Source organism: Lolium perenne, chromosome 6 (assembly GCF_019359855.2).
Source record: "Lolium perenne isolate Kyuss_39 chromosome 6, Kyuss_2.0, whole genome shotgun sequence".
Classification (NCBI taxonomy): Eukaryota; Viridiplantae; Streptophyta; class Magnoliopsida; order Poales; family Poaceae; genus Lolium; species Lolium perenne.
In genome coordinates this window covers 119,095,018-119,167,106 of record NC_067249.2, presented here as the reverse complement: position 1 = coordinate 119,167,106, position 72,089 = coordinate 119,095,018, and the positions used below count along the sequence as shown (strand labels likewise).

The 72,089-nt window shown below is 44.1% G+C and overlaps 2 protein-coding genes across 3 annotated transcripts; one reads left to right on the top strand and one right to left on the bottom strand.

Moving 5' to 3' along the window:
- The first annotated feature begins 11,241 nt into the window (after nucleotides 1–11,241).
- On the top strand, nucleotides 11,242–12,928 carry LOC127319540 (peroxidase 2-like). Its single transcript, XM_051349510.2, has 2 exons — nucleotides 11,242–11,749; nucleotides 11,841–12,928. Exons 1-2 carry the CDS (start codon nucleotides 11,498–11,500, stop codon nucleotides 12,555–12,557), a joined length of 969 nt encoding a protein of 322 aa, XP_051205470.1. The 5' UTR covers nucleotides 11,242–11,497; the 3' UTR covers nucleotides 12,558–12,928.
- Nucleotides 12,929–48,010: 35,082 nt separating this feature from the next.
- On the bottom strand, nucleotides 48,011–51,632 carry LOC127319544 (uncharacterized). Of its 2 annotated transcripts, none has more exons than XR_011747199.1 (4): nucleotides 51,535–51,626; nucleotides 51,084–51,438; nucleotides 49,406–49,512; nucleotides 48,011–48,082 (listed from the first exon to the last, which is right to left on the bottom strand). XR_011747199.1 is itself a non-coding variant. In XM_051349512.2 (4 exons), the coding sequence occupies exons 1-3, from the start codon at nucleotides 51,535–51,537 to the stop codon at nucleotides 49,475–49,477; spliced, it is 402 nt and encodes a 133-aa protein (XP_051205472.1). In that variant the 5' UTR covers nucleotides 51,538–51,632; the 3' UTR covers nucleotides 48,011–48,082; nucleotides 49,406–49,474. The 2 variants fall into 2 exon arrangements, 1 of the variants encoding a protein (XP_051205472.1); XM_051349512.2 differs by having other exon boundaries at nucleotides 51,529–51,632.
- Between the last annotated feature and the right edge of the window lie 20,457 nt (nucleotides 51,633–72,089).

Genomic DNA, 72,089 nt, shown 5'->3' with positions numbered 1-72,089 from the left:
AGTTTCAAATTGGAAAGCAAAATTCAAAGAAGAATTCAAATTGGAAATGGAAAACGGAAAATGAATAAAAAATAGAAAAGAAAAAGAGATACAAAGGACTTACCCGGCGGGCCACAGCAGCCCAACAGCCAAGCCAATCGCAGCCCAACCCACGAACCAAACGACCGAGCCCGCCATATAGTTTCGGTTTTAAAGACGGAAGCCAACCTGCTTCATCTTCCTCCCGATGCTCGACACCGCGATGGAGATCCTCCGCCCACATCGCTTGCCACCGTTTTTGACACGTCCCGGACGCCAAAGATCAACCCAGAGATGCATACAAGATTCATTGTGTCCATATTATCCTAAAGCATCAAGATCCATGCTCAGAGTCTCTCCGACATCGCCGTTGCATCCCTGTCGTCATCGGTGGTGAAATGATGAACCCAACCTCACAGTGGGCTATAAAAGTGGCCAGAGAAGCGTCGTGCCATCCTTGTTCTTCACCACCCTCCCATTTCCCCTCTAACCCTATCTATCTCTCGAAACCTTATGCAACCCACTGCCGTCGTTGAACATGAGACCGTCGAATGGAGCCATGCTGGAGCCCGTAAACTAGCCGAGGAGAAGCGCTCGAACATGGTGAACATCAGGGTAGAGCCACGCATCAAGGAGACGTCAGAATCAAGACAATTTTGAAGTTCTTCCTCGCAGACATTCATCGGTATTGGCGAATTTCCGGTCATCTCCATCGACAATTGGCATCGCCGACCACACCGTTAGCTTCAGGGTATGATTGCGCATCCCTAAACCTCTCAATCGCCTTGTTTCATCAATGGTAGCACTAGTTAGCCATTTGGCCGGGGTGCGCTGGCGCAGAGGTGCTCGCTGGAGCCATCTCCGATGACCTTTTGGAAACGGCGCTACCACCATCTTGCTTAGGGCGTTGAGGAGATTCGAAAACAACTAGTGGATCATCCTGAGTGGCGGGAAATCATCGTCGCCGTTGTGCTCTGGCTCACCGGCGTTAAGCCACGGCAATGCCAACATGGTGGTGGGAACCAATGGCATGTTGACCCAGTCAATTGCCAATGAGGCAGCTAACATGTCCGTACCCCACCTGTCTGTGACTAGGTTAGGTTTAACATAGGTACAACTAGTAATTTCTATTTAATTCAAAATCTAGAGAATTGTTGAAACTTTGCAAAATCACAAATTCATTTCAACTCACAAAATGAAAATTAGATATCCAAATGCTATAAAAACAAACTCTATCCAATAAAAATATAATATTATTTTTTATTAAACTGAAATTTTAATTATTTAATCGTTATTATTTAATCCTTTTATTTTATTCAAAATTCCAAGAAAATTCAATAATTAAAAAAATTATAGGATAAGTAATAATCATTTAGGAAGGAAATAAAACACTAAAATTAATTTTCCTTAATTATATTAACATTAACATTATCATTATTGGATATTTAAAACTCTAAATTGTATTAATCTCAATTTCTCTAAATGATAAAAATAAGAAAAAGGTTCAAACCATTATTAACTTGTACTTAAAAAAAATTTCTTAAATTTGAATTTTTTCAAAGAATTATTATTTCAAAATGGTGTATCAAATAAAAAACCTAATAGTATCATGTCTAAAACTCTAATTCCATTAGGAGTAAAACCCTAACTCTATAATTTTATGTGAAACTCTATAACCCTAGGAATTATGCACTGTGAGCATGTTAGTCTTACTCCTAGATCTATTCTAAGAAAAGAGATGCATGCTCATCTTCTATTAAGATAATACCATCCCAAATGCAAATGAAGTTATTATTCTATGTCTTAACTTTGATTAAGTTCTTATTTGACCAACTAGTACCACCTATTGGTGAACCCTAATTGGTTAATTTAATGTCATCACCATTAATCATCATTCATTAGTATGAAACCACTATGACCAACTAAGGTAGCAACCATATATAATGATGTATCTTATGTGCTCATAGTCAAGTAAACCATTCAAGTACTATATGCTTAGCAACTCATTTCATTTATAGATCTACGTCATACTTACTTAGTGAAACCATTGAAAAGAAATAGTAAACCCTAGAAATAAATACACCTTATTTGTAATACTTCTTCAAAAGTTATTCTTTTGAAGTAAATAACAAGAAATCATCAACAATGCCTTATAAAACCTTACTCCGACAACTTTCTCATGTGCTAAGATTATGTCAACTACTATTTCATTGTGTGCTAGGTGATGGGTTCGTTGCAAAGAAAACAAAAATATTCTACCGTGAACAAGAACAAAACCAAGATCCAGGAAAAGCCAAGATCTAATCTATGAAGATCGAAGCAACGAGATGTATGTGAGACTAACCCTCGAAGATTTCCAAAGCCTACGAGATTAGATCTTGTTGTTGATGTAGTCGATCATCCTGTGCTGCAATCCGGCAACACTTCCGTACTCGGTCGTGCGTACGGTGTCGATGAAGCCTGATATGGATATCCAGGCCTGGTACACTAGGACATCCATTGATATGATAATTAGGTCTAAGGCTGTACCGGTATTTTATCATAGTCTTGTTATTAGGAAATAATAATGTAGCCAGGTCATGTGGTGGGCCAATTAGGGTTAAATTAGTGTTGTGTTTGGTATTGAGCCTGTCCAAGCCAAACCAGGTTAGGCCCATTAGTGGGGTGCCCCAGCCCAATAAGGGTTGGCCGGCCATCCACCCTCTCATATAAGGTGGAGGCACGGCTAGGGTTAGATAGTTCAAGTTTAGTCTCAAGATTAGAGTTTTCCCCATTGCGTGTGTTCACGTGTATCATCCCTCCGGGGGTACGGCGCTGTCGTTTATCTATATTATCCGCTGTGAAGGTTCTTGTGTTCATCAAGGATTGTCTAGCTCAGGTTTGAGGCGTATCGATTCATCGGTCCGTTGCTAGCTGGATTCATTCCCTCTTCTCCAGGCTGCGTTCATCGCGTTGTTGGGAGGATTTACTACCCCAGGTTCTCGCTGTGAAAGATCGGGCATGAACCAAGGAGGATCCAGTGGGTCGCTCCCTTATCATGTGGTATCAGCTTTCTGGGTTGCTCACGACGAGGTTTTGTTGATCGATCTCTCTGGATCGGTATGCATCGGAGAAGATTGGCTCTAGATCGGAGGAGTTTGGCTCTCAGTCAAAGGAGGTTGGTTGGAGGAAGTTTGGCGTTGTTTGGTGTAGTTTGCAGGTCATCCATGGCTGTTTCAGCGGTCAAAATCGCGGCTGGAATCGGGAAGAAGACGAAGATTCGCCTCGCGCCCCGGTGCTAGGGCCGGCCGACCGGACCCAGGACCGGCCAGGCCAGTCAACCGGGCTCTAGACCAGGTCCAGCCGGCCCGGACCGGACCAGGGGCTGACGCCAACCGGCGCCACTACTGTGCCGCCCAACCGCGCGGCCGGTCGCCAGGCCGGTCAGACCGGGCTCCAGGCTGGTCGTGCCGGCGCCTTGGCCGGTCCAACCGAGCCCTGGGCCGGACCATCCGGTCCCGAGGCCAGTTCAACAGGGCCCTAGGCCGGACCGATTGCTGTTGCTGCTGTTTCTCCGGCGAAGTTGGCTGCTGCTGATGATGTTCCGTCTACACTTACATTACAAGTGCGTGCTCTGGGTTGGAAGGCGGACATCTACTATGACTACCTCGGTATGAGGACGGGTAAACCATTTGATGCATCTACAATCAAGTGGAGGTTGTCTAGTTCCGCGACACCTATGGAATTTCAGATTTGGGAGTCACATATGGACGGTGGTTTTGAGAGATGCGAGGCCGTGGATAGTACGTTCGGCGGCCAAATTGAGTTTGATATTGCATACAGGCGTGTTGATGATGTTGTGGCTAGTTGGTACCGTGATTTTCTAATTGTCCAGGGTATCATTGGACTATGGTCTCGTTGGGCAGATTTGATCACTTTAAGTTTCCACGCTTGAATAAACCGGTGGTGTGTTCGAACACTACCGTGACGGAGGTTGTTTCAGTACATGCAGTCACTGATGAGAGGAAACCTGGCTCTGATACCAAGAGCACTACTGTGACTGTTGAGGAGGATGTACCATTGAGCGAGCTGAATATGCAACTCAAGAAGGTACAAGATGATGCTTGCAAGGCAGTTGACAAGGTTCATCGGTGGAGTTTGTTTACTCAATGTGTTATCAAGGGCAAGGCTTGCAAGTTGATGATTGATGGTGGTAGCTGTACTAATGGCATTAGCAAGGCAATGGTGGCAGCATTGGGGTTGTCTACATGGCGTCTTCCTGAACCTAAGCGTCTTGAGTGGTTGAATAGTTGTGGTATGCTGAAGATTACTCACAAGGTGCGTGTTCCATTTACAGTTGATGATTATGTTGATGAGACAGAGTGCGATGTGTTGCCATTGGAGGTGTGTGGATTGCTACTTGGGCGTCCTTGGCAGTATGATCGCAATGTGACACATGCTGGGCGAGCAAATACATATTCTTTTGTGCATGGTGGCAAACAGCGGACTTTGAAGCCTATGGGTGATGATCATATCAAGTCCGATGTGGAGTTAGCGATGCGTAAAGAGAAGTTGCACAAGAAAGTGCAGCGAGAGGTGCATGTTATTTCGAGCATTGATGTTGGTGCTGTTTCAGCCATGCCTGTAGATGACAAGCCAGTTCTTGTTGGTGACAAGCCGGATGAAGCTACACTTGTTGTTGATGTGGATGTTGCTGCATGTGCTACAGTTCCAGTTTGTGTTGATGCTAGTATGCAGACTAATGATGTTTGTGCTGATGATGTTCCAGTACATATGGCGCAGATGCGCGTGGGAGGAGTGGGAGGCGAGAAGGTTAGAGAAGCCAGTGTTGATGGTGTTTCAGCCCGGTCACAGGCCTGGTCCAACCGGACCAGGCGCCGGGTGAGCCCGGTTCAGACCGGCTTATGCGCTGATGCCAACCGGAGCATGCTCTATGAGACGTCCGACGTCCCGGTCGGGATCCGGTCCCAGACCCGGTTACAACCGAACCGACCGGTCGTATATCCGGTCAACCGGCGTATACACCGGCTATGGCGCAACGCGTCAGTGGAGACAGTGGGCAGCGGCACTACCGTGCTAGAAGTACTGCAGTCCAGTTTTCCGCGACACCGCGGATGCATCGAAGCAAAGATGGATGTGTGAGACATTTATGTGGCCCAGGCATTACACATCTTATGCAGGGTCATGTTCAGTGACACAGGATTCCATCAAGACCACAGAAGAAGAAGGTGTTGGCGCCAAAGTCCAAACTCATATGGAGAAGAAAGGAGGCGCCAAGTGCTGTATCAAGTCAAGCATGCTGTGAGGGAGGATGTGGTGTGGAAGGCAAGCAAGACTTGAGGACGGCGAGGACGTGTCATGTTCATATCACGTCACCTTTTCCAGAAGACCCTCACGCGTTGGGGACAACGCTTCTTGAAGAAGGGGAGAGATGATATGGATATCCAGGTCTGGTACACTAGGACAGCCATTGATATGATAATTAGGTCTAAGGTTGTACCAGTATTTTATCATAGTCTTGTTATTAGGAAATAATAATGTAGCCAGGTTATGTGGTGGGCCAATCAGGGTTAAATTAGTGTTGCGTTTGGTATTGGGCCTATCCAAGCCAAACCAGGTTAGGCCCATTAGTGGGGCGCCCCAGCCCAATAAGGGTTGGCCGGCCATCCACCCTCTCATATAAGGTGGAGGCTCGGCTAGGGTTAGATAGTTCAAGTTTAGTCTCAAGATTAGGGTTTTCCCCATTGCGTGTGTTCACGTGTATCATCCCTCCGGGGGTACGGCACTGCCGTTTATCTATATTATCCGCTGGAAAGGTTCTTGTGTTCATCAAGGATTGTCTAGCTCAGGTTTGAGGCGTATCGATTCATCGGTCTGTTGCTTGCTGGATTCGTTCCCTCTTCTCCAGGCTGCGTTCATCGCGTTGTTGGGAAGATTTACTACCCCAGGTTCTCGCTGTGAAAGATCAGGCATGAACCAAGGAGGATCCAGTGGGTCGCTCCCTTATCAAGTAGGGGCCATAGGGCGGAGAGTCCTCGGGACGGTGGTACGCGATTTACCCAGCTTCGGAACACCTACTCGAAGACAGGACCTGCTGCTGCTTGTCTGTAATTATCTGGGCGCTTTCATGTTGTTTCAATGAGTTGTGGTTGTCTCACTTCTACCTCGAGATTTCTCCTCAGGGCTCCTAGGATCCGGCTTATATAGGCGCCCGGATCTAGGGTTTCTATGGAGAGTCCTACCCGGAATACAAGTTGCCTAACTACGGAATATTACATTGCCGTGTACGTCAAGGATCCACCTATTCCTAACTTGTCGTCATGGATCCGGCTTCCTTCATGGGCCTTCACGGATCTGACTCCTGGCATAGACCTCTTCGGATCCAGGTACCTTCATGGGCCTTCATGGATCCGGGTACCTCTGTAGGTCGGTTCGGATCCGGGTACCTCTGTAGGTCGGTTTGGATCCAGCTACCTTCGTAGGGCGGTTCGGATCCGGGTGCCTCTGTAGGTCGGTTCGGATCCGGCTACCTTCGTAGGGCGGTTCGGATCCGGCTACCTCATAGGTCAGTTGGGATCCGGCTCCTTGTTCCTGGGTTGGACATCTTCCATCTTGATCAACAACAACTGGGCCGCCCGGTGGGCCATATACCATCACCACCATCTGTGGGCCACCCGGGTTTGCCGGAATCAGACCATGTCGATGGTATACCTATGAAGTATATCCACAACAGTAGCCCCTGGAGTTCTCCAAGATTCACCGTTCTTCCATCCAGCTCAGCTTGCGCATGTATCTTCATCTTTTGGCTGGAACGAATAATAGAGAATCTTGAAGGACTCCAAACTTCATATCTCCAACCAAGTATTGGTCGGAAACTTCATGATCCAATGGTCAGATTCTATGGAGATACCATCCAACGTAATCTTCGGTATGGATCCGACAAGCAAAATGTAGGTTCGGATCTGACTAGCCAAAATATAGGTCCGGATCCGACTACCAAAAATATAGTTGCGGATCCGACTACCAAAATGTAGGTGCGGATCCGGATACCAAAATATAGGTGCGGATCTGGCTACCAAAAATTGAGGTGTGGATCCGGCTACCAAAATTCAGGTGCGATCCAGCTACCAAAATCAAGGTGCGGATCTGGCTACCAAAAATTGAGGTGTGGATCCGGCTACCAAAATTCAGGTGCGAATCCAGCTACCAAAATCAAGGTGCGGATCCGACTACCAAAAATATAGGTGCGGATCCGGCTACCAAAATTCAGGTGCAGATCCGACTACCAAAAATATAGGCTTGGATCCGGCAACCCAAAATTCAGGTGCGGATCCGACTAGTTAGCCGGATTTTCGTCATCTTCTAAATTTTCTTGACATAACCATATGTAGCCCCGAGCGTTGAGTCAGCTTGCTCCAAGGAGACTCGATGCTCAGAAACTTAGCCCCCAAGCATCAAGGTGGAAATTTTTCGGCTTGTTGCTCCTAAGAGAACTTCATCGATGTAGTCCCCGAGCGCCAAGGTGAATTTACTTAAAAATCCGGCTTGGAGCTCTTAGAGTAGCTTTATCTTTATATGTGACTTAGGAATAGTGTAAATCCCAAGCATCTAGGCAGAAATTTCCAGCACTGATACCCGAAAGGAAGCACACTTTTCACCTAAGATCAAACCGCAGCCCCCGAGAGTTGGTTCCGGCTAAGCATAGCGGAATCAAGACTCAAGTTGCTTTTCCAGATGTGCACGCCATGGATCCGCCTAACCTTCTCTCATTGGATCCGGCTAGCTTCCCCTGAGGCTTCGCGCGGTGCTAGACCTGCTTGAAAACACCTTAAATCGAGGACTGTTGTACGTGCAAGTGTCATGTACCTGATACATAAACATAAAAAGATATTTGTATTAAATTGTTTCTTTGATCATGTTCAACGAACAAATGTAAGGCGGAACAAAAATGGCCTTTGAACAAATGTTTTAAAGCTAAAACTATGCAGCAGTTGAACAACATAAAACTGTCAAGGCGGAAACAACTGACTATCTTGAACAGTTAATGTAATTTATATGTTTTAAGCAAGTGTTGGTTTATCCATTCTTCTGGTTTATATGCTTGACTTTTCGCGAGACGGCAAAATTTAAACACGGAACATCTCCTGAGGCGATAACGCTTAATAGCGAAACAATCAAGAACCTTAGAAACAGAGGCCGGCTTTAAGTACCGAGATGTCACTACTAAGGAATCCACACATAAAACAACAGAAAACGTGTAGGCCAGAAAACTTAAGCTAACGCTCGAAAGCGGAATTTTTGCAGCGTACTGGGGCCTTAAGCGGCAAAAACAGTACAAAGATTTTCACGAGCGCGAGGCAAATCGTGGGAAAGATATGACCAACAGTGAAAGCGGTAAAAGACTCAGGATATGGGTGAAACAATCTTAATCTCATGATCATAAAATATAAATATTAAATATAAATAGGGACTTAGCTGTTTGGAGCGGAGTCAACGTCGGTCGTGGCGGTTTTTCTTCGGCGTTCCGTCGAGCCGGTGCTCCTGTAGGTGCGGATCCACCTACCAAAATTTAGGTGTGGATCCGACTTCCAAAAATTTAGGTGCGGATCCACCTACCAAAATTTTGGTATGGATCTGGCTTCAAAAATATAGGTGCGGATCCGACTACCAAAAATAGGTATGGATCCGGCTACCAAAAATATAGGTGCAGATCCGACTATCAAAAACGTAGGCTCGGATCTGGCAACCAAAAAATAGGTATGGATCCGGCTACCAAAAACATAGGTGCGGACCCGACTACCAAAACCAGGACTTGAAATTTTCATAACTAAGGCGGAGTCTTCCTTAGGAAGGTCCAGCAACTCAGATCGAATCTTTGCAGCTTCGTCCAGCGCATCGGCGGTCATAGCTGCAGTACTTACCAGTGCGTTTCCGTCGAAATCGACGGTCTCGCCGATCAAGATGTGTAACCCGCCGATTGGGATGATGAAGAACTTGACGGGGTCTGTCCTAGCCGGAATCCAGAATTCGACAGAAGGACGATCGGAATGTTGAAGCTTCCCATGGTGCAACCCTCCCGGTTCCGGCCTCCAGACGCCGCTGGCCCCACGGTGGGCGCCAACTGTCGTTGCCTATTCGACGGTACTCCTTAGGAGGGATCCTCATGGAGGGGAGAAGAAGTAGGGGCCATAGGGCGGAGAGTCCTCGGGACGGTGGTACGCGATTTACCCAGCTTCGGAACACCTGCTCGAAGACAGGGCCTACTGCTGCTTGTCTTGAATTATCTGGGCGCTTTTGCGTTGTTACAATGAGTTGTGGTTGTCTCGCTTCTAGCTCGAGATCTCCCTTCAGGGCTCCCAGGATCCGGCTTATATAGGCGCCCGGATCTAGGGTTTCTATGGAGAGTCCTACCCGGAATACAAGTTGCCTAACTACGGAATATTACATTGCCGTGTACGTCAAGGATCCATCTATTCCTAACTTGTCGTCATGGGTCCGGCTTCCTTCATGGGCCTTCACGGATCTGACTCCTGGCATAGACCTCTTCGGATCCGGGTACCTTCATGGGCCTTCATGGATCCGGGTACCTCTGTAGGTCGGTTCGGATCCGGGTACCTCTGTAGGTCGGTTTGGATCCGGCTACCTTCGTAGGGCGGTTCAGATCCGGGTACCTCTGTAGGTCGGTTCGGATCCGGCTACCTTCATAGGGCGGTTCGGATCCGGCTACCTTCGTAGGGCGGTTCGGATCCGGCTACCTCATAGGTCGGTTGGGATCCGGCTCCTTGTTCCTGGGTTGGAAATTTTCCATCTTGATCAACAACAACTGGGCCGCCCGGTGGGCCATATACCATCACCACCATCCGTGGGCCACCCGGGCTTGCCGGAATCGGACCATGTCGATGGTATACCTATGAAGTATATCCACAACAATAGTTGTCATCATTCTCTTCTTTTTTATTATCTTCCATCATAACCTCTCTTTCTTCGTATTTGGTCCAACAATTATAGCTGGGCATGAAACTGGATCGAAGGAGGTTGGTGTGAAGGGCGTCCGAGGAAGAGTAATCCTTCTTATTCTGACAGACAACACATAGACAACACATAAAACCATCCCGTTTGTTTTCCCACGGCCATAGAAAGAAAACTTTTGAGGCCCGTAATGACTCGTCACTACATCGTCAACGTACATCCATTGCTGGCTCATCTGCATTATATAATTAAGTACATCAAAAATCATTATAGAACATCATGAATAGTGAATCGATGTACATAGACACATGCATTTCATCAATGACAGATGAAAGGATAAAGTTGTTAACCTCAATCTAGAAGTAAAAAAAGAGGAGAAAGCTTAAGTGTGGCTCGGACACTTCATATCATATTTGTTTTGTATGAACTCAAGTGGCATTATGCCTTGAGCCATTTCATCGAGCACCTCTTATGTATAAGAAGAGAAAGCAAACCAACATACACATCTTATGCTAAGAATGGAAAAAAGCTAAGTGTGGCTCACAAGTTTAGGCAAGGCAAGTTGTATATATAGATATGAACCTTTAGTTCCAGTTGTAGACACCAACCGAGACTAAAGGGGCCCGTGGCCTGCCACACCCCGCCGCAACACCTTTAGTACCGATTGGTATCTCGAACCGAGACTGAAGGTCCCGATCTAACCGGCACTAGAAATGGCCGTAGACCCGTGCACGTCCTAGCTGTTGGAACCAACATTAGTCCCGGTTTTAAACATGGCCGAAACTAATTAATGTTCCCGAGAGCTCCGAACAAAAGACCAAGGAGGAACTTCCGCTTCATACACAACCAAGAATGAATGTTGTAGATGCATAGAGTCCCGGTTTTAAGCGGGAGCTCCGAAACTCGTTGTGTACTAGTGTACGAACATGTCTACCGAATATATCTCTAACACATCTTTTAGAAAGTTAATTAATTTTTTGTTGCTGATACATCATTTTTTCTGGCCTTGGAAATATTTTTCGATATATACAGAGATGTAAAAGATCACACGTTTTGATCCGGTACGGTCCCTTGGGCTTGGCTGTTTTCTCGTAGCAGCCTGACGTTGATCACTTGGCGCATTCTCTTGTACGGCCGCCGCGCGTGCGCAAACATGTAAAAAGGGATTTGGTCAAGACGACCTCTTCGCAACATCCTCTTCTTGCTAATCATACGAAATACCGATAAAATAACAGGAGGAGCCACGTGCAGGAAAGCAATGCTGCGGCGGGCAATGCTTAAGTTGACACGGCAGCCATGGGACACATGTGAAAGCACGCATCCACCAAATCCTGCCTAGCTAAAAGGGGCTAATGGATCAAGACTACAAATAGCCTCCATAGCATGACCCTTTTCCTCACATCTCATATCCATCTCTCATATCTTGCAACTAGCTAAGCTTGTCTGTCTATCGATCTACCAACGGCGGCCAAAGCAGCAGGCTTCTCCTTGTCATCGTCTAATAGTGCACATGGCCTCTTCTTCTAGCTTGCCGTCAGCTGCTCGTTGCAGCCTGTTGCTCATAGCTGCACTCACTCTTGTGCTGAGCCACGGCGCTCACGCTTATGGTGGTTCCGGTACCGGGTTGAGCTATTCGTTCTATGACAACTCATGCCCCAGTGCACGGGACATTGTCCGACGCGTCATCCAGGTCGCCCGGATCATTGACGCGCGCATCCCAGCCAGCCTCATCCGCCTTCACTTCCACGACTGCTTCGCCAATGTGAGTTCACGCATATATAACTGGTAGCGCTAATCAATAGTAAGACTATGGTTCATTATCTCATCAATCTAGACTGCTTTAATTTATCTAGGGTTGTGATGGCTCGCTTCTGCTCGATGATGATGTCTCCTCGGGGATAATGAGCGAGAAGAAAGCCCCTGGCAATTACCAGTCAGCGCGTGGGTTCAATGTGGTCGACAACATCAAACAAGTGTTGGAGATAGCTTGCCCCAGCACCGTTTCCTGTGCCGACATCCTCACCCTTGCGGCTGAAATCTCTGTCGAATTGGCTGGAGGGCCAGCCTGGAGTGTGCCTCTCGGGCGCCGCGATGGCACGAAGACCAACATCGAGAGCGCTAAGGATCTCCCAAGCCCATTCGACTCTCTGGATATCATTCAAAAAAAATTCAGAAACATGGGTCTCAACGATATTGACCTTGTCGCCCTTCAGGGAGCGCACACCTTTGGACGGGCGCAGTGTCAGTTTACGCAAAGGAACTGCACGGCCGGGCAGGAGGAGGGGACGCTGGTGAACCTTGATGCGGCCACTCCCAACGTGTTCGACAACAAGTACTATGGCAACCTCCTACAGGGACGCGCCGAGCTCCCTTCCGACCAGGTTATGACGTCCGACCCTATAGCTGCTGCGACAACCGTGCCGATTGTTCGCAGGTTTTCCAGTAACCAGAAGGAATTCTTCGCAAACTTTGCAGCCTCCATGATCAAAATGGGAAATATAAGCCCACTGACCGGAAGAGATGGGGAGGTTAGGAAGAATTGCCGCAGGGTGAACAAGAAATCCTATTAAGAAGCAAGATTCGATACTCGTCAATGAACATAAAATTTAATTATCTCTGTTTTACACTTCGTCATGTATAATTGTATAAATCATTCTTATGATTCATTCTTATTGTAAAAGCATTCCTTTACCTGTCAGCAGAAGCTAAATTAATGTATATGTTACTTCTTCAGTACATGGGACTAGTCGCAAACCCGTTTCTTACAACGGCCATTTAACAGAAAATAGGATTAATAGTCCACTGCTAAAACAATGCTGAAAACACTGATGGTTGGGGTCAGCAAATAGCGGGTCTGCGCAGCCTGGAGTAGAGCAAAATGTAATGGAAAAAGGACAATCAAATTGAATCATACAACAGCCACTGGAATTTCTTTTCTTTAGTACTTCCTCCTGTGGGTCGAGCTATATTTCATGGAATGAGGTCAAAGTTGCACTGCAGTGCAGAAGTTTGCTCAGAACTTGGATGGCCCGACTATTGTGAAAACTGGTTGCCTTGCCAGTAGCCTGGCGCCCTGGTGCAGTGGTACTACATATGTCATAGCCATTTGTGGACATTCTCCTTAGACCATAGTTCTAAAAAAGAGCATATATATTCTCCTTTCAATGAAGAGCAATTTCTTTGGAGACTTTGGAACCTGAAGTCTTTTCTTTTCTTTCTTTTTAAGGAACTCCCTTTTATTTTCCTGTGCTTATATATAGATCTTGGTCATAGTGGAGGAATAATTTTCATGAGAACCCTAGATTATACTACTCGTAAATTGTTCTTCATGCACACTTTTGGCATGCTTATAAGAAAGAAAAAGAGGACTACACGTTGTCTAGCTAGTTTGTGATATGGCAGCCTTGCAGCACTGCCCTGATTAGTATTTTATGACTCAAGAATCTGCTTTCCTTTCCTAAGGATAAACAAAAACAGAAAAGTGTCGAGCAGATTGATCATTCCCTGAACATCAAGCATATGTGAAAGATCGTACTATGGACTATGTTAGCTGAATAAACTCTGTCTGTCGTCAGTTATTATCACGATCGATTTCGTGGGATGGCACGAGATGTCCGGATCGTGGCGTAGGGGTAGGAGCACTACCAGGTCACGTTTTATCTTTCAGTTGAGAATAAAAGGTGAAGAGAAACAGAAAAGCCGTACGCTGTACGCGGCACAAAAAACCTCCTGAGTTCATCGCATTCTCTTCCTTTGCATCCACGAGAGAGATCGAGAGAGAGAGCTGACAAGTGGTATCAGAGCCACGTTAGAGCTTTGAGGGACCATGGTGGACGACGGAGGAGGTGGTACCGCGGCGGCAGGAGCCGCAACGGCGCCAGGCGCCGCTGCATCGGCGGCGGGTAGATCGCCTCCGCCATGACGATCGGAGACTCCTCCGCGGACACGGAACCAGAGCCGCGGGCGAAGCCGTTCACGACGGAACGGCAAGGAGATCGTCGTGCGCGAGACGACGTACCACGAGCGACCGACGGTGCAGGCCGGAGTGCTTGTCTGGCCTACGCTAACCTCCACAAACTACATCGAGTGGGCGCTCCTTATGCAGATCAACATGGAGGCCTGCGTGCTGTGGGACGCGGTGGAAGGAAACGCGCCAAGCGTGCCCGTCGACAAGGCCGCCCTCGCTGCGATCCTGCGCTCCGTACCGGCGGACATGCAAGCCGCGCTCCTAGTGAAGCGCACGGCGAAGGAGGCGTGGGACGCCGTGAAGATGATGCGGGTCGGCGTCGACCGCGTCAGGCAGGCGACGGCGCAACGGCTCCGAAAGGAGTTTGAGGCCCTCGCGTTTCGCGCGGCGAGTCGCTGGACTCGTTCGTGTTGCGGATCACGGGGATCGTCAACAACTTCCGCTCCCTCGGCGATCAGATGGAGGAGGTGAGAGTCGTCGAGAAGATCCTACGCGAGGTGCCCAAGGAGTACGCGCCTATGGCGTGCTCCATCGAGACGCTGCTCGATCTGAGCACGCTCTCCGTCGAGGAGCTGCTCGGGCGTCTGCGTTCCAGCGAGGGACGAGGCGGCGGATCCTCATCGACGACGAACAACGGCGGCAGCCTACTCCTCACTGAGGAGGAGTGGGAGAAACGGCGTCGCCAACGTGATCAAGGTCAAGGGCAAGCCAACCGCAACGGCAACGGCGGGAAGAAAGGCAAGGCCAAGACCAAGAACGGCAACGATCGTGGCGGCGAGCGCGACATGAGCACGGTAAAGTGTTACAATTGTAATAACAAGGGTCACTTCTCCAAGCAGTGTCCAGAGCCTCAACGCGAGCGAAAGGGCAGGGCGAACCTTGCCCAGGAGGAGAAGGAGGAAGAAGCTCTCCTCATGGCGCGTGTCGGGGAGGTCCTGCTGGCCACGCCGAACGAGCGCGGCGGGGAGATTGTTCTCCTCAACGAGAAGCGCTCCAAGGCCACGGCCACGAACGGCGCGGCCCGCTGTGACACGTCGTGGTTCCTGGACTCCGATGCCAGCAACCGCATGTGCGGCCGACGCGAGCTCTTCTCCGAGCTCGACACAAGCGTGCACGGCTTCGTCAAGCTCGGCGACGACACTTCCGTGGAGATCGAAGGGCGCGGAACGATCCTCTTCACGTGCAAAAAGGGGGAGCACCTGACCTTGTCCGAGGTCTACTTCATCCCCAAGCTCTGCAGCAGCATCGTCTCCTTGGGCCAGCTCGACGAACTGGGGTACGATACCCGCATCCGCCACGGCTGGCTACAGCTACGGGACCCGGACGAACGGCTGCTGGCACGAGTGCCACGGAGTCGTGGGAGGCTCTACATCCTTCATCTCGAGCTGGCACGGCCGGTGTGCCTTGCTGCTCACGGCGGCGAGGACGCGTGGCGCTGGCACGCGAGGTACGGACACATGCACTTCGATGCACTCTGCCGCCTCGCTCGTGGCGACATGGTCCACGGGCTGCCCCTCCTCGACGAGCTCAATCGCCTCTGCGACGCCTGCCTCACCGGGAAACAGAAACGCAATCCGTTTCCCCGCCAGGCCATCAACCGCGCGGACAAGAGACTTGGACTAGTCCATGCAGATCTATGCGGCCCCATCGATCCGCCAACGCCCGGAGGGAAACGCTACTTCCTCCTCTTGGTGGACGACAGCTGTCGCTACATGTGGCTGCATCTGCTGGCAACGAAAGATCAGGCGTCTGCGGCGATCAAGAAGTTCCAGGCAGCGGCCGAGCTCGAGAGCGGGCAGAAGCTGAAGATGCTGCGCACAGACAGGGGTGGTGAGTTCAACTCAAACGAGCTCGGGGAGTACTTCTCTGACCTTGGTGTACAGAGACAGCTGACGGCGGCGTACTCCCCACAGCAAAACGGGGTGGTCGAGCGACGAAATCAAACTGTCGTCGGCATGGCGAGGTGCTTGCTCAAGACTAGGAATGTCCCTGCTCGCTTCTGGGGCGAGGCCGTCACGATGGCGGTGTACCTCCTGAACCGCGGCACGACGAAGAGCGTCGCGGGCAAGATGCCATTTGAAGCATGGCATGGCCGACGTCCAAGCGTGCAGCACTTGCGAGTTTTCGGCTGCGTGGCCCACGTCAAGGTCACACGCCCGAACCTGAAGAAGTTGGAGGACAGGAGCATCCCCATGGTGCTGCTTGGCTATGAGCCCGGCTCTGCTGCATATCGTGTGTACGACCCCGCTGCGGGCAAGGTGCACGTGTCTCGCGATGTCGTGTTCGACGAGGACGCAGCATGGAACTGGACCAGCACGGAGAAGCAGAAAGGTGATGCAGCTGACACGTTCACCGTCGAGCATCTTGTCATTCCCATTTCAGGTGCCGACGGAAGCTGGAACACGACGCGCTCTGGGCGCGCACCGGACATGCCATCCGAGAACGGGACGCGCACAGAGCGCGCCCACGACGTCGACGACCACGCCACTGCTGGAACGGGCAACACACCTTCGCCCGCTCCACCAGCGACCCCCGCGACACCACCGTCGCGCACGGTGGAGTTCGCCAGTCCACCGTCGAACGCATCGCAGCCCTCCCCAGATGAAGAGGCTCCTCGACGCTACCGCCTGTTGGAGGAGCTGTACGACGTCACTGAGGAAACGGAGGCGCCCGGCAGCGACCTATGCTTGCTCGCTGCGGACGAACCGGCAAACTTCTCTGAAGCTGAGAAGGACAAGGAGTGGCGTGCGGCAATGGTGGAGGAGATGGCGAGCATCGAAGCCAATCAGACCTGGCGGCTAACGCGACTGCCGCCGGGTGCGGTGACCCAGCATACCACTGCATGTTGTAGTATACAAGTCGTTGATATGATCTTTGTGAAGGGGCTTCCTCACAAATTGCCATATCCCTCAGAGTGGTACAACAGAAACATTGCAGGTCATAACACTCCATACTTTATTACAAACATTGTCTTAACAAGTTGGTATTCTCACAGGTCCTATGAGAACACCCAAAGATACTACTTAAGTACGATTACAACTCATAACAAATATAAAGAGCTCAACAACTTATTTAGGTAAGTTCTACGTTGCTCGGCTCTATGATGCTAGGGTATGTCACTACTCCTCCACCTCCGTGTCATCTGGTCCGTAGACTATCCCATAGTCTACGCCTTCCACTCCGCCGGTAAGATCAGGTTCTTCGTAGACCAGCTCGTAGCTTCCTTCTGGTGCTCTATCGTCGATAGCCTCCACTTCCGGATCACAGTCTAGCAAGGGTGTCGAAAGAAAGTGAGTACAGAGGTACTCAGCAAGTTCTAAAAGAATAAAAGGTGTTTGATGCACTAGCTACGACCATTGATCAGGAAATCGCAGGTCAATGCATGTTTTGAAAACATTTCTTCAAAAGGTTGCTTTTATTATGAAAACTATGCCCGTCAGTCTTCACAGGTTGACCAGAACTTCGTGGAGTTCCTTTCCTGCCGCGTTCGCAGTTCGCTTCCCGGAACAGGGAGTGACAGCCACAATTTGATACACTCTGCAGAGGTGCGTTACTTTTCCCACAAGAGATCTCACCCTTTTTGCCATCCGCAGGGACTTGCCCTCGTTCACACTTCCTTTGGTGTGAGGCCAGGTATAAAGATCCAAGCCCACACCGCCTTCTCCGCGACTGCAAACCCACCCTTTTGTCCACCCGCACACCTCCAGTAGACTTCCCCCGATAATACGGCTTTACTCATGGTGTACTTTGGACAATCCTTCATAGATCGTAGAGCCATCATCACTAATGGATGGGGATTTAAAAGGCTATCCCAACCTACGGCAGTGCCTCCAAGACCCGCCGGCTCTACCAATCCGTTGGCGTGCGAAGGGAAAAGATACAATGGCTTTTCCAGAGCCATTATAGATCTCATGGTCAACGCGGTTTGTACGGCGCTAGAATCACTGGACGGCATTGGTAATTTAATCCTAGGGTGATATAACCCATTGCAATGGAGCCTCCACCATATCAACACATACCATGGTTCCATTGCCAGCCACATAGTCATATTCATAGTTGGAAAATAACATTTCATTTGCGATGCAGGAATGATAAGTATATAGCTTTGCATTAAAGTAGTAGAAAATAATCAAATTGACATGAGCAAGGGTGAACTTGCCTGTGGACTGCGAGATAGTGCAGTTCAATGCAGTTGATGGAACCTGGACCTCGGGTTCTGTAAGAAGCATCATTGTCCGGTAAGGACAATGTTATAAAAATCCAAATAATGCAATCATGGATGGATTATTTTATGTTGAATCCCTTTACCCCCAATGAGTTATTACAATTTAGGGTTGTATTTAAGATTTATGTCTTTGACGGTAATTTACAATTGATTTAAAAGTATTAATCATTGTGATTCACACAAAGTACAACAATTCAAAGTAAAATGATTTTACTTGATGATTACCTTAGTCATTCCAAAATAATTTGAAATTATAGAGTGAACTCTATAGTTTTTGGAATAAAAAGGAGTATAGTATTTTTCTGGGAAAAATACCCTCTTTCAAAAGAAATGACTTGGATTAGTAGAATTTCATTTTGAAATGTTTAAAAATAAGTATTTGAACTTATTTGAGATTTTTCCTTGAATTTTAATTACAAGGAAATAATAATTTTAAATTCCAAATTATTATTTAAATTCTGAAAATTCATAATTTTGAATTTGTTTCATAAATTCCATTTCATATTTTATTCTTGTTAAGATTTATTTTTCATTCATAAATCCAATTTTTATTGGATTTTTAGAGTTGTTTATGATTTATTAAAATTTGGTAAAGTTTTGATCTTTTATTAAATGTAAAAAGACCAAAGTACCCCTCTGGACCCCTATTGGGCCCAGCCCAATAACTTAACCTAGGGACGGCCCAATAAGGCTGGCCCCCTTTTGGGTTCGGTGGCGCCGAAGCGGCCCACCTCACTCACTCTCACTCGGCCCTCTCACTCACTCGACCTAACCCTAACCTCTGGCGACTCCTGTGGCGATGGCGTCGCCGCCATGGCCGCCGCCCTGCTCCGGCCATCGCCGGCCTCCTCCGCCGTAGCCACCAACCGATCCTGAACCGCCGCGAGCAGATCTATCGATCTGTCCGCGCAGTTTTTCCCTTCTCGTCCTCTCCTGGCGAATCGCCTCCGATCTGGATCTCGTGGAGAATCGCCTCGACGAACTCCGGCGAGATCTCGTCCTCGCCGACGATGGGTACGTGCCTGGAGTTGACCTGGCGCGGGTGCTGCTTGCAGTACTCGTGCCGTCGCCTCAGGTGCTTGCTATGGTGGTGCGGTTCCGTGTCTGGGTTCGCCGGCGTAACGTCGGCGCCTACCCTGGACTTGCAGCTGTTAGGGCCGCGCGAGCACTGCCTCGCCATGCCCTAGCCTCTGCTTCCAGGCGCAAGTAAGTGTTACATCTCCACCTTCTCCTCTGTGCGCCTCCCCTTGTTACTGTGCTTCTTCCTCCTCATGCTATGTTGCTCTCTGGTGGTCTTGTGATCATCTAGAGCCATGCTATGGCTGCGCAATCTTCCTGTGCTTACGTCTACTGCAAGCTCATGGCCCAATTACCATTCTTGATCTTGGCACATCTTTGCTTTGCTTGCTGTCCATGCTGTGCTTACTTCTCTGCTGCTCCTAGCATGCTCTACACTTGCCATGCCCTGTTGTACTTGCTCAAGAGCTAACTATGCCATGCTATGCTTGGTTATGACTTGCTTATGCTTACTGGTCTATCATGCTTGCTTGTCTAGGTGTACTTGTGATGCATCTGTGACACTTGTGTGTGTGCCAGAGGTGCCTGTGATATGATTCAGTACTACCTCTGCAAGCCAATGATCCATTGGATCATTTCTTGCTTGTTGGCTAACCTCTCTGTGTAACTTGGCTTGCTATGATTGATCCATTTGATCAATTGATTGTCAGTGATGGCTTACTGGCTAATACTGTGGTTAAATGATTCACTTATCTGGTGATGCTGATGCTCAAGCATCACTGTGCTGTTGCTTACTTGTGCTGTTGCTTATTTTTAGCTATCTAGACTTGCTCTAGTGGCTATGAATTAAATTGTATTGCTTAACAGTATGCTGCTGTCATGCTTAGCATGGATCTGTGATAAATTCATGCTTGGATTACTTAATTATGATGAACTGCTTATGCAGTGATGATTTAAATGACTTGCTTGTATCTGAATTTGCTGTTCATGATTCTTTTACAAGCAATTAGAGTCTGAATCCATTACTGGATAATGATGTGATCTATTTGGCTTTCTTTTAATTGGTGCTAAGTGTGATGTGACCTCAGTAGCCTTGCTACTGACTGGTTGCTCACCTAGTTGGTTGGATCTTGTTGGCTACTCATCTTTGCTTGCATATTTGGGGATCATAGTAACTATGAATGCCAATATGCTTGCCTGTGAAGAAATCTAGGGTTTCTGATGGTTGCATGCTTAGGATTTTCTGTGTAGTCTTGGCTGCTAATCTTTGCTATCTACTGGTGCTATCTGTGCATGTGATCTTGCTAGTGTGTGCATCTGTGCATGATTTCTAGCTTCTGTGCACATGATCTGTATCTGGATGGTTTCTATCTTAGTAGCTTTTGACTGGCAGTAATCCTTGGTGAAAACCAAGTGATGATCTACCCATATGAGCATCTGCTCATCCCATGCTTATTTCATGCATATTATGGATTAGATCCCTTGGATCTTTTCCAGGAACTAGGTATACCTTGTTCCAGCTCCTAGAAAGAATTGCTTTGTTGATGCAGACTTGGGTTTGTGTCACAGCCCTTCACCTCCAGATCTTGGATGATCTTCTCAGGTCACCATGATCTCTGGTGGTTTGAGTGGTTGTGTGTGTTGGTTCTGTTCTTGCTCAAGAACTGGATGAACTGAGCTTGTTCTTGCTTCACCCTTACCTGGTGAATCTTATCTGGTCGACTGGTTATGATTTCTAGGGTTTGTGTCCCTTTTATATGAACCCTGCTTCTATCCTTGCATTGACACACAAGCCTGGCTTGCTTGGTGACTAAGCTGATGCATGGCCTTGCTGTTGCTGCCCAGCACACTTGAGCTGTGTGCTCTCATATGCTGAAACTTGAGCCCCTGGTGTGTGCTCAGGTTTGGTCTGCTGCTGCCCTTATCTTGTGCTGTCCATGGTTTTGGACAAGCACAAGTGTGCTGTGATAGTTTACACTGTCCAAACTGAATCTTTGGCTAACACTAACATTCTGGCTAGTGTTGATTCTTTGTTTTGCAGGTTTGAAGATGGACATGGCTATGAAGAAATACTTCAAGTCATATAGTCTAGGTTTTAGTTTTAGGAATAATATTGTAATCTTCATTTTCATTTCTGTTTATTATTCATCAATTTTTGTATCAAGAATATTGTAAAGACTTTGTAATCTGTGTTGTGATATCAATAAAGCCCAAGTTTTTGTTTATGAGCTTTTGATTTATGTAATATTTATATTCTGGAATAAACATTGTATTTATGATTCACTTTGAAATTCAAAGTGGTTTGAATTCCTAAGTTGTGTTTAAATTATGAATTCCATTTTATATTGTTCAATGTTTATTGTTAAATGTTTTAACACTTATCAAATGAAATCAATTCCCCAAATCAACAAGATACAAAAGAGATCATGTCGAAATTTCCCTAACTCACATTGCCTAACCCTAAGTGCAAAATGAGAGAGAACCTCGATCCCTCTTAGGTTTAGTTGCAATAAAGCGCGAAAATTTCCCCCGTTTTGCGATGAAATGCACATCCCATTTCTAAATCTACCCTTCGTTGTTCCTATGTTCTGGGTTATTACACCGGGGCACCGCGCCATTGGTCTCAAATGGGTGTTCAAGCTCAAAAGAGACTCCAATGGCGATGTGGTGAAACGCAAGGCGCGATTGGTGGCCAAATGGTATGTCCAGCGACAGGGGGTGCATTTCCGCGAAGTGTTCGCCCCTGTCGCCCGGATGGAGAGTGTGCGGCTGCTGATCGCATTCGCTGCTCACCACGGCTGGCCCATCCATCACATGGACGTGAAGACGGCGTTTCTGAACGGTGAGCTGCTGGAGGAGGTGTACGTCGAGCAACCTCCTGGTTTCACCGTCGACGGAGAAGAACACAAGGTGCTGAAGCTGGACAAGGCGCTCTACGGGCTCCGTCAGGCACCGAGGGCGTGGAATGCGAAGCTTGACGCTAGCCTCCACTCTCTCGGGTTTGTGCGCAGCCAGACGGAGCATGCTGTGTACCGCCGCGGAGGCAGCAAGGAGCTGCTACTCGTGGGCGTGTACGTCAACGACCTCGTCATCACTGGTACGTCGATCGAGGAGGTGACAAAGTTCAAGGCGGAGATGACCACTCTCTTCCGCATGAGCGACCTGGGCGAGCTCAGCTTCTATCTCGGCATCACGGTGCAACAGGGGAGCGGCACGATCACGCTCCAACAAGCAGCTTACGCCAAGAAGCTGCTGCAGCGCGCGGGCATGGACGACTGCAACTCATGCGCCACGCCAATGGAGGCTCGCCTGAAGCTGAGCAGGACCGGTGCTGGAAAACCGGTGGATGCCACCCACTACCGCAGCATTGTGGGTGGGCTCAGGTACCTCGTACACACGAGGCCCGACATCTCCTACGCCGTCGGCTACGTCAGTCGATTCATGGAGGCGCCCACCTCTGAGCACCTCGCAGCGGTGAAGCACCTGCTGCGATACATCGCTGGAACTCTGTCCTACGGCGTCACCTACAGGCGTGGACAGGGAAGGCAGGAGCTGCTGGGGTACAGCGACGCCGATCTGGCCGAGGACGTCGACGATCGGAAGAGCACGACAGGCATGGTCTTCTTCCTTGGACGGAGTCCGATCAGCTGGCACTCGCAGAAGCAACACGTGGTGGCAATATCGTCATGCGAATCGGAATACATCGCAGCTGCCACCACATCCTGCCAGGGCATCTGGCTAAGCAGGCTCATTGGGGAGCTGCTGAATGAAGAACCAAGGCCGCCGAAGCTGTTGGTTGACAACAAATCGGCGATCCAACTTGTCAAGAATCCTGTGTTCCACGACCGTAGCAAGCACATCGACACCCGCTACCATCTGATCCGCGATTATGTGGAGAAGGGAGTCCTTGAGGTCGACTACGTCAGGACGGAGGATCAGCTCGCTGATGTTCTGACGAAAGCACTTGGGCGCATCCGTTTCCAGGAGCTGAGGAGCAGAATTGGCGTTGCTGCGATAAGCCTGACGACGACATGATTTAAGGGGGTGATTGTTAGCTGAATAAACCCTGTCTGTCGTCAGTTGTTAGGATAGTTTGCTTATCTGAATTTGGTTTTCAGTTTTAGACAGACATGAGCCTGTTGCATCAGGACTCGGTCTTTACGCATTTGTAGCATCGTGATCGATCACGATCGATTTCGTGGGATGGCACGAGATGTCCGGATCGTGGCGTAGGGGTAGGAGCACTACCAGGTCACGTTTTATCTTTCAGTTGAGAATAAAAGGTGAAGAGAAACAGAAAAGCCGTACGCTGTACGCGGCACAAAAAACCTCCTGAGTTCATCGCATTCTCGTCCTTTGCATCCACGAGAGAGATCGAGAGAGAGAGCTGACAGACTATGGAGCCCCTAGCTATTTAGTAGTGGTACCTGTGATGCTCCTTGAACAAATCTGGACTGTAGTCGTGTGTAATAGTGTTTTCTATTTTTTCTAGCTAATTACCACGTTCTTATTGTTCTTTCCTAGTAATACTTTTTAAATTTGTCTAGCTATCCATTATCCTACAACTTCAGAACTAATTCCAAGACCGGTGTTGATGTATCAAGCATCCCCAAGCTTAGTTCCTACTCGCCCTCGAGTAGGTAAACGATAACAAGGATAATTTATGAAGTGACATGCTACCAACATGATCTTGATCAATACTATTGTAAAGCATATGAGATGAATGAAGTGATTCAAAGCAATGGTGAAGATAATAACTAAACAACTGAATCATATAGCAAAGACTTTTCATGAATAGTACTTTCAAGACACGCATCAAAGAGTCTTACATAAGAGTTAACTCATAAAGCAATAGATTCTCAATAGAAGGTTTTGAAGCAACACAAAGGAAGATTTAAGTTTCAGCAGTTGCTTTCAACTTTCAACATGTATATCTCATGGATAATTGTCAACACAAAGTAATATGATGAGTGCAAATAAGCAAGTATGTAAGAATCAATGCACACAGTTGACACAAGTGTTTGCTTCTAAGATAGAAAGAAATAGGTAAACTGACTCAACATAAAGTAAAAGAAAGGCCCTTCGCAGAGGGAAGCAGGGATTACTCATGTGCTAGAGCTTTTTATTTTGAAAACATGGAAACAATTTTGCCAACGGTAGTAATAATTCATATGTGTTATGCATAAAACCTCCTATAAGTTGCAAGCCTCATGCATCGAATACTAATAGTGCTCGCACCTTGTCCTAATTAGCTCGGATGTCCATGGATTATCATTGCATTACATATGTTTCAACCAAGTGTCACAAAGGGGTACCTCTATGCCACCTGTACAAAGGTCCAAGGAGATAAACCGCATTTGATTTCTCAATTTTGATAGATCTCAACTTGAGGACATCCATACCGGGAAAACATAGAAAACAGATAATGACTCCTCTTTTATGCTTTAAGCATTCAACAACAGATAATATTCTCATAAGAGATTTGAGGATTAATGTTCAAGCTGAAACTTCCACCATGATACATAGCTTTGGTTGGCGGCCAAAAGTTCTTCTCTAACAATATGCATACTCCAACCATTTAATCATGGCAAATCTCCCTTACTTCAGACAAGACGAACATGCATAGCAACTCACATGAACCCACTATCGAGCATAAATACTCCCTCTTGGAGTTACTAGCATCAACTTGGCCAGAGCATCTACTAATAACGGAGAGCATGCAAGATCATAAACAACACATAGACATAGCTTTGATAATCAACATAACAAGTATTCTCTATTCATCGGATCCCAACAAACGCAACATATAGAATTACAGATAGATGATCTTGATCATGTTAGGCAGCTCACAAGATCCGACAATGATAGCACAATGGGGAGAGGACAACCATCTAGCTACTGCTATGGACCCATAGTCCAGGGGTAGACTACTCACACATCACACCGGAGGCGACCATGGCGGCGTAGAGTCCTCCGGGAGATGATTCCCCTCTCCGGCAGGGTGCCGGAGGCGATCTCCTGGATCCCCCGAGATGGGATCGGCGTTGGCGGCGTCTCTGGAAGGTTTTCCGTATCGTGGCTCTCGGTACTGGGGGTTTCGTCACGGAGGCTTTAAGTAGGCGGAAGGGCAAGTCAGGAGGGGGCACAGGGGCCCCACACCACAGGCCGGCGCGGCCAAGGGGGGGCCGCGCCGCCCTAGGGTTTGGGCACCCTGTGGCCCCACTTCGTTTCGTCTTCGGACTTCTGGAAGCTTCGTGGAAAAATAGGCCCCTGGGCTTTGATTTCGTCCAATTCCGAGAATATTTCCTTACTAGGATTTCTGAAACCAAAAACAGCAGAAAACAGCAACTGGCACTTCGGCATCTTGTTAATAGGTTAGTTCCAGAAAATGCACGAATATGACATAAAGTGTGCATAAAACATGTAGATAACATCAATAATGTGGCATGGAACATAAGAAATTATCGATACGTCGGAGACGTATCAGCATCCCCAAGCTTAGTTCTGCTCGTCCCGAGTAGGTAAAACGATAACACGTATAATTTACGGAGTTACATGCCATCATAATCTTGATCATACTATTTGTAAAGCATATGTAGTGAATGCAGCGATCAAAACAATGTATATGACATGAGTAAACACGTGAATCATAAAGCAAAGACTTTTCATGAATAGCACTTCAAGACAAGCATCAATTAGTCTTGCATAAGAGTTAACTCATAAAGCAATAATTCAAAGTAAAGGCATTGAAGCAACACAAAAGAAGATTAAGTTTCAGCGGTTGCTTTCAACTTGTAACATGTATATCTCATGGATATTGTCAACATAGAGTAATATAATAAGTGCAATAAGCAAGTATGTAGGAATCAATGCACAGTTCACACAAGTGTTTGCTTCTTGAGGTGGAGAGAAATAGGTGAACTGACTCAACATTGAAAGTAAAAGAATGGTCCTCCATAGAGGAAAAGCATCGATTGCTATATTTGTGCTAGAGCTTTGATTTTGAAAACATGGAACAATTCTGTCAACGGTAGTAATAAAGCATATGCATCATGTAAATTATATCTTATAAGTTGCAAGCCTCATGCATAGTGTACTAATAGTGCCCGCACCTTGTCCTAATTAGCTTGGACTACCTGGATTATCACCGCAATACATATGCTTTAACCAAGTATCACAAAGGGGTACCTCTATGCCGCCTGTACAAAGGTCTAAGGAGAAAGCTCGCATTTGTATTTCTCGCTTTTGATTATTCTCAACTTAGACATCCATACCGGGACAACATAGACAACAGATAATGGACTCCTCTTTTAATGCTTTAAGCATTCAACAATAATTAATTCTTTTCTCATTAGAGATTTGAGGATGTTTGTCCAAAACTGAAACTTCCACCATGGATCATGGCTTTAGTTAGCGGCCCAATGTTCTTCTCTAACAATATGCATGCTCAAACCATTCAACTCAGTGTAGATCACCCTTACTTCAGACAAGACGAACATGCATAGCAACTCACATGAAATTCAACAATGAATAGTTGATGGCGTCCCCAGTAAACATGGTTATCACACAACAAGCAACTTAATAAGAGATAAAGTGCATAATTACATATTCAATACCACAATAGTTTTTAAGCTATTTGTCCCATGAGCTATATATTGCAAAGGTGAATGATGGAATTTTAAAGGTAGCACTCAAGCAATTTACTTTGGAATGGCGGAAAATACCATGTAGTAGGTAGGTATGGTGGACACAAATGGCATAGTGGTTGGCTCAAGTATTTTGGATGCATGAGAAGTATTCCCTCTCGATACAAGGTTTAGGCTAGCAAGGCTTATTTGAAACAAACACAAGGATGAACCGGTGCAGCAAAACTCACATAAAAGACATATTGAAAACATTATAAGACTCTACACCGTCTTCCTTGTTGTTCAAACTCAATACTAGAAATTATCTAGACCTTAGAGAAACAAAATATGCAAACCAAATTTTAGCATGATCTATGTATTTCTTCATTAATGGGTGCAAAGCATATGATGCAAGAGCTTAATCATGAGCACAACAATTGCCAAGTATCACATTACCCAAGACATTTATAGCAATTACTACATGTATCATTTTCCAATTCCAACCATATAACAATTTAACGAAGGAGAAACTTCGCCATGAATACTATGAGTAGAAACCAAGGACATACTTGTCCATATGCTACAGCGGAGCGTGTCTCTCTCCCATAAAGTGAATGCTAGGATCCATTTTATTCAAACAAAACAAAAACAAAAACAAACCGACGCTCCAAGAAAAAGCACATAAGATGTGATGGAATAAAAATATAGTTTCAGGGGAGGAACCGGATAATGTTGTCGATGAAGAAGGGGATGCCTTGGGCATCCCCAAGCTTAGACGCTTGAGTCTTCTTGATATATGCAGGGGTGAACCACCGGGGCATCCCCAAGCTTAGAGCTTTCACTCTCCTTGATCATGTTGCATCATACTCCTCTCTTGATCCTTGAAAACTTCCTCCACACCAAACTCGAAACAACCCATTAGAGGGTTAGTGCACAATATAAATTAACATATTCAGAGGTGACACAATCATTCTTAACACTTCTGGACATTGCATAAAGCTACTGGACATTAATGGATCAAAGAAATTCATCCAGCATAGCAAAAGAGGCAATGCGAAATAAAAGGCAGAATCTGTCAAAACAGAACAGTTCGTATTGACGAATTTTAAAATGGCACCAGACTTGCTCAAATGAAAATACTCAAATTGAATGAAAGTTGCACATATCTGAGGATCATGCACGTAAATTGGATTAATTTTCTGAGCTACCTACAGGGAGGTGGACCCAGATTCGTGACAGCAAAGAAATCTGGAACTGCGCAGTAATCCAAATCTAGTACTTACTTTTCTATCAACGGCTTTACTTGGCACAACAAAACACAAAACTAAGATAAGGAGAGGTTGCTACAGTAGTAAACAACTTCCAAGACTCAAAATAAAAACAAAGTACTGTAGGTAAAAACATGGGTTGTCTCCCATAAGCGCTTTTCTTTAACGCCTTTCAGCTAGGCGCAGAAAGTGTGCATCAAGTATTATCAAGAGACGAAGTGTCAACATCATAATTTGTTCTCATAATAGAGTCAAAAGGTAACTTCATTCTCTTTCTAGGGAAGTGTTCCATACCTTTCTTGAGAGGAAATTGATATTTTATATTACCTTCCTTCATATCAATAATAGCACCAACAGTTCGAAGAAAAGGTCTTCCCAATATAATGGGACAAGATGCATTGCATTCAATATCCAAGATAACAAAATCAACGGGGACAAGGTTATTGTTAACGGTAATGCAAAAATTATCAACCTTACCCAAAGGTTTCTTTGTAGAATGATCAGCAAGATTAACATCCAAATAACAATTTTTCAGCGGTGGCAAGTCAAGCATATTATAAATTTTCTTAGGCATAACAGAAATACTTGCACCAAGATCACATAAAGCATTACAATCAAAATCTTTAACCTTCATCTTAATGATGGGCTCCCAACCATCCTCTAGCTTTTTAGGAATAGAGGCTTTGCGCTCTAGTTTCTCTTCTCTAGCTTTAATGAGAGCATTTGTAATATGATGTGTAAAGGCCAAATTTATAGCACTAGCATTAGGACTTTTAGCAAGTTTTTGCAAGAACTTTATAACTTCAGAGATGTGGCAATCATCAAAATTCAAACCATTATAATCTAAAGCAATGGGATCATCATCCCCAATGTTGGAAAAAATTTCAGCAGCTTTATCACGAGCGATTTCAGTGATTTAGCGATTCAGGCAGTTTTTCGCGCTTTGCATTAGAAGTGGAAACATTGCTAACACCAATTCTTTTATTATTAATAGTAGGAGGTGCAGCAACATGTGTAGCATTAGCATTACTAGTGGTGGTAATAGTCCAAACTTTAGCTACATTCTTCTCTTTAGCTAATTTTTCATTTTCTTCTCTATCCCACCTAACACGCAGTTCAGCCATTAATCTTATATTCTCATTAATTCTAACTTGAATGGCATTTGCTGTAGTAACAATTTTATTATGATGATTCTCATTAGGCAAAACTTTTGATTTCAAAAGATCAACATCAATGACAAGACTATCGACTTTAGAAGCAAGTATATCAATTTTCCCAAGCTTTTCTTCAACAGATTTGTTAAAAGCAGTTTGTGTACTAATAAATTCTTTAAGCATGGCTTCAAGTCCAGGGGGTGAACTCCTATTATTGTTGTAAGAATTCCCATAAGAATTACCATAGCCGTTGCCATTATTATAAGGATATGGCCTATAGTTGTTACTAGAATTGTTCCGGTAAGCATTGTTGTTGAAATTATTATTTTTAATGAAGTTTACATCAACATGTTCTTCTTGTGCAACCAATGAAGCTAATGGAACATTATTAGGATCAATATTAGTCCTATCATTCACAAGCATAGACATAATAGCATCAATCTTATCACTCAAGGAAGAGGTTTCTTCGACAGAATTTACCTTCTTACCTTGTGGAGCTCTTTCCGTGTGCCATTCAGAGTAGTTGATCATCATATTATCAAGAAGCTTTGTTGCTTCACCAAGAGTGATGGACATAAAGGTACCTCCAGCAGCTGAATCTAATAAATTCCATGAAGAAAAATTTAGTCCTGCATAGAAGGTTTGGATGATCATCCAAGTAGTCAGTCCATGGGTTGGGCAATTTTTAACCAGAGATTTCATTCTTTCCCAAGCTTGAGCAACATGTTCAGTATCTAATTGTTTAAAATTCATTATGCTACTCCTCAAAGATATAATTTTAGCAGGGGGATAATATCTACCAATAAAAGCATCCTTGCATTTAGTCCATGAATCAATACTATTCTTAGGCAGAGATAGCAACCAATCTTTAGCTCTTCCTCTTAATGAGAAAGGGAACAATTTTAGTTTAATAATATCACCATCTACATCTTTATATTTTTGCATTTCACATAGTTCAACAAAATTATTAAGATGGGCAGCAGCATCATCAGAACTAACACCAGAAAATTGCTCTCGCATAACAAGATTCAGTAAAGCAGGTTTAATTTCAAAGAATTCTGCTGTAGTAGCAGGTGGAGCAATAGGTGTGCATAAGAAATCATTATTATTTGTGATTGTGAAGTCACACAACTTAGTATTTTCAGCGTTGGCCATTTTAGCAACAGTAAATAAAACAAACTAGATAAAGTAAATGCAAGTAAACTAATTTTTTTTTGTTTTTGATTTAGCAAACAAGATAGCAAATAAAGTAAAACTAGCAACTAATTTTTTTTTTGTATTTTGATTTAGTGCAGCAAACAAAGTAGTAAATAAAACTAAGCAAGACAAAAACAAAGTAAAGAGATTGAGAAGTGGAGACTCCCCTTGCAGCGTGTCTTGATCTCCCCGGCAACGGCGCCAGAAATTTAGCTTGATGACGCGTAAAGCACACGCTCGTTGGGAACCCCAAGTGGAAGGTGTGATGCGTACAGCAGCAAGTTTCCCTCAGTAAGAAACCAAGGTTTATCAAACCAGTAGGAGTCAAGAAGCACGTTGAAGGTTGATGGCGGCGGGATGTAGTGCGGCGCAACACCAGGGATTCCGGCGCCAACGTGGAACCTGCACAACACAACCAAAGTACTTTGCCCCAACGAAACAGTGAGGTTGTCAATCTCACCGGCTTGCTGTAACAAAGGATTAACCGTATTGTGTGGAAGATGATTGTTTGCAGAAAACAGTAGAACAAGTATTGGAGTAGATTGTATTTTAGTAAAGAGAATTGGACCGGGGTCCACAGTTCACAAGAGGTGTCTCTCCCATAAGACAAACAGCATGTTGGGTGAACAAATTACAGTTGGGCAATTGACAAATAAAGAGAGCATGACCATGCACATACATATCGTGATGAGTATAGTGAGATTTAATTGGGCATTACGACAAAGTACATAGACCGCCATCCAGCATGCATCTATGCCTAAAAAGTCCACCTTCAGGTTATCATCCGAACCCCCTCCAGTATTAAGTTGCTAACAACAAACAATTGCATTAAGTATTGCGCGTAATGTAACTAGTGACTACATCCTTGAACATAGCACCAATGTTTTATCCCTAGTGGCAACAGCACATCCATAACCTTAGAGGTTCTTGTCACCCCTCCAGATTCACGGAGACATGAACCCACTATCGAGCATAAATACTCCCTCTTGGAGTTACTAGCATCAACTTGGCCAGAGCATCTACTAATAACGGAGAGCATGCAAGATCATAAACAACACATAGACATAGCTTTGATAATCAACATAACAAGTATTCTCTATTCATCGGATCCCAACAAACGCAACATATAGAATTACAGATAGATGATCTTGATCATGTTAGGCAGCTCACAAGATCCGACAATGATAGCACAATGGGGAGAGGACAACCATCTAGCTACTGCTATGGACCCATAGTCCAGGGGTAGACTACTCACACATCACACCGGAGGCGACCATGGCGGCGTAGAGTCCTCCGGGAGATGATTCCCCTCTCCGGCAGGGTGCCGGAGGCGATCTCCTGGATCCCCCGAGATGGGATCGGCGTTGGCGGCGTCTCTGGAAGGTTTTCCGTATCGTGGCTCTCGGTACTGGGGGTTTCATCACGGAGGCTTTAAGTAGGCGGAAGGGCAAGTCAGGAGGGGGCACAGGGGCCCCACACCACAGGCCGGCACGGCCAAGGGGGGGCCGCGCCGCCCTAGGGTTTGGGCACCCTGTGGCCCCACTTCGTTTCGTCTTCGGACTTCTGGAAGCTTCGTGGAAAAATAGGCCCCTGGGCTTTGATTTCGTCCAATTCCGAGAATATTTCCTTACTAGGATTTCTGAAACCAAAAACAGCAGAAAACAAAGAATCGGCACTTCGGCATCTTGTTAATAGGTTAGTTCCAGAAAATGCACGAATATGACATAAAGTGTGCATAAAACATGTAGATAACATCAATAATGTGGCATGGAACATAAGAAATTATCGATACGTCGGAGACGTATCAACTACTATGAGTTTTACTTAGGGCATTATGACAAAGAACATAGACCGCTATCCAGCATGCATCTATGCCTAAAAAGTCTACCTTCGGGTTAGCATCCGCACGCCTTCCAGTATTAAGTTGCAAACAGCATACAATTGCATTAAGTACTGTGCGTAATGTAAACAATACAAATATCCTTAGACAAATCATTGATGTTTTATCCCTAGTGGCAACAGCACATCCACAACCTTAGAACTTTCTGTCACTATCCCAGATTCAATGGAGGCATGAACCCACTATCGAGCATAAATACTCCCTCTTGGAGTTACAAGTATCAACTTGGCCAGAGCCTCTACTAGCAGCGGAGAGCATGCAAGATCATAAACAACACATATATGATAGATCGATAATCAACTTGACATAGTATTCCATATTCATCGGATCCCAACAAACACAACATGTAGCATTACAAATAGATGATCTTGATCATGATAGGCAGCTCACAAGATCTAAACATGATAGCACAATAGGAGAAGACAACCATCTAACTACTGCTATGGACCCATAGTCCAAGGATGAACTACTCACGCATCAGTCCGGAGGCGGGCATGGTGGTGTAGAGCCCTCCGGTGATGATTCCCCTCTCCGGCAGGGTGTCGAAGGTGATCTTCAGAATCCCCCGAGATGGGATTGACGGCGGCGGCATCTCTGGAACTTTTCTCGTATCGTGGCTCTCGGTACTAGGGTTTTCGCGACGGAGAGAATATATAGGCGAAGGGAAAGAGTCGGGGGACACTCGAGGGGCCCACCCCATAAGGCGGCGCGGCCAGGGGTGGGGCCGCGCCCCCTATGGTGTGGCCGCCTCGTCGCCCCTCTTCGTCTCATCTTCGGTGTTTTGGAAGGCTCCGTGGAAAATAGGACCGTGGGCTTTTGTTTCGTCCAATTCCGAGAATATTTCCTATGCAGGATTTCTGAAACCAAAAACAGCAGAAAACAGGAACTGGCGCTTCGGCATCTTGTTAATAGGTTAGTGCCGGAAAATGCATCAAAATGATATAAAGTATGAATAAAACATGTAGGCATTGTCATAAAACTAGCATGGAACATAAGAAATTATAGATATGTTTGAGACGTATCAGGCCTCTTCATCACCATGCCCGCCTCTGAAGTGATGCATGAGTAGTTCATCTTTGGACTACGGGTCCATAGCAGTAGCTAGATGATTGTCTTCTCCTCCTTATGCTTCATGTTTAGATCTTGTGAGCTGCCTAACATGATCAAGATAATATTTATGTAATGCTACATGTTGTGTTTGCTGGGATCCAATGAATATTGAATACTATGATTGAGTTGATTATAGACTTGTCTATATGTTATTTGTGATCTTGCATGCTCTCCATTGCTAGTAGATGCTCGGCCAAGTATGTGCTTGTGACTCCAAAGGTGAGTATTTATGCTCGATAGTGGGTTCATGTCTCTAGTAATATGGGAGAGTGACAATAACTCCTAAGATTATAGATGTGATGTTGCTACTAGGAAGAAAACAACAATGCTTTATCCAAAGATAATTCTATAGTTTACTTTACACACTTTACTTAAAGCAATAATCTATTTCTTGCAACTTAATATCCAAAGTTGTTCGGATGATATCCTGATGGTGGATTATTAGTCATAGATGCAGCTGGATTATGGTCTATGAATCTTGTTGTAATGCCAAATGAATCTCATAGTAGTCATCTTGTCATGTATGGTCTTTATTCTGTCAATTGCCCAGCTATAATTTATTTCCCAGCATGTTATTTTTCTTAATGGAGAGACACCTCTAGTGAACTGTGGACCTTGGTCCTTTCTTTTACACTGATAAATCCATCTACTGCAAGCACTATTCTCTTTATTTCACTGCAAACAAACATCTCTTTCCACACTATACGTCTAATCCTTCGTTTTCAGCAAAACCAGTGAGATTGACAACCTCACTGTAAGTTCGGGCAAAGTAGTTTGGTTGTGTTGTGTGCAGGTTCCATGTTGTTGTTGACACCGGTTGTGCACCCTGCCAAAGTTAGCCAACAACATCTTCAGACTTGATTTCTTTCTCCTACTGATCGATTAAATCTTTGTTTCTTACTGAGGGAAAACTTGTTGCTGTGCTCATCATGCCTTTCTCTTGGGGTTTCCCAATTGCATACTCTGCACAACATCAGTGAGCAATTTGATCTGAGATTAAGTGTAGTTAGGAACTAAACTAGTAAAATAACTCAAATAGTAGAAAATTCTGAAGAAAAAAAAGAGAGATTGGAGAAAATAGAAAAAGTTTGAATACAAAAATAGCCATCATGGCCTTTAGTCCCCTTTGGTGTTACAAACTAGGACTAAACATCCTTTGCCCCGGCGCGCGCCCACAACCACGTGGAGGGCCTTTAGTCCCGGTTCGCAGCACAACTGGAACTAAAGGGGAGGGCCTTTAGTCCCGATTTCGCATTCCCGGTTGCAAAACCAGGACTAAAGGCCCTTACCAACCGGGATGAAATCCCCTTTTTCTACTAGTGTGAAACACGATGAAACGTGATGAAACTTAATCAAACTTTGGGTTGAAACAATTGATTTCCATTGCGCATCAATATGTTTAGATGTGTTTCAGAATTCAAATTTAAATTTTGTCAAAACGAAAAAAAAAAAGTAGGCTAATTAGAAGATATCATCGAAAGAAATTCACATGTTTAAAAGAATTATTAATTTGATATATATTTCAATAGATATGGCTCTGTCACATCCAATAACAGAAATTAAATCCATGTACTAAACAAAAAAGAGAGAGTACAAGTGTGGGGTAGGCATTGTACCATGTGCACGCAAGAAGATTCTCTACAAGTGCAAATCTCAAAGCAACAACTCAACTAATTTGACGTAGTTCATGTGTGCATGGCCACCCGCCGTGTAGAATAAAGGCACAACGCATGGTCAGGCAACTAGCCTAGCCACTCATTCTCAAGCAATGATGAATGTAATTAAATTGTACTAGATTTAGATGTGCGTCTTGGCGCACGATCCCATGAAATTTGCGCCGATTTTCATGTTATATAACAATGATAAAAGAAATAGGTGAAAAATGTAAAGAACGAAGGGGATAGGATGAGAACAAAAAAATTCATGTGAGATGCTTTGGGTTGCTTGTTATGCTCTTTTTTCTGATGATGTAAGACGCCGCCGCAGAGGAGGCTATGTGAGCGAGACGTATGTAGTCAACCACTGTGGCGTACCTACTATGTGGCTTGTGGTACGAAAATACTTTTTTTGTTCCATTTATTTGTTAAGTTAATCAATAAACAGAACAAAAGATAGCATGTGTGTCCCAGAGGCATTTCAATTTGGAGTTTTCGTTTCATGTGTGCACGTGTCATTTCTAATCTCAGAGAGACCCAGTGGAACTTAGAGAGATAACGCCCGACAGTATGGGTCAACTCAACGGAGCCGTGGTGATCTGATGACATCCATCTTCTCTTGGTTCTTGCATTCTCACAATATACCACACTGGACCCCTTTTCTTCTACAGTTGCACTACAGAGCAAGAGGCCAGGACCAACAAAGATGGTAAAGTCATCCGAAGAACGCCAAGAGAGAAGCGCATAGATAGAAGGGAAGAACATGAGGCAAGCAGAGTAGGGTGGAGTTGATGGCAGGCACAGCTGGTTGGAGTCTGCACCTCATTGACAATTATCCACATTCGTACGCACACAAGGTAATTTCACTTACCAATCGTAGCCATATAATTGTGAAGATAATTACAAAAGAATTATGGCATAGAAGCTTGTTTAAGAAAATCCTATGCTGCACGACTGAAACTTGAGCACAGTTAGCATTTTGCTTTGAGTATGCCAACTATTTTAGTTTGCGACTTGATGTAAGTAGCACCGGAAGAGATATAATTAAATGGGAAACTCGGTCCGGTTTCGTTCCTTTGGGTGGATATCATCTAAAGAGTTTTTAAAATATACGGGAGACATGGAAGGGCTATTTGTTCCAAAAAAAAATAGAAGTTTTACAGAGTTGTGCTATGGCTAATGCTTGTAAATTGTAGATTTGAGTATCCACAGCCCACAGTTCAGAAATTGATTTGCTTGTAGCCCTAAGGCAGTTACTAAGATGGAAGAACCTAACCTTCAGTCCTGCGTCCACATAAAAAAATGAACAAAGAAAAGTTGTTTCACATTTTTTTTTTTGGTGAATTAAGGAAAGAATCACTCTAGGAAGTGAAAGTCATCCCCCATGCTGGTAAAGTGAATAGCTATGACCTGGTCAAACAAACCCTGGGTAAATATCATCGAAGATTATAGGAAGAACTAACCTAAGCAATAATTATATTCAGCTGACCAGTATAACTCGAGACTACTTGGAGGGGAAATGAAACACACGAAATAATTAATAATCTTGAATCATTCATGTAGTGTTCACCTTCTCTTCTGTCAACACTAAAACGATATCATCCTGAGAATAAAATAAAATAAATAGAGGAGGCAATACTAAAATAATCATCTAGGCTTACCAAAACTACTGAATGGAAACAAAAATAAGGTTAAAAACCTTTAAGTCTTTAGAAATCAAGTGAATGTTAAGCTAGCATGTTAAGACCCCATTGTCGGGATAATACCACCAATGAATAGGGTGTATACTTGCATTCTAATCCCACGTGGGCATTTCCTCAAACAACCTATCGCTGCTAGGAAAATCACATATATGAACCTCTTATGATCGATCATTTCATTTAACATGTGTTGGCCATTAAATAGTCATATGTACTGGCAGTAACACGAGCTCTGAATCTTAGATCCAATCATACCAAAAGAAGTGAAAAATAGAAAAGACAACAAATAGTAATGAACAAAAGTACTTATCATCACATTTTTATCTTTCTAGAGTCCTCCTAATTAAGGCACAAAGTATAGAAAAGCTAATCCAAATAGGGAAAGCCGTGGGACATGACCAAATTTGCCAAATTGACAAAACTCACCTCAACGATGCCAAATTTCGTGGAATCCATCCAACAAACTGAGCAAGGATGGCAACATCCGCAAGATGAGGGGCTAGTGCTCACATGCAAGGAACAAAGAATGCATCCCAACCCGTATATCCAAGAATCTCAGTGAGGGATCAAATCATTTGGGATGGCAGCATCCGCAAGATGATAATATGAATGTGAATAAAGGAAACATGTTTATCTTGTGCTTTTAACGACAAATCGAAGTAAAATAATTAGGTCAAGCTTGTGGGGCACTTTTCTCTAGCTACTGCTGATACGTCTCCGACGTATCGATAATTTCTTACGTTCCATGCCACATTATTGATGATATCTACATGTTTTATGCACACTTTATGTCATATTCGTGCATTTTCTGGAACTAACCTATTAACAAGATGCCGAAGTGCCAGTTGCTGTTTTCTGCTATTTTTGGTTTCAGAAATCCTAGTAAGGAAATATTCTCGGAATTGGACGAAATCAACGCCCAGGGTCCTATTTTGCCACGAAGCTTCCAGAAGACTGAAGAGGAGACGAAGTGGGGTCACGAGGTGGCCAGACTATAGGGCGGCGTGGCCCAGGTCTTGGCCGCGCCGACCTGTAGTGTGGGCCCCTCGTGTGGCCCCCTGACCTGCCCTTCCGCCTACAAATAGCCTTCGTCACGAAACCCCCAGTACCGAGAGCCACGATACGGAAAACCTTCCAGAGACGCCGCCGCCAATCCCATCTCGGGGGATTCAGGAGATCGCCTCCGGCACCCTGCCGGAGAGGGGAATCATCTCCCGGAGGACTCTACGCCGCCATGGTCGCCTCCGGAGTGATGTGTGAGTAGTCTACCCCTGGACTATGGGTCCATAGCAGTAGCTAGATGGTTGTCTTCTCCCCATTGTGCTTAATTGTCGGGTCTTGTGAGCTGCCGAACATGATCAAGATCATCTATATGTAATTCTATATGTTGCGTTTGTTGGGATCCGATGAATAGAGAATACTATGTTATGTTGATTATCAATTCATGTCTATGTGTTGTTTATGATCTTGCATGCTCTCCGTTACTAGTAGATGCTCTGGCCAAGTAGATGCTTGTAACTCCAAGAGGGAGTATTTATGCTCGATAGTGGGTTCATGTCTCCGTGAATCTGGGGAAGTGACAGAAATCTCTAAGATTATGGATGTGCTGTTGCCACTAGGGATAAAACATTGGTGCTATGTTCGAGGATGTAGTTACTGATTACATTACGCGCAATACTTAATGCAATTGTCTGTTGTTAGCAACTTAATACTGGAGGGGGTTCAGATGATAACCTGAAGGTGGACTTTTTAGGCATAGATGCATGCTGGATAGCGGTCTATGTACTTTGTCGTAATGCCCAATTAAATCTCACTATACTCATCATAATATGTATGTGCATGGTCATGCCCTCTTTATTTGTCAATTGCCCAACTGTAATTTGTTCACCCAACATGCTGTTTATCTTATGGGAGAGACACCTCTAGTGAACTGTGGACCCCGGTCCAATTCTCTTTACTGAAATACAATCTACTGCAATATTGTTCTACTGTTTTCTGCAAACAATCATCATCCACACTATACATCTAATCCTTTGTTACAGCAAGCCGGTGAGATTGACAACCTCGCTGTTTCGTTGGGGCAAAGTACTTGGTTTGTGATGTGCAGGTTCCACGTTGGCGCCGGAATCCCTGGTGTTGCGCCGCACTACATCTCGCCGCCATCAACCTTCAACGTGCTTCTTGGCTCCTACTGGTTCGATAAACCTTGGTTTCATACTGAGGGAAAACTTGCCGCTGTACGCATCACACCTTCCTCTTGGGGTTCCCAACGGACGTGTGCTGTACACGCCATCAAGCAATTTTTCTGGCGCCGTTGCCGGGGAGATCAAGACACGCTGCAAGGGGAGTCTCCACATCCCAATCTCTTTACTTTGTTTTTGTCTTGCTTAGTTTTATTTACTACTTTGTTTGCTGCACTAAATCAAAATACAAAAAAATTAGTTGCTAGTTTTACTTTATTTGCTATCTTGTTTGCTATATCAAAAACACAAAAATATTAGTTACTTGCATTTACTTTATCTAGTTTGCTTTATTTACTACTGCTAAAATAGGTACTCCTGAAAATACTAAGTTGTGTGACTTCACAACCACAAATAATAATGATTTCTTATGCACACCTATTGCTCCACCTGCTACTACAGCAGAATTCTTTGAAATTAAACCTGCTTTACTGAATCTTGTTATGCGAGAGCAATTTTCTGGTGTTAGTTCTGATGATGCTGCTTCCCATCTCAATAATTTTGTTGAACTTTGTGAAATGCAAAAATATAAAGATGTAGATGGTGACATTATAAAATTAAAATTGTTCCCTTTCTCATTAAGAGGAAGAGCTAAAGATTGGTTGCTATCTCTTCCTAAGAATAGTATTGATTCATGGACTAAATGCAAGGATGCTTTTATTGGTAGATATTATCCCCCTGCTAAAATTATATCTTTGAGGAGTAGCATAATGAATTTTAAACAATTAGATACTGAGCATGTTGCACAAGCATGGGAAAGAATGAAATCTTTGGTTAAAAATTTCCCAACCCATGGACTGACTACTTGGATGATCATACAAACCTTTTATGCAGGACTGAATTTTTCTTCGCGGAACCTATTGGATTCAGCTGCAGGAGGTACCTTTATGTCCATCACTCTTGGTGAAGCAACAAAGCTTCTTGATAATATGATGATCAACTACTCTGAATGGCACACGAAAAGAGCTCCACAAGGTAAGAAGGTAAATTCTGTCGAAGAAACCTCTTCCTTGAGTGATAAGATTGATGCTATTATGTCTATGCTTGTGAATGATAGGACAAATGTTGATCCTAATAATGTTCCGTTAGCTTCATTGGTTGCACAAGAAGAACATGTTGATGTAAACTTCATTAAAAATAATAATTTCAACAACAATGCTTACCGGAACAATTCTAGTAACAACTATAGGCCATATCCTTATAATAATGGCAACGGCTATAGTAATTCTTATGGGAATTCTTACAACAATAATAGGAATTCACCCCCTGGACTTGAAGCCATGCTTAAAGAATTTATTAGTACACAAACAGCTTTTAACAAATCTGTTGAAGAAAAGCTTGGGAAAATTGATATACTTGCTTCTAAAGTCGATAGTCTTGCTGCTGATGTTGATCTTTTGAAATCGAAAGTTATGCCCAATGAAAATCATCATAATAAAATTGTTACTACAGAAAATGCCATCCAAGTTAGAATTAATGAGAATATAAGATTGATGGCCGAATTGCGTGCTAGGTGGGAAAAAGAAGAAAATGAAAAAGAAGATAATATAGCTAAAGTTTGGACTATCACCACCACTAGTAATGCTAATGCTACACATGTTGCTGCACCTCCTACTATTAATGGTAAAATAATTGGTGTTGGCAATGTTTCCACTTCAAATGCAAAGCGAGAAATCGCTGAAACTGCTAAAATCATTGAAACTGCCTGTGATAAAACTGCTGAATTTTTTTCCAACATTGGGGATGATGATCCCATTGCTTTAGATTATAATGGTTTGAATTTTGATGATTGCCACATCTCTGAAGTTATAAAGTTCTTACAAAAACTTGCTAAAAGTCCTAATGCTAGTGCTATAAATTTGGCTTTCACGCAACATATTACAAATGCTCTCATAAAAGCTAGAGAAGAGAAACTAGAGCGCGAAGCCTCTATTCCTAGAAAGCTAGAGGATGGTTGGGAGCCCATCATTAAGATGAAGGTTAAGGATTTTGATTGTAATGCTTTATGTGATCTTGGTGTAAGTATTTCCGTTATGCCTAAAAAAATCTATAATATGCTTGACTTGCCACCGCTGAAAAATTGTTATTTGGATGTTAATCTTGCTGATCATTCTATAAAGAAACCTTTGGGGAAAGTTGATAATGTTCGCATTACCGTTAACAATAACCTTGTCCCCGTTGATTTTGTTGTCTTGGATATTGAATGCAATGCATCTTGTCCCATCATATTGGGAAGACCTTTTCTTCGAACTGTTGGTGCTATCATTGATATGAAGGAAGGTAATATAAAATATCAATTTCCTCTCAAGAAAGGTATGGAACACTTCCCTAGAAAGAGAATGAAGTTACCTTTTGATTCTATTATTAGAACAAATTATGATGTTGACACTTCGTCTCTTGATAACACTTGATACACACTTTCTGCGCCTAGCTGAAAGGCGTTAAAGAAAAGCGCTTATGGGAGACAACCCATGGTTTTTACTACAGTACTTTATTTTTATTTTGTGTCTTGGAAGTTGTTTACTACTGTAGCAACCTCTCCTTATCTTAGTTTAGTGTTTTGTTGTGCCAAGTAAAGTCGTTGATAGAAAAGTTCATACTAGATTTGGATTACTGCGCAGAAACAGATTTCTTTGCTGTCACGAATCTGGGCAAATATCTCTGTAGGTAACTCAGAAAATTATGCCAATTTACGTGAGTGATCCTCAGATATGTACGCAACTTTCATTAAATTTTAGCATTTTCATTTGAGCAAGTCTGGTGCCTCGATAAAATTCGTCAATACGAACTGTTCTGTTTTGACAGATTCTGCCTTTTATTTCGCATTGCCAGTTTTGTTATGTTTGATGGATATTTTGATTCCATTGACTTTCAGTAGCTTTGTGCAATGTCCAGAAGTGTTAAGAATGATTATGTCGCCTCTGAACATGTATATTTTGATTGTGCACTAACCCTCTAATGAGTTGTTCTAAGTTTGGTGTGGAGAAAGTTTTCAAGGATCAAGAGAGGGAGATGATACAACATGATCAAGTAGAGTGAAAGCTCTAAGCTTGGGGATGCCCCGGTGGTTCACCCCTGCATATATCAAGAAGACTCAAGCGTCTAAGCTTGGGGATGCCCAAGGCATCCCCTTCTTCATCGACAATATTATCAGGTTCCTCCCCTGAAACTATATTTTTATTCAATCACAGCTTATGTGCTTTGCTTGGAGCGTCGGTTTGTTTTTGTTTTGTTTGAATAAAATGGATCCTAGCATTCATTGTGTGGGAGAGAGACACGCTCCACTGTAGCATATGGACAAGTATGTCCTTAGGCTCTACTCATAGTATTCATGGCGAAGTTTCTTCTTCGTTAAATTGTTATATGGTTGGAATTGGAAAATGATACATGTAGTAAATTGCTATAATGTCTTGGATAATGTGATACTTGGCAATTGTTGTGCTCATGTTTAAGCTCTTGCATCATATACTTTGCACCCATTAATGAAGAAATACATAGAGCATGCTAAAATTTGGTTTGCATAATTGGTCTCTCTAAGGTCTAGATAATTTTTAGTATTGAGTTTGAACAACAAGAAAGACGGTGTAGAGTCTTATAATGTTTTCAATATGTCTTTTATGTGAGTTTTGCTGCACCGGTTCATCCTTGTGTTTGTTTCAAATAGCCTTGCTAGCCTAAACCTTGTATCGAGAGGGAATACTTCTCATGCATCCAAATACTTGAGCCAACCACTATGCCATTTGTGTCCACCATACCTACCTACTACATGGTATTTCTCCGCCATTCCAAAGTAAATTGCTTGAGTGCTACCTTTAAATTTCCATTCTTCACCTTTACAATATATAGCTCATGGGACAAATAGCTTAAAAACTATTGTGGTATTGAATATGTACTTATGCACTTTATCTCTTATTAAGTTGCTCGTTGTGCGATAACCATGTTCACTGGGGACGCCATCAACTACTCCTTGTTGAATATCATGTGAGTTGCTATGCATGTTCGTCTTGTCTGAAGTAAGGGAGATCTACCACCTTATGGTTGGAGCATGCATATTGTTAGAGAAGAACATTGGGCCGCTAACTAAAGCCATGATCCATGGTGGAAGTTTCAGTTTTGGACAATATCCTCAATCTCAAATGAGAAAATTAATTGTTGTTACATGCTTATGCATAAAAGAGGAGCCCATTATCTGTTGTCTATGTTGTCCCGGTATGGATGTCTAAGTTGAGAATAATCAATAGCGAGAAATCCGATGCGAGCTTTCTCCTTAGACCTTTGTACAGGCGGCATAGAGGTACCCCTTTGTGACACTTGGTTAAAACATGTGCATTGCGATGATCCCGGTAGTCCAAGCTAATTAGGACAAGGTGCGGGCACTATTAGTATACTATGCATGAGGCTTGCAACTTGTAAGATATAATTTACATAACACATATGCTTTATTACTACCGTTGACAAAATTGTTTCTTGTTTTCAAAATCAAAGCTCTAGCACAAATATAGCAATCGATGCTTTTCCTCTTTGAAGGACCATTCTTTTACTTTTATTGTTGAGTCAGTTCACCTATTTCTCTCCACCTCAAGAAGCAAACACTTGTGTGAACTGTGCATTGATTCCTACATACTTGCATATTGCACTTGTTATATTACTCTATGTTGACAATATCCATGAGATATACATGTTACAAGTTGAAAGCAACCGCTGAAACTTAATATTCCTTTGTGTTGCTTCAATGCCTCTACTATGAATTATTGCTTTATGAGTTAACTCTTATGCAAGACTTATTGATGCTTGTCTTGAAGTACTATTCATGAAAAGTCTTTGCTATATGATTCACTTGTTTACTCATGTCATATACATTGTTTTGATCGCTGCATTCACTACATATGCTTTACAAATAGTATGATCAAGGTTATGATGGCATGTCACTCCAGAAATTATCTTTGTTTATCGTTTACCTGCTCGGGACGAGCAGGAACTAAGCTTGGGGATGCTGATACGTCTCCGACGTATCGATAATTTCTTATGCTCCATGCCACATTATTGATGATATCTACATGTTTTATGCACACTTTATGTCATATTCGTGCATTTTCTGGAACTAACCTATTAACAAGATGCCGAAGTGCCAGTTGTTGTTTTCTGTTGTTTTTGGATTCAGAAATCCTAGTAAGGAAATATTCTCGGAATTGGACAAAATCAACGCCCAGGGTCCTATTTTGCCACGAAGCTTCCAGAAGACCGAAGAGGAGACGAAGTGGGGCCACGAGGTGGCCAGACTATAGGGCGGTGCGGCCCAGGTCTTGGCCGCGCCGACCTGTAGTGTGGGCCCCTCGTGTGGCCCCCTGACCTGCCCTTCCGCCTACAAATAGCCTTCGTCGCGAAACCCCCAGTACCGAAAGCCACGATACGGAAAACCTTCCAGAGACGCCGCCGCCGCCAATCCCATCTCGGGGGATTCAGGAGATCGCCTCCGGCACCCTGCCGGAGAGGGGAATCATCTCCCGGAGGACTCTACGCCGCCATGGTCGCCTCCGGAGTGATGTGTGAGTAGTCTACCCCTGGACTATGGGTCCATAGCAGTAGCTAGATGGTTGTCTTCTCCCCATTGTGCTTAATTGTTGGGTCTTGTGAGCTGTCGAACATGATCAAGATCATCTATCTGTAATTCTATATGTTGCGTTTGTTGGGATCCGATGAATAGAGAATACTATGTTATGTTGATTACCAATTCATGTCTATGTGTTGTTTATGATCTTGCATGCTCTCCGTTACTAGTAGATGCTCTGGCCAAGTAGATGCTTGTAACTCGAAGAGGGAGTATTTATGCTCGATAGTGGGTTCATGTCTCCGTGAATCTGGGGAAGTGACAGAAATCTCTAAGATTATGGATGTGCTGTTGCCACTAGGGATAAAACATTGGTGCTATGTTCGAGGATGTAGTTACTGATTACATTACGCGCAATACTTAATGCAATTGTCTGTTGTTAGCAACTTAATACCGGAGGGGTTCGGATGATAACTTTGAAGGTGGACTTTTTAGGCATAGATGCATGCTGGATAGCGGTCTATGTACTTTGTCGTAATGCCCAATTAAATCTCACTATACTCATCATAATATGTATGTGCATGGTCATGCCCTCTTTATTTGTCAATTGCCCAACTGTAATTTGTTCACCCAACATGCTGTTTATCTTATGGGAGAGACACCTCTAGTGAACTGTGGACCCCAGTCCAATTCTCTTTACTGAAATACAATCTCTTTGCAATCTTGTTCTACTGTTTTCTGCAAACAATCATCATCCACACTATACATCTAATCCTTTGTTACAGCAAGCCGGTGAGATTGACAACCTCGCTGTTTCGTTGGGGCAAAGTACTTGGTTTGTGTTGTGCAGGTTCCACGTTGGCGCCGGAATCCCTGGTGTTGCGCCGCACTACATCTCGCCGCCATCAACCTTCAATGTGCTTATTGGCTCCTACTGGTTCGATAAACCTTGGTTTCATACTAAGGGAAAACTTGCCGCTGTATGCATCACACCTTCCTCTTGGGGTTCCCAACGGACGTGTGCTGTACACGCCATCAACTGCTAATATATAATGCTCTGCTTGTGGAATAAAATGTCTGCCTGTGTCAAAATATAGATATGCAAGCTGGAGGATCATATATATGCAACACATGGACAAATATCACATATGAGCATGCAGCAGGGAATTTGCACACTGATAACCAGGCTAAAATAAAAACTAATCCCCTTAACTTTTCATCTTAGTAAAATACAAACATGTATATGAACAACCAATCTAAACGTATCTCTTCTTTCTGGAGTCAAAAACTGAACCATGCAGAAGAATACACATTAGAACAAAAGGATGCAAACATGCATTTGAAAAAGTTATATTCACTAACGGAAAGGATGCACAAAGGTAACAGTGGAAAGGGAAGAAAGACCTAGACAAAAGTGCACCCCATCAATGGCCTCTGTGATCATCGTCCCCGTAGAGACACACTTAACTCGAATAGCCAACACCTTGCATGCCAAAGAAGAATCAGGCTTCCAAATTTATAGCACCACTTAGAAAAAATATATGAGGTTTCAAAAAATATATTAGGAAACCAAGTCCCATATCTGTTAGAAAATTGAATATGAGATTTCAAAAATAAATGTTAGTCCCATATCGCCTCGTCGCCCCACTTCGTATCTCCTCCGGACTTCTGGAAGCTTCGTGGAAAAATAAGATACTGGGCGTTGATTTCGTCCAATTCCGAGAATATTTCCTTACTAGGATTTCTGAAACGAAAAACAGCAGAAAACAGCAACTGGCTCTTCGGCATCTCGTTAATAGGTTAGTGCCGGAAAATGCATAAATATGACATAAAGTATGTATAAAACATGTAGGTATTGTCATAAAACAAGCATGGAACATAAGAAATTATCGATACGTTGGAGACGTACCAGTCACCCACCCATGGACAGCCCGTTGTGCCGGCAAGAGGTTAGATGATGGGATTTATCATACCAATTCGTCCATTTGAGGAGCTCATGGATTTATCCATGCCTACCTTGTAACTCCATGTTAATAACTGCATCAAGGAGCTCTCAGCGAGAATCTCAATGTCTGGCAAAGATCTGTCACAATAAATTAAAATTGCACTGCTGAGCAAACTTCACCAGGCACTTGCATGCATACAAGTAACAAATGATGATATCCAAAAGTATCCTTTTAAAATCTACGATGATATTAGGAAGATTCTCCAACAAAAACATTGTTTGTTTTATCTATAATAAACCCATATTACCAAGACATTCGTCATCACGTACCTCACAGGCAAGTGAACAAGTGTGATGATGGTAGTATTAGCAGGCTGCAATTTATAGTTTTATTAGCCAAGGTGGAGAACAACAAAAATGACGAGTAAATAGCTCGATATCTTTCATTTATTAACTACCAGCAGTCCAAATTTTGAAAAGCATGTGAAAACAAGAAAGAATGAATGAATGAATGAGAAGTCAATAGAAACTTGTATGAACAAACATAAGGAAGGAACCATTTTCCACCATCATACTTTGACAATATGTATATAAGTCACTACATTATTCCAATATGTAATCTTAAAGGCAACATGGCAGCATGTTCATCGAGAAATGTAGCATGGCACCGAAAAAACATGAAATTTTGTAACTACCTCAATTCAAAGATCCCTGTCTGATAAGCAAATATCACTACACAAGCTTTACCATCCTTATTCTTGAAAATGGCTGATTTGTTTTGTGTGTATGCATGTTGCTTCCCTGATGGGAAGAGAACATCAGCAATAAACTTTAAAAGTTTAAAATGTTTAAAAGGTATTTCACCGCTATGTGCAATCAAGAAGGTTAGTCGCTTTTCCAGCTCAAAAGTGTTAGGCCAAGTACATTTCATCACATGACAATAAGGAGCAAAATTTCATGGATACACAAATATTAAGAAACGCCCTCTAGAGATGCAAATTTTCTCGAAACCATGATATCAAAATTGTACCATATACTAAGGATCTAAGGAAAGCATTCATGCCATGGCCTCATTTTGAAGATATCTAATTCAAGCAATTAGAATTATTTTTATTACCAGACTAACCAGAGCACTATTTTTCATAGGCTGTAAAGCAACACAAGGTAAATGTACTCTTTGTACCAGCATGAACTAAGAAAATAGACACAAGTAGAGGCAAATTGTGGGGCCCCGGACTTACCAGTCCAGAACTCCTGTTATGCATACAATTTCACGATCCCAAGATCATTCCATCGTGAATACATAACCGAACTGATACCAGATTACATCATCCATTACAATACCGAAATAATATTAATACGGAAGTCTTACATCATAGGCCATCAAGGCCAAAGTTCAACAAACAGCAGCGGAATTTATTTGACTTCAAACAGCGGTGGAACCCAAGTCAGGCCTTTACCCTACAAAGTGGTGATCGGGAGAGCGACCTAGTTCGCGTCTTCGGCGTCGTACTCCTCTTCTTCGTAGTACTCCTCTTCAAAGTCTGGCCAAGTAAATAGCCAGGACAACAATGCCAATGAGTACGTTTGAATATACTCGCAAACCACCTTAGAGAGAAGTAAAAGATATGCAATATGGCAGTAGCAAGGAACAGGCACTAAACTAGGGCGACAAGGAGCGAGAGGTGGTTCCTCTCGAGAGTTTGACATATCTATATTTTTGTTGAAAACTTTTTGTAAACCATTTTATTTTGCAGACTAATAGGTAAGGGTGACCCAATTTCTTTTCCTGCCATCTTATATGGCCATCAAAACCTTTCCAACTTCCACCGTACCTCTCAGGTACATTTCAACCAATCCCATTGACATCATTTTCCCGAAACAATTTTTGAGAAAAAAAACTTTATAAATCAAAACTCCTTCAATGCCAAGCAGCTTCCATTCCCACGTCCATAACCGCGGACACGGCTATTCGAATAGTTCTACACTCTGCAGAGGTTGTACACTTTCCCCACAAGATCCGAATACTCATCGTGTGGGTATCATCCCTGCATAATAACATATGCCACGACAAGTACCCGATCGTAGTTTTTCGCCTGCTCACCTTAGCCTAAGACATGCCGCCTAGAGTTGTACCTCCCAACACCAGAGTCTGAGGGGTCGTTTACCCAGGAGTAGCAAATTCCCCGACCAGCTCGACCCTCCGGAATGCCGCGACCAACTGCGGGGCATTATTCAATGGGAGCCCATAGGTTGTACCCCTGCCATCTGTCTGAGACGGAAAGGCGTCCCCAGTTCGTCGGGAAGGCCACGGTCGATAGGTGTCCATGCTCGGACTACCCCTTACATTTGCAGGACCCAAACTAAGGCGAGACAAACTACTACACTACGCCCCGTCCCACTAAAGGGTAATGTGGTTGTACTGGCTAGGTCCGGTTAGGTACTTAGTCACCAAAGTTTTTCGAAAACAACTTATCATCTCCATTTGCCTCCATCAATTCCTTTTATAAACCTTTTTGTCTTTCATAAAACCACACTTGGGCACGGCTACCCCGTTCCAAGGTTTTCCAGAAAAACCTCTTTGCTAGAAAACAATTTTCACAAATATTTTTCCAGGGCTCCCACCCTATAGTCCAAATCTTCTTCGAAAAATGGCGACAAGGATGACAAGGTGATAAGCACCATATCACTAATGGAGGTGGAATCAGTAGGTACCAACGAGGGCTGCACCCTAAGGGTGGAACAATAAAAACTTCGGGTGGCACTAACCACCGACAAAATAAATAAAAGACATGCACTTTTATAAAACCTGTAATAGTGCAAGAATAAGATATATAGGATCAGAGATGCATCAAGAGTTGGCTTGCCTTTGTTGGCTATATGTCCCTGGACTTCATCTTCATGAATCATCAGCTCTTTCTTCCTCTTCGAAATCCTCACCAAGATCCTCTCCTTCTCCGATAGCGTTCGCATTCTAATGTCGCAAAAGAAAAGGGAGAAAAATCAACACATGGCCATAGCATCAACCACTCATACAAAATCCGTATCAAACCACTCAATCAGAGGCACTAAACACACAAAATAAATAGCACCTAGGGCTAGATGGTCATTTTATTTATAAGGGGCTGATTTTACTGCTACTCGAAAAGGCCTTAACATAACTACTATAAGTTAAAAAGGGTCTAGCTCACATCAATATATAATCCGCACTAATACTGGTAGGTAATGAATCTTGGAAACCACCAGAAAGGGTCTGGTGCCAAAGTTCATTACAAAACATTTCAAACAAAAACAACCCAATTGCCCTATGGGTAAATTAAGCACCAGCATCAATTTAACCAGCCACTCCATAATATTGCACACAAATTTTTGGTAAAATCACAGAGAGTAAAACTTGATTTTATAAAGCAACAGAAATTGGATTCACTAAATTTGGGTTTTTAAAACAAAAGTTATGATTTTTATAAAACTAGAAATGACTTAGGGACCAATTAAATGGTCTAAATCTTTCTGTGAGTCACAAAAAAGCATGCAGCATACCTACTGAAAGCTAAAAACATTTATAATACACTTGCACAAGAATCACATGCAAATAATTTTTTAAAAAATTTAAAAAATTTAAACAAGACAGTAACCAGAGCCATTCAAAAACTAATCCTACCAGTATCAGAGCACAATCAACCAGAGCCAAGCATACCCATGGATAGATAATACCAAATCTGTGCTAACCCCACTGGTTTGGCATTTTTCGGATTTGCAAATGATTTTACAAAAATCAGATACTGAAAAGGTATCCTGTTTGAGTAATAAAACCCCAGAATTCAAATACCACTTTGAAAATTATTTCCGTTGGCACAGATGTACCCTAACATGATATCTACAAGTAGCACTTTGGTTTGCTCAAAACTCGTTTGTAGGTTTCAAATTAAAATTCAAATAAAAGCTCTCTGGTTGATAACCAGCAAGCTTCTGCAATTGGGACCAGTGCCAAAAGAAAGGTACTCACATCTAACTCACAACAAAATTGACCTCATACAGATAGGACCACTACAACGATCACACTAAATAAAATACCTAATCTGTAATATTATAGGATTTAATTTATTGGCACAGATTTACAACACTAAACTACATGCATGCAATTCCCTGTGGTCAAGATTTTGTTTGTGAGCATCCACGAATTTGAATCATTAATTTTAGACTTTTGACGAATTTATGGTGATTTAAAAGCTAGGCATGGATTTACTGGCAGGTTTAAAAGAGGAAAATAGAAAAAGGAAATCGGGCCGGGGATGCTGGGCTCGGCCAGATTCAGCCCAGCTCCACCGAGGCTGCGCGGGAGAGGCGGTTTTTAACGGGTAGGGATGTGGCCCGCCATGTCGGCATGCGGGGCCCGATGGCCTGTAGCCATGCATGCAGTTAGGCTGCATGCAGCCACTGGATGCGCATCCGACGGCCCATATGCGCATCAGCGACGAGCGCGGCGTGGCATGACAGAACGGCGGCGGCGCCGCGTTTTTCTGCGACAGCGAAAAAGAGGCTCACCGTGGGGCTTCGGCGCGATGCGGGACGACGGGAGGACGACGTCGCGGTCGAGCGGAGGTAGCAGGGATGCAGCGGTTTGGACGCGGAACGGCGTGGATCCTGCGATGGTCGGGTCGGCGCCGCGGCCAAGCTGGCGGCTCCAGGACGTCGTCGGTAGCGAGCGCGGCGTTTCCAAAGGAGAGGGAGCGGAGACGCAGCGTTCTCGACGGGAAGGTCGTGGGGATGCAGCAGGGGCTCGGAGAGGGCCAGGGAGGTCGCGCCGGTCCTGGGAAGTGTCGGAGAGCTCCACGCCCAAACTCTGGCACGACGAGCTCGTTAGCGACAGCGACGGATCGTTGATGGCAGATACAGGATACTACAAGGAAAATCGAAATAGCATCAGAACGAGAGTTTCAGTGTGAAGTCCATGGAACGGAGAGGGAGAGAAAAGGTGAAGCATGGCGACCGCAACCATCGCCGGTCTGCCGTGGGGCTCGACGATGAACAAGGGATAGAGGGAGAGACGGGCTCCCTACGCTTGGGTGGTGTTGGGTGAGTGAGGGAGGAGTCTGGTGGTTAAGGGGGAAAGAGAGAGGTGGCCTGGGGCCTTTAAACGAACTGCATGAACTCGTGGTGCACCGGGTGCACGGACAAGTAAGGAGAGGGGCAGCAGCAAGGGTTGGCGGAGAGGGGCGGTGCTGGAGCAGCAGCGTGTGGTGCGGGGTTCCTTGTAAGGTAGCTAATGGCCGGGTGCTGCGTGGGGAACCAAGGTCGTTGAGTTGTTGTGTCCGCCTGTCAGGTGCTCGACGGAAAGGTCCAAAGGTGGGCAGAGGGAAGCGAGGAGCATGGGGCTAGACTCGGGTAGGCAAGGCGTCTAGGGTGGCCGCGGTGCTCTACTCCATCTCTTGGCGGAGCCGTTTGCCACGGAGAGGTGGCGTGGGGTTGGGGACGGAGACGTGCCCGTGGTGACGCGCTCGTCCCGGGTTGGGGGTTGGTGAGGTGCTGTGGTGTACGAGCTTGAGCAAGAGGAGGCCCGGGGAGGTGTGGAGTGGTGCTTCCGGACGTGCAGGAGGGCAGGCTCGTGCTGGTGCTTAGCAAGGAAAATCTTGCCCATATTTGGATCATGGGTCATGTCTTTCCTTTCCCCCATTTCCTCCCAAGCACTAGAGACAAGGGGCTCACTATAGCATGGTAGGCAATGTTAATCAAAGATGGGTTCAGGAGGGTGCAGGTCGATGGCTTGTGGTGATCCATAAAGAAATAGAGAGAGTGAGGGTTGGCACTTGCCATGCACAAGACATGGCCGGCCTTCCCCCATGGCCAAGCAAAAGTGGAGCAAAACAATTGTCAAAGGACAATGTAGAATAAATAAGTGTGCTGATACGGATGGTTAGGTCACTTGATTGTTTTTGATGGATTTATAAAAGAGTGAGAGAGATGGTGAGGTTTGGCCATATGCAAAAATATATGAACATGGCCGGCTTCACCTTTTGCATGTGCTAAAAAAGACCAGCGCCAAGTGAAATGGGTGGAGTAGATAGAAGGGAGATGATGTTGATGATGCAAGAGCCAAGGGATTAAGAGGGCTAAAACATATAAAGAGAAAGGAGAGAGAAGAGGGAGTGTGTGCATGGTCACATGAAGAAAATGTATAAGCATGACTAGGTAGACGGGATGATGGTGTTAAAAAGATCATGGAGGAAAATTTGGTGCACCGGGGTTGCTATTTAAATAAGGGCTTAAGATATCAAGTTGGGATCACTCCTAAGGCCATGACAATTTTTGAAATGAGATGTATTTAAAAAGTATTTTGAAAATATTAAGAGTAGCTAGCTAGTACAAGAATTTTCAGAATGCTCCACTTGCATTACTAGGCAAGGTAGGTTTTTCTCAAATTTTGAAATAAGCAAGAAATGGTGCAAGTACCATAACATGCATTTTGTCCAAAAAGAAATATAACCAAGAAGATAATTACATAGAAATTATTTTTAGGTGGAAAATAGGGTGATATCACATACCACACACATTTCCCATTTTATTTGAGAAAGTAATTTGAAAAGCTTTGATAAAACTAGAAATAGTTTTGTAGTCAAAATAGAGGAGAAGTAAATTAGGGTTTAAGGGAATTTTGGAAAAGTACTAGAAAGAACTTGATGGGTGAAATAATAATTTTCGGAAATGTGAATCTCAAGGGTGGATGATTACTACAAAATTTAGCCATCATATCCACTCTTGGTTTTGTGAATATTAAACTTGAATTTTAAAGAAAAACAAAAGACTAGAGTAGAAGAAAGGATCTATAGCTAAAACATTGGATAAGGTACAAGATCAAGTGGAAAATATGAGTTACTGGGATATCATGAGACATGCAAGACGTGGAAGTTGTAGAAGAGGTTGCATAGATGAGATCCATGCCTTGAGTTCACCTATAACAATTGTAGGAGCTTAAGAATCAACTACCAAAGTTTGAATATTTTAAGCATTCCAAAACATCTTATTGACTTGGCTTAAAAACCATCAAGGAAAAATATGCAGATGAGAGATAGGTTTCAAGGCATTGCTAAGATTTGGAGGTCCATATGCCAAGGTAGGTCTAAGATAGGGTGCATGGCATTAGATGGAAAGGGGTAGCTTAATCACGAGGATTCAAAATGGAACCAGATAACAGTTTTAGGACTTGGCCAAATTTTCTGAGGTCTTAGGGTTTTTGACTAAGGTATAAGGAAAGGATGTATTAAGGTGCATATGATCCCAAGTTTTGAATCAAGGATGGTTTGAGCTAGAATACATCACAAAGATAAATTTGTAAGTAGGCACACTCTGGTTGCCATAGTGGAGAGGTTTGATGCCGTGTAAAAGGAGAGCAACCTTTCCTAAACCACACTTGTGTTTTAGGTGGTGAGTGACTAAGGTGTTTATATTAGAGAGGGGTTATTCATTGAAGTAGCTCAAGAGAAAAATTCTCAACAAGCAGATAAAAAAAAATTCATCTTGATAAACATGTCAAGGCAATTCACCATAACAAACAGATCAAGGCCATTCTTCCTACTAAACCATTTGGAAAAAGTTTTTGTTCCCCCTGATTTCTGCACTCTGGACACTTAAACAAGGTTGCAAAAGTTGGGGTGTTACACAAATAATCATCGATTATAACTAAGGAGGCAAGCAATCAAAACTGTGATATATGTATCTCACTGTTAATAAAAAGGTAACTTCGCATATCTGACAATACTTGAACCATGTCAGCCGATCCAGCTTTTATTGGCTACTACTAATTAGAATACAATATCTGAATAAAACAATACATATAATTAAGTGGCTAATTTTCAAAATAACTCTGTCTCACTAAGAATAATATGTGACACGAGCAGCGCCATTCGAGAACTCAAAACCAGCAGCATGAACTAAGATAGCCGTAAGTTATTACAGCTTACAGGCAGGTGTAAGCACTGTGGTTTACAGCTGCTACATTCTAGAATCATACTATTAGTGAGAGATGTATAGCTCTACCAAATTATTACAGGCATTAGCAAAGAATTCCCATTTGTTAGTAGTCCATAAATCAGCTGGTCACTGATAGTTTTACTTAGCTAGGGGTTACATCCTCAAATAAAATGGAGAAACAACACTCGGAACCAAAATCAAGAAATGGATTGGTAATTATATGGTAACGCAAGCAAAAAAAATAGATGGTACTGAAATCCATGGGATTAAATTATTTTGAAAACGTAGAAACCTACACTAAACTGGGATCATACTTTCTAGTATAGAATACTCGGAACCAAAAGCACTTAAATGGAAAAGAACATAGAAGACATCAGATATGGTGAAGCAAGTGTTTGAGGAGGCATGGATAACCAAATATTCAGATTAAGAATTGTAGGCCAGTGGTATAGCTATAACCACTGTATGTTCTAATTTTGTGCCCACCATGTGCAGCACGAAGGGCAGTAGGCAAGTCAATAACCAGGTAATAAAATGTATATAAAAAGAAAGCATAGGATAAGAATTAGTAGTCCACCTTGGGTCGGAAAGGAACACATCTGTAACACCCCAAATTTCAATAAAAAGAAAGTTAGAGAATTCCAGAAAGCAAAATTTCAAACCAACAAAAACTTTTCTTTTGCATATAGTACCATGCATAGGACTTGTGCATTTGAGTGATATGCCATGATGATTGCTTTTACTTGTATTTGATATGCTCTAAAACCCTAGTGTGATCATGTGAGGATCACCAACCAAATAAATCAAAGAGGAAGAAATTCCATAAATTGCAAAACCCTAAAAACCCTAACATAGGCTCTATGGCATTTTTATAAATCTTGACCCTAGACCTATTTGGTCTTCACCATTAGTTGGATAATGTTATTTAAACACTTATTACAACTTTTGGAATCAAGGTTTCATAATTCAAATGAATTTCAAACACAATTCCCACTCACATATGATAATGGCCAAATCTGCCAAATTTAGTCTGATCACCACTTTGAGCCCCTGCAATTCAATTTTCCCAAACCAATTCTTGCTAACTCTTTGCACCATTTCAAGGTCAACATCAAGGTGAACAACTTTGATGAAGATCACCCTGCCAAATTCATCTTTGATCAATAGCTATGCTCATCCAAAGTTGCAACATTTTAACAAGTGGAACAATCTCACACTTGTCAATTTTTGCAATTCTTGAATTTTACTTTTTCCACCAACACCTCAAATCACCTCTGGTCATTTACAACTAATAGCAACACTCACATTTCAAAAACTTTCACCTTTTGAATTATTTCAAATTTGGACAAAATTGCATTTTTGCAATATGGAACAAATCAAAAACACTAGTGTCAATAGTTTTGGCCTAACCCTACTGCCCCAACCTACTCCACCTTGTCCCCTGATCCCTTCTACCTCTAGCACACCCAATAGCAAGCCTAGAGGAGGGCCATGAATGCTCAAGCCACCACCATGCCGGCCATGGCCATGAGCCTCACCCTCCCCTCTCTTCTCTCCACCGTGGCCTCGACCACCATGCCCAACATGCTCCCCTTGGTCCCCTGAGCACGCCGGTGATCGCCGATCGTCGAGAGGTGGACCACATCGCCCTGGCCAGAACGCGCCCGCGAAGCCCACGTGCGACAGGAGCGGCATGGCCATGCCGTGCTTGTCGGCCGATGCGCGCGCCGCGGACACGCGCCGCCTCGCCACCCTGTGCCTCGCCTGGACCCCTTTCCTTCACCGTTCGCCTCGCCGCGCCACCATGACTACACCAGACACGCGCAGAACGGAGACCCTGGACCGCCGCCGCCGTAGACGGGGAAGAAGATCCCGCCACTGCCGCGACATGCCCGGAAGCAATGCGACCAAACCAGAAGCTCCCCGACCAAGCCAGCACCACCTCTAGCTTCGCCTGGACGAGGAGAACCCGACAGCACCCTCGCCTAGCCCAACCGCTCGCCGGAATCGCCGCGAGCATGTCGACCTCGCCGCAGCCCTCACGGTCACTCGCTCGCCTATAAAAGGAGAGCTCCATTTGTCGAATTGAGCACACCAGCACACTCCCCTCTTCTCACTCGACCGCCTGAGCCACTCCACCATCAACATTCGCCGCCGTAGCCACCCAATCGCCACCTCACTACCGACGGACGCCGCGGAAGCTCACCGCCGATTGAAGCCGATCCAGGAGTTGCCGCTGCTACCAGCTGCTTCGCCGTCGTCCACACCTTCACCGCGCACACTGCCAACCCTTGCTGGAGCCGCGGTGAGCTCTCCCACCCCCTACTGCCACCGCCGCATCGTCGGGTTCTCGTCGGTGACGACGATGAACCACGACCGTCGATCTGCGATCTAATCCTACGTCCCACGTTGAAACATACCGTTTCGGGTTTTAAAAGAGGCTGACAGGCGGACCCCACCCTGTCAGGCAGCCCACGCGGGCATAGACACGTGGTGGGCTGGCCGTGGGCCTGTTTAAATGATTTGGCCCAATAGCTTTTCCCGCCGGCCTGTGTAATTCAAATCTAGTTTAATTAATTCAAATGAAATTCAATACTGCCCAAACTTTGAAAGTCAACCATTTCAAATTGGCTAAACCAAATCTAGTAAATTTTATATTGTTAGAAAGCCACTGAAATTCTCTACAACATGCCACTGGCCTCATGGTCAATTTCTTTGTAGAATAAATTTGATAAAAATAACAAGACAGGGACTTTTCCCTATTCAAATAATTCTTAAAAATCAACCAAAATAGATATTAAGTTAATTCCAACTCTTATAGCTCACATTTGACTTACACTAATTGTTTATGCAATAAAATGATGTGGTCACTTTGCATGATCATGCCATGGTTTAATGAATGGATATTTTGACGAGTTAACTAGTTGATATTGTCCAAAACTATTAAATTTAATTTGTGTGAAGTCTTACACTTCACTTAAACTTGTCTCACATGGATTCATGGGATGTTTGGACCCCTGGTCCCAAACTCTCTTATATGAATTACTTGAGATTTAAATCAAATGTAGTGTTATTTAAATTGTATGAGGTGATCCACCTCATTTAAATCATTTTCCCAAATGGTGATGATGAACATTTGACTTAGGTCAATATGAGTTCATCCATGATTGTTGGAGAAATTAAATCTTAAGAAGATTTCAATGAGAGGAAATTATTTCTCAAGAACCCTATGGAAACTATCATTTACATATGGAATACAAATTCTATTTAATCCCACAACCCATGCACCCTAGTTTTATTTATTGGTGTGCATAGAGTAGTTTGTGTGTTTATTTGTGATGTGTGGAATAGCCATTGAATTAGTGAGTAATTATACTCGTATTCAAATTTAGACGGTAGCACCGGAGAGTACGCCGAAGAAGAAGGTTGCTACCAGGAGGAAGAGGAGGAACAGTTTGAGAACTACCAAGGCAAGCTAAATTACTATGCAAGCTACTACCAATGCAAGCTATTATTCTTGCAAAGTGCAAAGCCCCTTGGGGCAAGGCACCATGTTCTTACCTTTTCTTATATGAACCCATCCCAAGTTTTTACTTTACAAGTTTTTACTTGTTTTCTAAATGAGTTACTTTTATAGTTAACATTGGTCAAAGTACAAGTTGAGTACTAGAGTAGTGAGTTAGTCTTCCCCAAGCAAAGCAAGTTAGCACCCCTCATGAATTAGGGCTAGTGCTAATGAATTAAAACCTGACTACTCTAGATGGGAACAATGTGAATCTGAAGGATTTTTGAAACCTTGGAATGAAGATGCATTCCATTGAATGATTTTTGAAGGTGAATATGACCAAGAGAAGATGGTGATCTTTGATAAAACATGATGTTGGTTTGAATGCGATACCTTTCCAATTATCAAGTACCCCCACAATACCTGATTATGGGTAGGGCTTAACTGGAAGTTTATGCGTCTTAGTATGGGTTCCCTCTAAACAAGCGTCATCGGGGTTATGCCGAAAGCTGCCTCTACCACAAAAGAAACGATACGATATGATGCGAAATGAGGTGAATGTCCGGCCCAAGCCTGTGCGATTCCCAGGCTGACTGTCTGTCTTCACTGGGAGGCCAAGCTCATGGGGAGAGGTGCTCATACTAGGATTTGTAAGTGAAAGGTTATGGTTGATGATCCGCGTACTGTGTTACGATTATTCGGGGAAATCCCGACGGATGAAATCAAATGTTGTGGCACAAGTGTGCAACCTCTGCAGAGTGTAAACCTATTCGAATAGCCGCGTCCACGGTTACGGACGGTTGGAAAGGCCATACAGTTTCCGATGTCATATCTTTGAAAATGATGTTGAAAGGTGAAGGTGAAATGACTGGTGGTGGATTGAATTGAAATCACCACTTGAATGGTGGGAATGACACTAATGTTCCCACTTGAGTTAGTTAGCACTTGAGTAAGCTTTTTCTCAAAACTTTGTGAAATAAAACTAGCTTTATGCAAATAAACTAGAGCTTAGCAAACCATACTAGAATGTCTAGCACTTACTTTAGTATTGGTTTGCGAGTACTCATCGTACTCACGGCTTTGTCCCTGGCTATTCAAATGGCCAGAGTATGAAGATGAACAAGGAGATGACCAGCAGGACGCCTACGACAACTAAGCGCCTTCCGACGTCAAGCGTTGGCCTGTGGACTAGAGAGTCCTTGTATCTTACGCTTCCGCTATGTTGAACTGTGAACTTGTGTGTGTTCGTTGATCAATAGATCAACTATTCGTGTAATATGGATCATGTGATTCCAATTTGTAAGACTTATGGTTTGTAATGAATGATGACTGTGATACTTAACTATTATGCCTCGCAACAACAATATTCCTGGGATTGCGATGTATGACATAATAGGCATTCGGACTTAAAAATCCGGGTGTTGACAAGTTGGTATCAGAGCCATTGTTTGACCTTAGAAGACCTTAGTTAGAATGGGCGTTCTGAAAAATTTAACTTTGAAATCGAATGAAAGAAACTATTTTTGAAAATTTACTACACTCTTGTCTTTGAGACTTTGCCAAAAATTGAGGAATCATGTTCTATCTTATTTGAATCAACTTAAAATTTTGCCACACTTTGCACTCTCTAACTTACTCATCCATTTCTCTTTCAGATGGAGCCGAATGAACCCCTCAACACCAAGTTTTACCAACTTGGGAACGGAGGAAGCTTGATCTTCGAGCATGACCTCGACTCCCTGTCGGATCACCTTGGCCGCCCACACCCCGAGTTTCACGGGATTCAGGTGGACGACCAGCCGGGAGGGGAACTGCAGTGGATTATCACCGCTGACTTGAGGGGCAAGCTGGAGCCTCCCACCTCGGAGAGGATCCTTTTCTCTTTCAGGGAAAGCAACTGGCTCGACGGGCTTGCACGTGCTCTTCAGGAAGCACTTGCTCGTCTGTGCGGACAGAATGCGGAAGCACTTCGTGAGGAACGCTTTACGCATCTCGCGAGGCGTAACTCTGACGGAAGACCCATGGATGTGCCACTGCACCCCCAGTTGAGGCACCATGTGGATCACTTGGACTTCATGCTCTACCAGACTCAGAGGGACCTCGACGCCTCTCGCGCTTACGCGAACCAGACCCATGCTCACATCACCGAGCAGGGTGAGGCGATCAAGCTACTCAACAACGACCGCAGGAGCCTTCGCCAGCAGCGTGCCAAGAAGGACGCTACGATTCGCCGCCTTCGCGCCCGGATCGCGTCACTTGAGGCCACTGTCAAGGCCCAGGAGGATCAGATTCGTCATCTGGAGGATGACGATGGAGGCATCGATATTCAGGGAGGAGACGCCTTTCTGAGCGATGACGACGACTTTGAGGAGGATGAGAACACCGAGGAGGAGGACTACGAGTTCCTGGAGGCAGGACCCGACGACTACGTCCCGATCGATGTCGATGATGAGGAGTAGTTGCACTAGTTCACTTATAGTAGGTGTGAGTTGTATCCCGTCCTTTGTATCGTAGCATGAGAATGGTTCTTAAAACCATTGGAGTATGTGTGTAGTTTGTACTATGTGTGGCATGAATGAATGAATGTTATGTTTGTCATGAAAAGATTACAAGTTTTTCAAATGTTTTTCAACTTAACCAAAATGAACCATAGAATGTTCCCTCTTATCTCATAATCTTCTACATCTTCAGATGGCCACTCCGAATCGCACTGATACGTCTCCGACGTATCGATAATTTCTTATGTTCCATGCCACATTATTGATGTTATCTACATGTTTTATGCACACTTTATGTCATATTCGTGCATTTTCTGGAACTAACCTATTAACAAGATGCCGAAGTGCCAGTTCCTATTTTCTGCTGTTTTTGGTTTCAGAAATCCTAGTAACGAAATATTCTCGGAATCGGACGAAATCAACGCCAAAGATCTTAGAATCCCCGGAAGCATCCAGAACACACGAGAGGGACCAGAGGGGGGCACAGGCCCACCACACCATACCCTGGCGCGGCCTAGGGGGGGCCCGCGCCCCCCTATGGTTTGGCCAGCCCTTCAGCCCTCCTGCGCCGCCTCTTCGCCTATATAAAGCCCCTGACCTAAAAACCTCGACACGTTCGACGAAACCCACAGAAAACCTTCCAGAGCCGCCGCCATCGCGACGCCAAGATCTGGGGGACAGGAGTCTCTGTTCCGGCACGCTGCCGGAGCGGGGAAGTGCCCCCGGAAGGCTTCTCCATCGACACCGCTGCCATCTCCACCGCCATCTTCATCACCGCTGCTACTCCCATGAGGAGGGAGTAGTTCTCCATCGAGGCTCGGGGCTGTACCGGTAGCTATGTGGTTCATCTCTCCCATGTACCTCAATACAATAATCTCATGAGCTGCTTTACATGATTGAGATTCATATGAGTTTGTATCACAATTTATCTATGTGCTACTCTAGCAATGTTATTAAAGTAGTTTTATTCCTCCTGCACGTGTGTAAAGGTGACAGTGTGTGCACCGTGTTAGTACTTGGTTTATGCTATGATCATGATCTCTTGTAGATTGCGAAGTTAACTATTGCTATGATAATATTGATGTGATCTATTCCTCCTACATATGCATGAAGGTGACAGTGTGCATGCTATGTTAGTACTTGGTTTAGTCTATTGATTTATCTTACACTATAAGGTTACTTAAACATGAGCATAATTGTGGAGCTTGTTAACTCCGGCATTGAGGGTTCGTGTAATCCTACGCAATGTGTTCATCATCCAACAAGAGTGTAGAGTATGCATTTATCTATTCTGTTATGTGATCAATGTTGAGAGTGTCCACTAGTGAAAGTCTAATCCCTAGGCCTTGTTCCTAAATACTGCTGAGTTACTACTGCTTGTTTCTTTGTTTCAACGTGTTACTACTGCTGCAATACCACCGCCATCAACTACGCGCCAGCAAGCTATTGTCTGGCACCGTTGCTACTGCTCATACTTATTCATACCACCTGTATTTAACTATCTCTTCGCCGAACTAGTGCACCTATTTGGTGTGTTGGGGACACAAGAGACTTCTTGCTTTGTGGTTGCAGGGTTGCATGAGAGGGATATCTTTGACCTCTTCCTCCCTGAGTTCGATAAACCTTGGGTGATCCACTTAAGGGAAAACTTGCTGCTGTTCTACAAACCTCTGCTCTTGGAGGCCCAACACTGTCTCTGAGAAAAGGAGGGGGAAGTAGACATCAAGCACTTTTCTGGCGCCGTTGCCGGGGAGGAAAGGTAAAAGGTACTCACACTCCGGACCTCGGCTACCAAGCTATTTCCCGGCGTCGTAAGTACTCGAAGCTATTTCCTTTAGATCCTGCAATTGCAACTTTTTGTTTCTTGTTTACACTAGTTAGGCATAATGGAAAACATCTGTGAGCTCTTTGTACTATTTCCTGAGTCAAGACATGAATGGTTTAATGCGAAAATTAAAAAACCCATGGAACATGTTAGCATGAATACTTTGAACACCATTGTTGCTAATGATATGGAAAATTCTAAGCTTGGGGAAGCTGGTTTTGATGAGCATGATCTTTTTAGTCCACCAAGCATTGAGGAGAAAATTTTCTTTGATGATACTTTGCCTCCTATTTATGATGATTATAATGATAGTAGTCTTTTGGTACCACCTACTATGGAGAGTAAATTTTGTTGTGATTATACTATGCCTCCAACACTTGATGAGAATAATAATGATAGCTACTTTGTTGAATTTGCTCCCACTATTACTAATAAAATTGATTATGCTTATGTGGAGAGTAATAATTTTATGCATGAGACTCATGATAAGAATGCTTTATGTGATAGTTATATTGTTGAGTTTGCTCATGTTGCTACTGAAAGTTATTGTGAGAGAGGAAAATATGGTTGTAGAAATTTTCATGTTACTAAAACACCTCTCTATGTGCTGAAATTTTTGAAGCTATACTTGTTTTATCTTTCTATGCTTGTTGCATTATGCTTCTTGAACTTGTTTATTTACAAGATTCCTATGCATAGGAAGCATGTTAGGCTTAAATTTGTTTCATACTTGCCTTTTGATGCTCTCTTTTTGCTTCAAATACTATTTCTTGCGAGTGCATCATTAAAACTGCTGAGCCCATCTTAATGGCTATAAAGAAAAGAACTTCTTGGGAGATAACCCATGTGTTATTTTGCTACAGTACTTTGTTTTATATTTGTGTCTTGGAAGTTGTTTACTACTGTAGCAACCTCTCCTTATCTTAGTTTTGTGTTTTGTTGTGCCAAGTAAAGCCGTTGATAGAAAAGTAAGTACTAGATTTGGATTACTGCACAGTTCCAGATTTCTTTGCTGTCACGAATCTGGGTCCACCTCCCTGTAGGTAGCTCAGAAAATTAAGCCAATTTACGTGCATGATCCTCAGATATGTACGCAACTTTCATTCAATTTGAGCATTTTCATTTGAGCAAGTCTGGTGCCATTTTAAAATTCGTCAATACGAACTGTTCTGTTTTGACAGATTCTGCCTTTTATTTCGCATTGCCTCTTTTGCTATGTTGGATGAATTTCTTTGATCCACTAATGTCCAGTAGCATTATGCAATGTCCAGAAGTGTTAAGAATGATTGTGTCACCTCTGAATATGTTAATTTTTATTGTGCACTAACCCTCTAATGAGTTGTTTCGAGTTTGGTGTGGAGGAAGTTTTCAAGGGTCAAGAAAGGAGGATGATATACTATGATCAAGAAGAGTGAAAGCTCTAAGCTTGGGGATGCCCCGGTGGTTCATCCCTGCATATTTCAAGAAGACTCAAGCGTCTAAGCTTGGGGATGCCCAAGGCATCCCCTTCTTCATCGACAAATTATCAGGTTCCTTCTCTTGAAACTATATTTTTATTCGGTCACATCTTATGTGCTTTACTTGGAGCGTCTGTATGCTTTTGTTTTTGTTTGTGTTTGAATAAATGCTTGTGTGGGAGAGAGACACGCTCCGCTGGTTCGTATGAACACATGTGTTCTTAGCTCATAATATTCATGGCGAAGGTTGAAACTGCTTCGTTAAATTATTATATGGTTGGAATTGGAAAATGCTACATGTAGAAATTGGTGTGATGTCTTGAATAATGTGATACTTGGCAATTGTTGTGCTCTTGTTTAAGCTCTTGCATCATATACCTTGCACCCATTAGTGAGGAAATACATAGAGCTTGTTAAAATTTGGGTTTGCATGAGTGGTTTCTCTAGAGTCTAGATATTTTCTAGTAAGATGTTTGAACAACAAGGAAGACGATGTATAGTTTTATAATGCTTGTAATATGTCTTTTATGTGAGTTTTGCTGTACTAGTTCGTGCTTGTGTTTGCTTCAAACAACCTTGCTAGCCTAAACCTTGTATCGAGAGGGAATACTTCTCATGCATCCAAATCCTTGAGCCAAACAACACTATGCCATTTGTGTCCACCATACCTACCTACTACATGGTATTTTCCGCCATTCCAAAGTAAATTGCTTGAGTGCTACCTTTAAAATTCCATCATTCACCTTTGCAATATATAGCTCATGGGACAAATAGCTTAAAAACTATTGTGGTATTGAATATGTAATTATGCACTTTATCTCTTATTAAGTTGCTTGTTGTGCGATAACCATGTTCACTGGGGACGCCATCAACTATTCATTGTTGAATTTCATGTGAGTTGCTATGCATGTCCGTCTTGTCTGAAGTAAGAGAGATCTACCACCCTATGGTTAAGCATGCATATTGTTAGAGAAGAACATTGGGCCGCTAACTAAAGCCATGATCCATGGTGGAAGTTTCAGTTTTGGACATATATTCTCAATCTCATATGAGAAAATTATTAATTGTTGTTACATGCTTATGCATAAAAGAGGAGTCCATTATCTGTTGTCTATGTTGTCCCGGTATGGATGTCTAAGTTGAGAATAATCAATAGCGAGAAATCCAATGCGAGCTTTCTCCTTAGACCTTTGTACAGGCGGCATAGAGGCCCTTTGTGACACTTGGTTAAAACATGTGCATTGTGATGATCCGGTAGTCCAAGCTAATTAGGACAAGGTGCGGGCACTATTAGTATACTATGCATGAGGCTTGTAACTTGTAAGATATAATTTACATGATACATATGCTTTATTACTACCGTTGACAAAATTGTTTCATGTTTTCAAAATCAAAGCTCTAGCACAAATATAGCAATCGATGCTTTTCCTCTATGGAGGACCATTCTTTTACTTTCAATGTTGAGTCAGTTCACCTATTTCTCTCCACCTCAAGAAGCAAACACTTGTGTGAACTGTGCATTGATTCCTACATACTTGCATATTGCACTTGTTATATTACTCTATGTTGACAATATCCATGAGATATACATGTTATAAGTTGAAAGCAACCGCTGAAACTTAATCTTCTTTTGTGTTGCTTCAATGCCTTTACTTTGAATTATTGCTTTATGAGTTAACTCTTATGCAAGACTTATTGATGCTTGTCTTGAAGTGCTATTCATGAAAGGTCTTTGCTTTATGATTCACTTGTTTACTCATGTCATATACATTGTTTTGATCGCTGCATTCACTACATATGCTTTACAAATAGTATGATCAAGGTTATGATGGCATGTCACTCCGAAATTATACGTGTTATCGTTTTACCTGCTCGGGACGAGCAGAACTAAGCTTGGGGATGCTGATACGTCTCCGACGTATCGATAATTTCTTATGTTCCATGCCACATTATTGATGTTATCTACATGTTTTATGCACACTTTATGTCATATTCGTGCATTTTCTGGAACTAACCTATTAACAAGATGCCGAAGTGCCAGTTCCTGTTTTCTGCTGTTTTTGGTTTCAGAAATCCTAGTAACGAAATATTCTCGGAATCGGACGAAATCAACGCCAAAGATCTTAGAATCCCCGGAAGCATCCAGAACACACGAGAGGGACCAGAGGGGGGGCACAGGCCCACCACACCATACCCTGGCGCGGCCTAGGGGGGGGCCGCGCCCCCCTATGGTTTGGCCAGCCCTTCAGCCCTCCTGCGCCGCCTCTTCGCCTATATAAAGCCCCTGACCTAAAAACCTCGACATGTTCGACGAAACCCACAGAAAACCTTCCAGAGCCGCCGCCATCGCGACGCCAAGATCTGGGGGACAGGAGTCTCTGTTCCGGCACGCTGCCGGAGCGGGGAAGTGCCCCCGGAAGGCTTCTCCATCGACACCGCTGCCATCTCCACCGCCATCTTCATCACCGCTGCTACTCCCATGAGGAGGGAGTAGTTCTCCATCGAGGCTCGGGGCTGTACCGGTAGCTATGTGGTTCATCTCTCCCATGTACCTCAATACAATAATCTCATGAGCTGCTTTACATGATTGAGATTCATATGAGTTTGTATCACAATTTATCTATGTGCTACTCTAGCAATGTTATTAAAGTAGTTTTATTCCTCCTGCACGTGTGTAAAGGTGACAGTGTGTGCACCGTGTTAGTACTTGGTTTATGCTATGATCATGATCTCTTGTAGATTGCGAAGTTAACTATTGCTATGATAATATTGATGTGATCTATTCCTCCTACATATGCATGAAGGTGACAGTGTGCATGCTATGTTAGTACTTGGTTTAGTCTATTGATTTATCTTACACTATAAGGTTACTTAAACATGAGCATAATTGTGGAGCTTGTTAACTCCGGCATTGAGGGTTCGTGTAATCCTACGCAATGTGTTCATCATCCAACAAGAGTGTAGAGTATGCATTTATCTATTCTGTTATGTGATCAATGTTGAGAGTGTCCACTAGTGAAAGTCTAATCCCTAGGCCTTGTTCCTAAATACTGCTGAGTTACTACTGCTTGTTTACTGTTTCACTGTGTTACTACTGCTGCAATACCACCGCCATCAACTACGCGCCAGCAAGCTATTGTCTGGCACCGTTGCTACTGCTCATACTTATTCATACCACCTGTATTTCACTATCTCTTCGCCGAACTAGTGCACCTATTTGGTGTGTTGGGGACACAAGAGACTTCTTGCTTTGTGGTTGCAGGGTTGCATGAGAGGGATATCTTTGACCTCTTCCTCCCTGAGTTCGATAAACCTTGGGTGATCCACTTAAGGGAAAACTTGCTGCTGTTCTACAAACCTCTGCTCTTGGAGGCCCAACACTGTCTACAGGAAAAGGAGGGGGAAGTAGACATCACGCACCAACGACGCGATGCTGCAACTTCTGCAAACCCTGCTTGCCGACCGGGAAACTGAAAGAGCCGAGCGCCAAGCCAACCTCATCGCCTTGCAGAACATCGCCAACCAAGGCCATGGAAATCATGACCACCCCGGATCCAAGCTCAAGAACTTCCAAAACACCAACCCTCCGGTGTTTAGCAAGACCGAGGAGCCCCTCGACGCCAACGATTGGCTCCAGACTATGGAGAACAATCTGGAGGTAGCTGGAGTGGAAGCCAACGAGAAGGTGTTGTTCGCCACTCACTATCTCGCTGGACCAGCTCGCGCTTGGTGGACAAGCACCCGTGCCATGAACGGAGGTCAATTCATGACTTGGGAGGATTTCAAACTCAAGTTCAGCAAGTACCATGTACCCCCGGGTCTTATCAAGAAGATGAGGGATGAATTCCGTGAGCTGAAACAAGGTCGCATGACGGTGGTGGAATACCGCGATAAGTTTCTCACCTTGTCAAGGTATGCCCCTGATGAGACCGACACCGTTGAGAAGAGGAAGGAGAGATTCCTGAACGGACTGCATGATGAGATGCAGACTGTCCTCGTCAACATCCCCTTCGCCGACCTCGAAGCCCTTGTTGACTCCGCCATCCAGATGGAGGGCAAGTTAAACCAAGCCAATGAGAACCGCAAGCGCCGCATGGCAAATCAGAGTGGATCAAGCCACCCCCAAAAGTTTCGCCCTAGCTCAAGCGGAGGATTCACTCCGAGAAACAACAAACCCCCGATGCAGAACTCTCGCCCCGGTTATCAGAACCGGAGTGGAGGAAACTCCAAGCCGGGAGGCTACCACAACAACTACAACAACAACAACTACTACAACCGCGCTCCACCCCGAGCCCCTAACAGCAACACCAACACCAACACCACCCCCAGAACCGGAAGCAATGCCATTCCCGTTGCGAACAAGCAGGACAAGAGCACTATCACTTGTTACGAGTGTGGTGTAGTGGGGCACTACTCTAACGAGTGTCCCAAGCGTCTTGCCAAGCTCGCCGGCAACACCGCTGCCCCTGCTCAGCAGCAACGCCGTGTCTCCACCGGCAAGAAGTTCGCCCCCAACAACCCCAACAACCGCAACGGCCGCCTCTACCACATGAACGCCGAAGAAGCCCAGGAAGCACCAGATGTTGTGCTGGGTATGTTTTCTGTCAACCACACCCCTGCTAGAGTGTTGTTTGATTCCGGAGCATCTCATTCCTTTGTCACCGAAGATTTTGCATCAACAAGTAAAATTCAACCCCTCAGTTTGAAGCATGTTATGATAGTTCAAATCCCCGGATCAACCACCAAAGCCAGAAAATTTTGCAAAAATGTGCCAATCAAAATCCATGATGTAGATTTCTTTGCAAATCTAATCATTCTTGGAACCAAAGGTTTGGAAGTTGTCCTAGGAATGGACTGGATGTCCAAGCACAATGGATTGATAGACTGCGCCAAGAAAGCCATAACCATGAATAGCAGCACCGGTATCGTAGTTGAGCACGTCTCTGAAAAACTACCCATGAAATTCACCTGCAACCAAAGTGTATCCAAGCCAACTCTGGATCAAATCAGGGTCGTTTGTCGCTACCCTGATGTGTTTCCGGATGATCTACCCGGTATGCCCCCGGATCGGGATATCGAGTTTATCATCGAGTTAATCCCCGGAACTGGACCCATTGCCCAGAGAGCCTACAGCATGAACGCAACCGAGCTTGTGGAGCTGAAGAAGCAAATAGATGACATGTTAGCCAAAGGTTTGATTAGACCAAGTGCATCCCCCTGGAGATCCCCCGTCTTGTTTGTCGACAAGAAGGATGGTGCAAATCGTTTATGCACGGACTATCGTAAGCTTAACGATGTCACCATCAAAAACAAATACCCCTTACCCAAGATAGAAGACGTGTTTGACCAACTCACCGGATCCCGAGTTTTCTCCAAGATTGATCTTAGAACTGGATACCACCAACTGAAGATCCGAGCCACCGACATTCCAAAAACTGCCTTTACCACCAGATATGGGTTGTATGAGTACAACGTCATGTCGTTTGGACTGACCAATGCCCCCGCTTATTTCATGAATCTCATGAATAAGATCTTCATGAACTTTTTGGACAAGTTTGTCGTTGTTTTCATCGACGACATTCTCGTCTACTCCAAGTCCAAAGAGGAACATGAACAGCATTTGGAGATTGTCCTAGAAACCCTTAGACAGCACAAGTTGTATGCCAAGTTTAGCAAGTGCGAGTTTTGGCTGGAAGAAGTTGGATTCCTCGGACACATCTTGTCTGCAGGAGGAATTGCCGTAGATCCCGCCAAAATCAAAACTATTATGGAATGGAAAGCCCCAACCACACAAACCGAGGTCCGCGCTTTTCTTGGATTAGCCGGATATTACCGCAGATTTGTGGAAGGTTTTTCGAGCATCGCTCGACCAATGACCCAACTGCTGAAAAAGGACAGAAAGTTTGAGTGGACCGACAAATGCGAAGAGAGCTTTCAACAGCTCAAGAGTAGACTGACGACAGCCCCCATCCTGATCATGCCGGATATCGCAAAGCCCTTTGACGTATATTGCGACGCCTCCAAGACTGGACTTGGATGCGTGCTTATGCAAGAAGGCAAGGTTGTGTCCTATCTTTCAAGACAACTCAAGCAACATGAACAGAACTACCCAACCCATGACCTCGAACTTGCAGCCGTGGTCTTAGCCCTGAAAGTTTGGCGTCATTACCTCATGGGTAATCGATGCGAGATCTACTCCGACCACAAAACCCTCAAATATATATTCACCCAGAAAGAATTGAACATGAGACAACGCCGATGGATCGAACTGATCAAGGATTACGACATGGAGATTCACTACCACCCCGGCAAGGCCAATGTGGTAGCAGATGCTTTGAGTCGACTGCCGTGCCAGTTGAACTCCATGCTCGCAACCGAACAGCCCAGTTTGCACCAAGAGTTTGAACAGTTCAGACTTGAACTTGTGAGTGAAGGATTCCTAGCCAGCATAGAACTGCAACCCACCTTGGTTGGTCAGATCAAGGAAGCCCAGAAAGACAACGCTAGCATTGACGGAATCAAGAAACAGATAGCCGAAGGAAAAGACCCGGATTCACCGTAGACGAAGCCGGAGTGCTTTGGTACAAAGAACATCTCTGCGTACCATCGGACTCTGACTTGAAAAGAGTCATCCTGCAAGAAGCCCATGACACCCTTTATTCAATCCACCCCGGAGGTACCAAGATGTACCAGGACCTGAAAGAACAATTTTGGTGGCACGGAATGAAGAGAGAGATCGGTAGCTATATCGCTAAGTGTGACATCTGTCAGAGAGTCAAGGCAGAACACCAAAGACCCACCGGACTGTTGCAACCCCTTCAGATTCCGGAATGGAAATGGGACTCCGTAGGAATGGACTTTATCACCGGACTGCCCAAATCCAGCAAAGGCAATGATTCAATATGGGTAGTGGTCGATAGATTGACCAAAGTCGCCCATTTCATCGCCGTCAAAACCACCTATCAAGGCCCCAAGTTAGCTGAACTTTACATCTCCAGAATAGTCGCTCTGCACGGAACCCCCAAATTGATAGTGTCAGATAGAGGATCACAGTTCACCTCAAGGTTCTGGCAGAAGGTGCATGAAGGACTAGGCACTCGCCTAAATTTCAGCACCGCCTATCACCCTCAGACCGACGGACAGACTGAGAGAGTAAACCAGATACTGGAAGACATGCTTAGAGCATGCGTACTGGAATACGGATCCAAGTGGGAAGACTGCCTACCTTACGCAGAATTCTCTTACAACAATAGTTACCAAGCCAGCCTACAGATGGCCCCCTTTGAAGCCTTGTACGGAAGGAAGTGCCGTACCCCCCTGAACTGGTCAGAAGTCGGAGAAAGCCAAGTTTTCGGCCCAGATGTTCTTCGTGAAGCCGAAGAGAAAGTCCACAAGATCCGCGAGTACCTCAAGACTGCGCAATCCAGACAGAAGAGCTAGGCCGACAAGAGACGTCGGGAGATGACCTTTGAGATCGGAGACTTCGTCTATCTCAAAGTATCCCCCTTGAAAGGGATGCAAAGGTTTCAGCTGAAAGGAAAGCTTGCACCTCGCTATGTTGGACCTTTCCAAGTCCTAAGCCGCCGAGGTGAAGTATCTTATCAACTGGAGTTGCCTGAAGAAATGTCGGCTGTGCACGACGTGTTTCACATCTCACTCCTCCGGAAATGCCTTGAAGTCCCGGAGAAGACCGAAGTGTTCAAGAACATCGATCACCGATCGGTGGATATCAACAAGGATCTGACTTAATGCGAAGTGCCGATTCGCATATTGGAAGAAGCTTACCGAACCACCCGCACCCGAAGCATCAAGTTTCTGAAGATCCAATGGAGCAATCATACCGAGGATGAAGCCACATGGGAACGCGAAGACTTCATGAAGAAGGAGTACCCAGATCTCTTTAGTACCTAACTTTCTTTTCGATCTCGGGACGAGATCTTTTGTAAGGGGGAAGGGTTTGTAACACCCCAAATTTCAATAAAAAGAAAGTTAGAGAATTCCAGAAAGCAAAATTTCAAACCAACAAAAACTTTTCTTTTGCATATAGTACCATGCATAGGACTTGTGCATTTGAGTGATATGCCATGATGATTGCTTTTACTTGTATTTGATATGCTCTAAAACCCTAGTGTGATCATGTGAGGATCACCAACCAAATAAATCAAAGAGGAAGAAACTCCATAAATTGCAAAACCCTAACATAGGCTCTATGGCATTTTTATAAATCTTGACCCTAGACCTATTTGGTCTTCACCATTAGTTGGATAATGTTATTTAAACACTTATTACAACTTTTGG

Coding starts and splice junctions, on each gene's coding strand:
- LOC127319544 (XM_051349512.2), bottom strand. Junction 49,513..51,083: donor CATCGCGCCGAAGCCCCACG/GTGAGCCTCTTT, acceptor TTGCGACATTAG/AATGCGAACGCTATCGGAGA.
- LOC127319540 (XM_051349510.2), top strand. CDS start 11,498: ATGGCCTCTTCTTCTAGCTTGCCGTCAGCTGCTCGTTGCAGCCTGTTG. Junction 11,750..11,840: donor TCCACGACTGCTTCGCCAAT/GTGAGTTCACGC, acceptor TAATTTATCTAG/GGTTGTGATGGCTCGCTTCT.